This window comes from Trichosurus vulpecula, chromosome 4 (genome assembly GCF_011100635.1).
Source record: "Trichosurus vulpecula isolate mTriVul1 chromosome 4, mTriVul1.pri, whole genome shotgun sequence".
NCBI lineage: Eukaryota > Metazoa > Chordata > Mammalia > Diprotodontia > Phalangeridae > Trichosurus > Trichosurus vulpecula.
The window spans coordinates 62,060,142-62,132,230 of record NC_050576.1 but is presented as its reverse complement, the minus strand read 5'-3'; the positions used below and the strand labels follow the sequence as shown (position 1 = coordinate 62,132,230).

General features: G+C 40.2%; 1 protein-coding gene across 1 annotated transcript; it reads left to right on the top strand.

The window, feature by feature from the left end:
• Nucleotides 1-25,919: 25,919 nt before the first annotated feature.
• DPT (dermatopontin) lies at nt 25,920-64,740 on the top strand. Its single transcript, XM_036753551.1, has 4 exons — nt 25,920-26,251; nt 41,552-41,677; nt 59,659-59,766; nt 63,394-64,740. The coding sequence occupies exons 1-4, from the start codon at nt 25,956-25,958 to the stop codon at nt 63,458-63,460; spliced, it is 597 nt and encodes a 198-aa protein (XP_036609446.1). The 5' UTR covers nt 25,920-25,955; the 3' UTR covers nt 63,461-64,740.
• Nucleotides 64,741-72,089: the final 7,349 nt, after the last annotated feature.

Here is a 72,089-nt window from a genome sequence, read left to right as displayed (position 1 = left end):
ACATGAGGATATACTTCTGCTGAATCCTTAGTAATGTGAGAAAAAAAGTCACACTATTATTAACTTCATTAACTCATGCAAATGCTCTTGGGGTTAAGCCCTGCCAGCAAGACCGTTCAGGACGGGTAGCCAGGAGAAGAGAAATCTTGGAGTATGTGTGCGTGTGTGTGTGAGCATATGTGTGTGTGTGTGTGTGTGTGTGCGTGTGTGTGTGTGTGTGTGTGCGTGTGTGTGTGTGTGTGTGTGTGTGTGTGTGTGTGGAGAAGAGGGAAGAAGGTGACTATCACTTTCCACCTTGAAAAAGTCGTTGTGCAGTCTAGTGTAATAGAGAAAGAACTAGATTTGGAATGCAAGTGCCTGGCTTCAAATCCTGGCTCAGCCTCTTCCTATCCTCATGATCTTGGCACAGTCGATCTCTCTGGATCTCGGTTTCCTCCATTGTAAAATGAGGAGGTTGGATGAAATGACTTCTCAAATTGCTTCCAGCTCTAAATCTAAAACACCATGAGGAATAGGGATTCAACTTGTCCTGCTTCCACCTAGAGGGAAGAAGCAGAACTAACAGAAGCTACAAGGGGACAGATTCTACCTCAAGATGAGGAAGGCATCCTTAAGGAATGCCTGAATCTTGCCATTAATAGAAGGCTTTGATGGCTGGTCCATTCTCTGCCAGTTGATTGGCCAATTTGCCAATAAATATTAAACGCATCCTATGTGTCAGGCATTGTGCTAAACACTAGAGTTACAAAGAAAAGCAAAAGCCAGTCTCTGCTCTGATAGAGCTCAAAATCTAATGGGAGATAAACACATGCAAAGAACTACAGTGTGTACAAACAAGCTACAGACAGGATAAATTGGAAATGATCAAAAGATGGAAGGCTCTAGAATCAAGGGCAATGGGAAAAGGCTTTCTGTAGAAGGTAATGTTTTAGATAGGATTTGAAGGAAGTTGGGGAAGCCAGGAAGTAGAGATGAGGAGGGAGGGATCCCTGTCACTAGAGTTCTTTAATCAAAGGCTGGGTGACTTCAAAGGTTCCAGGCTTCTAAAGAGATGATTTTACGAAAGAGAAGCATCAATAGCAGAGAGCCTAGAAGGCATTCACTCCGTACCACCAGCATCAATGCTACATTTTAGAGTAGTGATTTCATTAATGTTCTAAGGAATAGGAGCCCAAATTTGTTCTGTTTCTTTGAATCTGTAACTATGAGTTGCTCAGTGAATATCAAATTGCATCCTGAAAGCTATGAATTCACAATGAATATTAAATTGGGATCTGCAAATGTTGCTAAAGGCCAAAAATAAAAGCAGGATTGGGAAAGGTTAACAACATGGATAAGAGGAATAAGTCTTGGGAAAGTGAAAAGCCAAATGGCCATAATATTTCAAAACACACATACTTCAGGATCCGAAGAAATCTGGAATGCAGAATTGTGGAAAGTGCCCTGGAGGCATTGTTAATTTGGCCGTATTCTTTTCAGAAAAAGCCAACCTAACTATAGATCGACCTCTGCTTCTGTAACTTTATTTTGAGGAGAAAGTTATTTGTACTATATGTATGGCTCTGAGAGCAGGGTAGGCAGAGGAGGAGAGATTTTAGAATTTCCAAACTATTTTTTTAAAAGAAAACTCCTGATATCTTCACATCATTATAATACATGCAACTCAACAATATTACAGAATTGTAGAGTCTTGGAAGGGACCTTAGGAGTCATGTAGTCTAACCTTTTCCTCAATGGATAAATCTTTATAACATCTCAGGAAAGTAAGTATCCAGACCCTGCATAATTATGTCTCGGCTTCCAGGCCTAGTCTGATGAAAAATTGTGAAGTCAGTTTATTTTGTGTTTGATAGTCTCCTTCTCCCCTTTTCAGTTACTTTCTATTCTCTTCTGGTGACTCTCCTATCTCTTCCTTCCTTCTTCGTCCCCCACATCCTTATAGCTGACATTATTATTTATTTTTCTCCATCTTTTTTCCCCTTCTCCATCTCAATAAAGTTCAGTAAACTTTTATTATATCATTATTATCTTTGGAATGAGATCATATGCCACAGAGGATACAGAATCTGTCATGGAGTCAGGACTATCTAAGTCAAGTCTGGCTTTTGACTCATACTGGCTATGTGACCCTGTGTTGGTCACTTACGCTTTTAATACCTTGAACAAATCTCTAAGACTGTAAGTTGCAGACCAATTGCCTATTTGAAATGGTGGATGGAGTTTCCTCACCAAGGAAATTAGGATAGAAATGACATCATAGGTCTATCTATACAAAGTGTAACAAAAAGAGCAAAGCAATTTTCTAGAATGAAGATACAAAAAACAAAAAAGGGGGACCTTGTCTTGTCCCCTTGTAATTTATATGATCTCTTTCTTAACGTTCACAGTTACTTTGAGTCTTTGATCTCTTTAGATATAACATGGAACCTCCCATTTAAATGTCAAAACTATAGAGGATTTCTAAAAAGATATTATGACAGTGATAATCTTGTGAATCTCTGTTTTATTAATATCAATCAAGGTGTGGAAAATGGAAAAATAGGTTCACTAAAGTGTTTGCCACAATCTCAGAGTATGCCTAGTGCAAAGCACAAATGGAGGATGAGGGATCATTTATAGATGGTGAGGGCCTCCAGATTCTACTGTTTGTTGATTACATTGTTCTGATTGCAGTAAGGTCTAGAACATTGGGGAGGATCCTAAATGATATCTAGAATAACCAAAAAAGTTTGAGCATAACCATCCATACAGGAAAAACCAGCAGATGAATAGTGACTATTGTCTAGACTATGATAGGCAGTTGGATGGACAAACCACATTATGGGCTTATAACTGGATTACTGTACATGTGACTAATACATAAATATGTGTGTGTCTATTACATATTTGAATATTTATATGTGAGCGTGTAATACCTCTCTGGCAAAGCTTGCACTGGCTGAAAAGTCCCAAGGAGTTGTATTTCTTACCTGACTGGGAAGAAAAGAACCTCACAAAATTAGGACTGGATGGAAAAGTTTCTCCCTCTGTGTTAAGAATTTGAAGGATCTCTCCAAAGGGAAAGAAGAGAGGACAAAGGGAGGGGGAAAGGGACCAAGTAGGATCATGTCTGGACACATATAGAAGTAGTAGGATAGTAGATAATTACTAAATCCAGATTGCATGGTTCTCAAAGACAGGAAAAGTATTCCCTAGGTACTCCCTACTTACTGCATTTTAGTTTACATAGTGAATAACTATGGTTCCTTGATTATAAAGATATTATGTGGTGGCATGAAAATTGGTCAGTCAATAAATAAACATTTATTAAGTATCTCCTATGTGAAAGGTACTGTGCTAAGTTCAGGGGATACAAAAAAGGCAAAAAGTCCTTGTACTTGAGAATCACAGAATTTCAGAGCTGGAAGGGACCTAAGACAGCTTTCCTCCATGCCATTTAAGGGAAATGAGGAATATTAATTGTAAAATGGTTTTATCTTAGAAAACTCATACACAATATCTGAATATTATAGTGATATTGGGACAAGTTGTCATTGCAAACCATTAAGGCATTGTAATGCTTGGACAATCAAATCACCTGGAACAGCAGTCAGAATTAGGAATAATGATGGTAACTGATACATACACACCTATGTATGTCTATACATTCTACTTGTGATTTGTAGAACACCTTATAAACATTATGGTATCTGAGGCTCACAACTACCCTGCAAAGCAAGCAGCGCAAATATCATTTATCCCCATTTCATGGGAAACTTTAAGAGTTTAAAGTGGCTTGTCTAAGATCACATGGCTAGTAAGGACTTGAACAAACCTTTGTCTTCTGACTCCAAATCTAGTACTTTTCCCACTCCACCACAGATGAAAAGCAAAGCCCATGAATTTGAACAAGGCTGTATCCTCTCATCTGTCTGCTATGTATGGCCAGGTGTTTGCTTCCCTACTTTAATGATGCAATCTATGGAACCTATGAATGGGGAGAGAAGCCCTTGCTACTCTGGGCTACTCGGTTCTATTTCATGGAAAAATACTAGGTATCTAGCCTCGATATCTGAAACCTGTCTTGCAAATTCCCACCCAACAGGTCTTTCAGCATTATTAACACAGGGAGAAGTTTGCAAAATAGATTCTTGGACAATGAAGAGGAAGATAAAATTTCACCTTCATGAGCAGGTGGTGTTAGTTGGCCATGGTTAAGTGCCTCCCTCCACACTATTAGTAGGAAGTTAGCCTGCAGCTAAGATTTCGAAACACCTAGTCATCTGCTAGCAGCAGGAGTCCTTGATGGCATATTTTTGTCAATAAATAACTGAGAGGGGCCTCCAATCCTATTTACTGGATAGCTAGAGGCATTTATCACTCCGTTCATCTGTCCCAATGCACTCAAAATAATTGCCTGAATACAATGAACTCTCAAGGTTGTTGTTTGTTTGCTCACCCTTTGATAGAGGCTTCATAGTTCAGTGCAAAGAATCTAGATAAAGTCAGAGGACATGGGTTCAAGTTAACACTCAACCACTAGCTAAGTGACTGGAGGTTAAGTCATGTGACCTCTTCAAAACTCACGGCTCTTGTCTGTGAATGGAGTCTTACTAACTTCTATTAATTACTTCCAAGGACCCCAAGACTCTTAAGGACTCTTGTCTTAGAGAGTAGCCTGGGACACTGAGAAGTCAAATGACTTACCCATGCTTACACAATCTTTGTGTGTCAGAGGAAGGATTTGAACCCAAGTCTTCTTGACTCCAAAACCAGACCACTCTCCACTGTGCCAAGTCGCCTCTCCATTATTGTATTCGAGAATTGTTTTTCATTCTCCCCCCACTCTTTCATTACATGTATCCAATTAGTCACCAAGTAATGGTGATTTCCTCTCATTTCATCAGGAGCTGAGTCTCAAAGTAAGGCACTTGTTAGAGGAATGATTAGAGAACTGGGACTGGAGTCAAGAAGACCTAAGTTCAATTCTAGCCTCAGACAATTAACTAGCCAGGGGACCTTTGGCAAATCACTTAATCTCCACTTGCTTCAGTTTTCTCATCTGTAAAGTGGGAATAATACTAGCACCTGCCTTCCAGAGTTGTCATAGGAATCAAATGAGATAACATTTGGAAAGTACTATATAAAAATGCTACCTAGCTGTTGTGTGAATTGCCCATTAATTTAAGACTTGAGCCCAAGTGTCTCATGATTCAAAGTCCAGTGAAGCATGTAACAGTAGAAAGAGGGCTCTCAGACTGAGTCAAGAGATTGGGATGTTGAGGGCTCCTGTGCCAATGTTCTCCATCAGTTTACAAACGACCTCACCTTGGACCATCTGAGCCTCAGTTTCCAAATCTGTAAAATAGAGGATCTTCACAGCTACTGCCAGGTTTGAAAGTTTACCTTCTTCCTTTCATCTTTTTCTGAAATAAATTCTATTAATGTCCTTTGTTCTCATATTGTTGTTAGAGTGATGGTTTTGAACTTGGGAGCCCTTAGACCTGAATTTGGATCGCAGAAGCTATGCTGTTTACTCTCTGTATAACCTCTGGGCAAGTGAGTTAACCTTTCTGAACTTCAGTTTCCTCATCTGTAAAAGGGAGTTGCTGTGGGGTTGGACTCTATTCTTTCCAATGCTAGATCTATGATCTTAATATCCTATGCCCCACACCTCTACCCCAACTATCTAAACTTTCCTTATGTTAACAAGAGGAAGAATTAGCATAAGATCTGGAACTCTGACACTAATGTTGATACTCCAGTGAACTCAGTTCCTCTTGAACCCAAGCACAAGATGTCCTAATGGCCAACTTTATCCCTAGATTTGTCTCCAATAACTCTGGGGGTTAATAACTCTCAAAGTTTTATGTTCTTTACATTTCTATCCCATTTCTTCTATTGGACTGACTGATTCTTTACTCTCTGTCTGACTTGGGGACCTGTGCCTCATGGTACATCCAATGCACCACATCTCCTGGCACTCTTGGGAGACTGGCTGCCCCTTCTAGCATGCATTCGCCACCCCCTACAAAGGGCAAGAGGAGTTGGTATACTCCTCCCTCTCCACTGTTACTTTCAAACCCTTGACTCCCTGCCATACAGATCCTTACTGCTATCATCTATGGCATTTAAGTTACCCTCCTTCTGTTTCAGCATTCAAAGCTTCTAGTTATGGTTCTGGTGCCAAAGAAAAATAGTTAAGTAACAATAACCAGTATGGCAACTAAATCTGACAATATGCAACCCCCTGATCCCATAACTCCCCTCTTCCCCATGTCTCTTCTGAGAAGGAGAAAGTATTTGTGATTCCAGGGTACAGACATCAAACTCTACTTCCTGTCCACTGCTCCAAAATGCAATTCAATTTAACAAATAATTATTAGGTGCTTGCTGCATGCAAGGCACTCATCTTCCTATGGAGTCTATGTGCGTAGATTGAGCATATCATGTTTGGTTCAGATTGCTATAAGTAAGAACCAACCCTTTGTGCTGAGCATATAAGGGGGAGAGGGGTGGTTGCAAAGTTTGCCTTTTTTTTTAGCTGCCTTTTGACCAGAGTGGCAGTGCCAAGAGTCATCTAGATCTGACAAGGGGCAAAAAGGCTATGCATTTACATAGCTTCTCTACTCCTCTCCTCTCCTCACCCTCCCCACCCCCAACAGTCCCCAGTTTCTAATGGCTGCCTTAAAGCAGAGGCACATGGCAATTTCATGCTCTCTCACCCAAGAGCAGAGTTCTTTGTCCTTGAATTCCTGGAGAGTTCAGGAACCCAGTCTTCTAGAGAGAAAAAGGTAGAGTTTCTGGGCAGCTCATAGAGACTCTTGGGAAGACGAGAAGGAGGGAATGATCCTAGCTATGTGGAGGTGGGAGGTGCAAGGCTGTTTGGAGGAGGCAAATAGAAAAGAATAAAATATCCTTTTTATTCCATTGACTGCTGAGAAACATCTAATTATCTCCCCTGGAGTTCTAGAGACCTAATGGTATTTGACTGGAGTACAAGATAAGCTTCTGTGATAAGGGGCATTTCAAAATATTTCAAAAAGCATTACAAAATTACAAGGTATTATCACCCAATGTCGTTGACCACTGGAATAACCTAGATTATCACAATTTTTAAAGACCTCCAGAGAGCTATTTGCCCAATTTCCCTCGCTAACCAATGCCTTTGTGCACAAATGTGAAAGTGGTCATAAAATTTCAAGGCACAGAACTTTGTCAAAGCTGCATTTTCAATAAAGAAGGCTGTATTACTTAAGCCCAAGAGTCAGCTAATACAACAATACAAAGTAATAGTTTCTGGGTAGAAAAGGTGGGTGAAAGAAAGATTCAGGGTTCTTTGGCTTTCTGCCCTCTTTTTTCATGACAGGATAATTACAGCTATTTTCTCTTATTTTTAGTAAGTTTGTACATATTTTAGGACCATATCTTCTGGAGAAAGTGATCTTGCATTAATATTAGTTTTATTCATCCATCTGAGTTGATATATCTTAATTAGTTGGCTGGTGGGTAGTGCATTGCTTTACAGAAGAGAAGTATGACAGCCTGAAATGAACAGAAACCAATAGACACATAGTTGGTTATTGTGAGTTACAAATGGAGTTTCCTGGGAGAATATATACAGTATAGACATACCAGTGGAGACTGAGAAAAAAGCCTATGCTTAAGTATATTGGCTATATCCTTATGTTTGATGACAAGTAGTGGGTTGGTTTTGGAATATGCTTTTTATTCTAGAAGCTCAGAGAGATAGGTAATTATTTGTGTTCTTTACTGTCCCTTTTGCAGATTCCTAGGAGAAGACAGGTTCCACCAAAAGGGAGATGCAAAGCACCTTACACCCTTTGTTTCTGCTCCCAGCCCAGTAAGAGAAATTATTACTTCTCTCTTTTATTGATAATCAATTATTAATTGAGATTAAGATTTTCCCTTCCATTTCCTCATTCAAAGTCCAGTCTTTCAAGGAGATTTCTGATCTTGCCCCCAAATTTACCCCACCTACACCATCTTATCTTGATGGCATTCTTACCCCACTCAACTAGAAAACCTTGCAAAGAGAATGTAATCTATATGAATTCTGACCCATTGTGTTCTAGTCAGACCGTCTTGAGTGGGGAATAGATCCTTTTGCATACATTACCCAAGGCCAGTAGTCTGGCTTGAGATGAGTGTCTCTTTGTACCAGCGTGAAGTAATCCAAGTCACATTCCCTCAGCCCCTCATTAGAATAGGTCTACCTCATTATAATATTCATTCTTTCATTAATTGTTAACCAATCAGAATTGATTTCCACCTGTGGGGAACACTCACTCTTCCAAAGACACATAAGCATTGAGAGACCTCCATGATTCATTTTTGGTTTACAGAAAAAGGCAAATGACCATCCTTTTCGTTGATTATTAATTAATAGCCATAATTAATGAAGTTATAAATTACCCAGAAATTATGTCTCTTGGACTTTTCATACATCAGACCAGAAAGACCAATTATTTTGATAAGAGCATAAACTGAAGATCTATGAAGAAGGACACTTTCTCAAAGGTCATCAAACAAGAGCAGGAATTCAAAGTGAGAAGGACACTTAAAGGTCATCTAGTCTAAACCTAGCCCAAAATATAAATGAGCTCTGAAACATCCCAGATAGTCATCTAACTTCTGCTTGGAACACTCTCAGCAACAGATAGCTCAATATCTCTCACCCCTTTTACTATATTATTTTTATTAAGCTTTTTGATGCATTTTGTTTTTACATCAATTTTGTTGGTAAGATTAGGTTACCCAGGTGTTGAAAAACCTTCTAATTTTATCTTACAGCCATTTTTTAAGAACACTCTCTTCTCCTCTAAATTAAATACTCCCTCCTAACAAAGAAAAATCAGTAAGTATAATACCTAGTACAAGACTGTGGCTGATGATTCACACATTAAGTCCATGAATATATTGATACCTAGAGATGTTGAAAAAAAGTGAGAATTTGAAAGAATGGTAAAAAAAAAACAAGTTAGAAAATTGGATCACAAATAAGGAATGATAGAGACCAAGGCTTGTACATGATTCAGAAACCTCATGGCCATATATCATGAATATTTTATTTGAAATAGAATTAAGAGGTGCTGTACATAGTCGGTACCAAACAGCATCACAAAAATGAAATTATTTATATTTTAAACAGACAGCAAAAGATTAATTAATGATATGGGGATTCATCCCTGAATTGGTTGTCTATATACAGTCAAATCATCCCTGTAGGAGCAAAGATAATAATTACATTTTTAAAATGATGAGGAAAAATATAGCAATAGAAAGTGTTTGATCTTCACATTTAAACAAATAACTTACAATGAATAATGGAAAATAGACAACAAAAATGATATTGACAGTATTTTATACAGAAGTTAAACCAGTATAAATCAATTGCCATAACAAAACAACCCCCCAAAATTCCTCAATCATTTTATTTACTTGCCAATCTGAAAGAGATGGCAACTAAGAACACCATTTTAGAATATAAATGCATTTGTAAAATTGTCCTTAGAAGTATCATGGATATTTATGAATAGCACCACATCACTGCAAGGTAGATAAAGTTTAAAGAAGGTTTGATAAGAGGACCAACCAAGTAGAGGCTTCCTGAAGGCATTTAAAAATGAGAATGAAGGGTAACAAGAAGCAGAAGACAATGGAATGGATATGCCTAGATTTTTAGGAAAGTTTCAACCGTCAAGAACAATAGGGTTCCCATATTTGGATTTCTCGTTGTCTGATGGTGCCAACTATGCTTCCAGAGACTTAAATGGTGCTAAAGGGAAAAAAAGTCCAATGAGGCCTTCAAGTGTATAGAGTCAATCTGTGCTGGAGGTGAATTTTGTGACGGTGTGGAGGAATAACTGAAGACATCTGAAGGAAAGGAAGATAACATAGGTATAAGACTTTAATATTACCAAAAAAGTGACCAGGAGAACACTATTCATTTTTTATCTATAAGCCTACTTACCCATTTATGCAAAATCTTTATGAAACTTACCTACACAGTCAATGGTGGTGTCTTTGACGAGGATATATAGTAGGGACCTGGCCAGCTTTGGCAAAAGAAATTCTATACCATTACCATCTTGTAATTAATGGAATGATGTGGAGAGTATTTAGATGTACAGAATATAGAATTCCTCTGTGCTTATTGGTTTGCATTATAAAAAGCAGAGGAAAACACTCCCTAACTCGCCTCTTTGTCTTTACATTAAAACTATTCAAGATTCCTTGAAAGGCTGAAGAACTATTCAACAATGTTCTACTCTTGAAAATCGGTCGAGTCCCTAAAACAGAGTGATGTATATTAACCAAAGGTGTTGTTACTGTGATGGAAGAAAACAAGCTCAGGATCCAATTAAAGAACAACGTGTTACAGATACAGAGACTTCTAGAAGATATAGTAAACCACTTAAAAGAGTTTAACCTCACCATCAAAAGAAGAAAGGATGGAGAATGGCTACTGTCCTAATCATTACATGAAGTTGGAAAGACAGTCTACAGAAGTGTGCATATATTTATGTATAATTAAATATATACACATGTATATACACATGCACATGTATGTACACATAAAGTACATTCTGTATACATGCACATACATGTGCACATACATGTGCATATATGTTTATCAGACATTACAAATGGACAATGTATTAGGCCCAGGATTAAATAGCAAGGGGTTGGCGATGGTGAGGGAGTACACTGGATTGCCTTCCAATTGTAAAGCTTTAACCCCTAAGCCTCCTCCAGAGACAAGCACCAAGTGTCTTTTATTATCACTATCATACCAATGTTGTAATATGTGTGTGAAACATGGAACACCACAGTCTTTGAAAAATTGAAAATGAGCATCATAGAGGTCACAGAGAGGCATGTGTTGGGAGTCCATAGCTTGCACGTATAACCAGGGAGGTATTTCAAAGAACGAGAGAAAAAAATATCCTGCATATTATGCTAGAAGGGCCCTCAAGGATGACTTAGTTTAACCCCTTTCATTTTTTAATGGAGGAAACTATGGCTCTGGGAAATTAAGCCCAAGGTCACACAAAAAATCAGTGTCAGAGGTGGGGTTAGACTCAGTTCCTCATATTCTAGAATCACGGCTCTTTGCCCTGTGCCTCATCAGAGAAATGGGTGATCAGAAAAGAAGACGAATGCATTTTCAGACATAAGCTATATAGGGCAAATTTATTGTGTTAGACAATACTTTTCTGTGACAAGAGGTAGGCTTTGTTTCTGGGGTGGGAAGAAGTGGGAAAGCTATTGATTCAAAAAAAAAGCACATCAGTTAAATATTTAAAAGTACACAGAAAAGAACAAAATTAAGTTCATAAAGAGACTCAGACAAGAGCATGTGCATCTACACATACACACACATATATATGTACATTTACATATATATATGTATACATATGCACATATCTTTAAATCCTTATTTTATACATACTCATGTACAATCCACTTTTGGGGGCCGTTTTTGTATAAGATAATCTCCATATTTGTTGATTATTTTGTAGTTCATAATAAAAAAATTTAAAGTGAAAAAAAAAGAAAAGATAGATTGATCACACACTGAGGACAAAGGATGACAGGCCCAAGTGTTCCAGAGTTATCAGAAAGACATCAAGGGAAAAAGAAGAGAAAATAAGGAAAACCTCTGAGTTGCTGGGTAAAAGCCCTGTGGCAAACTTAAGGAAAGTCATGAACAAGCGGTATCCAGGTTAAGCAGTGATAAGAATCATGGGAAAAAATCCAAAATGATGATATAACTGACCTATTTGAATATGAGAACTCTACAGATTCTGTTCCTCTGTGATTTAGTTCTATGCATGATAGTATCTCCAAGTACTTTAGCCTAGGATTATGGGCTTTTGTGCTGAGTACATAGCAGGTACTCAATTAAATTTATTGATTTATTTCTCCAATAATTAAATATTATTTCAATCAAAGAGCAGAATGTAGTTTTTTTCTCCTTATTTATGGGATCTAAACCTAGAAGGACTTTAGAAATGATCTAGTCTAGTTTACTTGTTTTATAGGTGGCAAAATTGAGGTACAGAGGGGGTAAAGTGACTTTCTCAACATTATAGTGGTAGCAAGGAACAGAGCTGAGACAAATTAAGCTAATCTGCTTCCATATCTTAAGTTGTTAGCCTCCTCCTTTAAAGATTATTTTTTGCACTTAACAGCATTTTATTTTTTCCAATCACATGTAAAGATAGTTTTGAACTATCATTTTTGTAAGATTTTGAGTTCCAAATTTTTCTCCCTCTCTCTCTTCCTTCCCTCATCCCCAAGACAGCAAGAAATCTGATATAGGTTATACATGCACAATCATGTTAAACGTATTTCCACATTAGTCATGTTGTGAAAGAAGAATCAGAAAAAAAAAGGCAAAAGCCATAAAAAAGAAAAAACAAAAAGCCAAAATAGGTGAAAATAGTGCACTTCCATCTGCTTTCAGACTCCATAGTTCTTTCTCTGGATATGGATAGCATTTTCCATCATGAGTTAAAGATTTTAAATTAATGTTTAAGGTAGTAGAGAATGCTCCAAGCAAACCTACCCCCTGATCTATAACGCAAACATTTCTTCCCTCCACCTGTGATTCTTAATACATATATGCTTAATAATTTAGTTACTGTTATTGTACATTTCTGCCCCTCTTCCTGAAGGTGAATCTATGTTTCCTTTAGTCAGAGAACCCCAAAATAAAAACAAGTCATGGCTTTCTATTATTTCCATTTTCTTCCTGTTGCTTAGCAATGTTCACCCCTCCCCAGGTTATACTTGCTACCATCGTTTCCTGGTCTTGCCTATGTACTCGATTACTCAACACATTGGGACCATTTATCCTGTGGTAAACAGAATAAATCAGTCCTCACTTGAGGGAGACTTGGTTCTTTTGCTTTCCTAAGCTAACAAAACAAGGGTTTCAAAGCCTGAATGTTTCTGAGTAGGCTGATTGTTCAGTTTATGCTGCTTCTCAGAAGTCAAAAGTATTAAATATTTGCTTTGCTAATAAGATTGTTTCAAGGTGAGTTGCTTCTGAATGGCTCAACCAAGTAGGTCAGTTGATTTCTATACATATCTCTATATAAAGGGATATGTTTCCCATATGGGATACAGCCACCCTCACACAAGTCAGTATGGCTTAATGGATAGAATGTTAGGCTTGGAATCAGAATGACCTGGATTCAAGTTCTATTTCTAACATGTACTGACCCTAGATAAGTCCCTCAGTTCTCAAGAGTGTACACTGGTCGGAGGAATTCCCTACACTAAAGAAATTAAAGATCCAAGTAAATATACATGTGTATATGTGTGTGTATGTGCATGCAAGCGCACATACATGCGCATGACAAGGGTGTCTGTATATGTACATGTATAAGAGAGAAATTAAAATGCTTATCCTCTACTTAAGTTCTGCTTTGATGCTTCATTTTATAATGGAGGGGATCCTAGGTTCTGAAAATCTATGCTCTCAAAGTCTATGCCAGCAGAGCTAAGTTCTGGCAGGCTCTATCAAGCTGGAAAGACTGAAACATGGGCTTGGCAACCAACTTGGCAATGCAAATCTGTCATCTGAGGACCAGGTTTGGTAAATGAAGAAAAGGTTGTTGCCAGAACATTGGGCAATAGAAAATAATACTTTTTGGCTATAGAAACTAATGAAATTATCTACCACAACTGTAACTGGGGTAGGGCAACATGACTTTAGCTTGTGGCATTAAAATTTAGAGGGACTTAAAACTCCTTTAGTATTATAGAAACAACTAAAAATGGAAGTTAATTAGTTTAAAAAAAATAGCTAGTAAGAATAGGATGCCACCAGACATTTCTCCTAAAAATTTTCTCCTAAAAAAGAATTTCTCCTAAAAAGGCTGATTTAAGAGTGTTTTTGCGAAGCTTGCCATGAGTATGAAAAATGTGGCTTTAAAAGCTACTAAGGTCAAGAGGAGTCTCAATCTCTGTCAATGAGGAACATAGACTCACACTGATATAACCACCGATCTGACTATACTGAGGCTCACACATTTTAAAACAAACTGTATTATCTTAAAATAATGTTACTTTACTTTTGCTACAGAGGCAGCAAGGTGGTTCAGTGATTGGAACACTTGGCCTAGAATCAGGAAGACATGAGTTCAATTCAAGCCTCAGACATTCACCAGATAAAGGACCCTGGGAAAGTCATTTAACTTCTGTTTGCCTCAGTTCTCTCATCTATAAAATGGGGATGATAACAATGCTTACCTCCCGGGGTTGTGAGGATCAAATGAGATAATATTTGTAAATTACTTTGTAAACCTTAAAGCACTATATAAATGCTAATAAAAAATACAAACACAGAGATAATATTATATACCTATAGATTATACATATATATGGATGGGCAGCTAGATGGTATAGTGGATAGAGCACTGGGCCTTGGAGTCAGGAAAGTTCATCTTCTTGAGTTCAAATCTGGCCCCAGACACTTATTACCTGTGTGATCCTGGGCAAGTCACTCAAACCTATTTGCCTCAGTTTCCTCATCTGTCAGATGAGCTAGAGAAGGAAATTGCAAACAACTCCAATACCTTTGCCAATAAAATCCCAAATGAGTTCGCAAAGAATCAGACACAACTTACATATATAATAATACATATTATTAAATGTTATATACTTGTATATTATACATATATATTATTATTGTTTATATTCATATTATGATGACCATCTGGGACTGTGGTTAGGGAGAAATTCCTTCCATTACTAAGAGTGTCCTTGGGCTATAGTTATTGTTTGCAAACCTATCAGTGTTTGTAGTTCTGCCTCCAGAGTTCGGGTCCTTAAAGATCTTTAAAAAGCCACCCTGTGATTCTTTGCCCCAAATGCTTTAGATCTTTCTGCCACTAACACTACTACACAATGGATGTCATCCTATGTAGCTGCTTCTGTGTGTCCTTAGGGAAATTCTCCCCTGCCCACCTTCCTTGTAGTTTCCCTATTTCCGTCCTCTATGTAGTTGTTCTTGGCCATCCTACAATCATCCATTCTGATCAGTCTAGACATCGAAATATTTGTGAAATTGTAGGTCAGAACTCAGGTCTTCTGATTCTAAGACAAGCATTTCCTCTTCTTCTGTACAATGTCTACTGACCTCCTGCATTTGAGCAGGTAATGAAAGCCCAGAAACGATTCAGGTATCCCTGAACCTAAACTGAAATGTAATGGTGACAATTTATTTTCTAAAGCCAAGAGACTTCCCCCTCTCCTTGAAGAGGGATAAGAAATAGGAGCAGCAGAAGTACTATAGGATTTGGGTTGGAGGGAGAGGAAGCAGTAGCCAGATGTCTGCCCGACGAACTTGAGATGTTGAGATTGATTTTCATTTTATTGACTCATGTCAATCAAAATTTTTCCTGGTGCAATAAAAATTAAAATGAGGATGATAAAATACTTCCATGTTATGGAGATGATAGGAGGAAAGCTGCTACCTAGAAGAACCTTCCTGTTCAAGTATAAGTCCCTCCTGAATAGCATTCTATTTTGGTAGGTATTAATATTCCAGCATTTTTTAAAGCCTGGCTAGAACATAGTACTAATTAACGTGCAATGCGTCTGATTCCAAGCTGCTGTCAGCAAGGGAAAAAAGTCCTTAGCTTCTGCCTTTTGATGCGGCACTCGTTTCTGCTCAGTCACTTTGTGCGTGGGTGGAGTGTGAGAACTGCACACCACAAGGCAGTCGGCTGACTCCTTCCAAACAAAAAGATGGTGCAGAGCGCTCAGCCTGGTCCACCTGCCTTGGAGTCAGGGGAGGCTCTGCAGTGCGGTGGGAATGGGGGTTGGCTGCTCGGAGATCTCTGCATTGGCTCTCCCCTGGAGCTTGATATTTATACATGTTAATTGGCTAGGTTCGTGTAAGAGCTAGGTTTGTATAAGATGTGATGTGAAGTGATGTGATGTGATGTTAGAGAGGGAGAGAGAAAGACAGAGACAGAGACAGAGAGACAGAAAGAGAGAGAGATTCCTGCTGCATCTGATCAGGCCCTTGCATCTTTCCTATCGGAAAAATCTAAAGTCAAGAGAAATGAAATCAAGTCAACTCAAGAAGCATTCATTAAACACCTACTCTGTGTCAAGCATTGTGCAAAGTGCTAAAAAGATTGAGAAAGGCAGAAGATAGTCCCTGCTCTCAGAGCTCACAGACTAGTGAAAAAAGAGATCATGGATGCTCTGGGCCTAGAAACTAAGGAAGCTTTAGGCTATTTGTCAGGGCAAGTAGTTGAAGACATCATTCAGAGATGGTGGAGTGAAGAGAAAAGGATAGAGGAAGAGGGAAGGAGAAAGAGAGGGGAAGAGAGATAGAGAGGAGGGAGAGACAGAGGTAGAGAGATGGCAGAAGAGAGAAAAGGAGGGAGAAAGAGAGAGAAAAGAGGGAAAAGGGAGGGGGGAAAGAGAGAAGATGGAGAAGGGAGAAAGGGAGAGAGGAAGAGAGGAAGGGAGGGAGAGAGACAGAGAGAGAGAGAGAGAGAGAGAGAGAGAGAGAGAGAGAGAGATAAGAGGGAGGGAGGGAGGGAGAGAAGGCAGAAGAGAGCAGAAAGTAAAGAGAGAAAAAAGAGGGAAAAGGGAGGGGAGAAAGAGAGAAGGCAAGAGAGAAAGGGAAAGAGATTACAATACAGGTTTGTACTGTGTGTGTTATTGATTTCCGTGTGATAATTTATATGCGAGTGTGTGGGTGGATCAGGGTGACTGGATGGATGACTCTGTGTGTGCCTGTCTATGGTAATTCATCGCCATTGTTGGCAGGATCACAGATTTAGTGTGAGAACAGACCTTAGAAGCCATCAAATCTAGGCCCTGCATATTTACATCTGGACAAACTAAAGCTCAGAGAAATAAAATTAAGTTGACTCAGCCAGCATTTATTAAGCACTTTTCCTGCGCCAGGCACTGAGCTATGTGTTCGAGATCAAAAGACAGTCCCTGCTTTCAAGGATCTCATGGACAGCAGTAAAGAAAGAGACCGTACATGCTCTGGGCCTGATCACTAAGGAAGCTTTAGACCATCTGTTAGGGGCAAGTAGCTTAATTCATTGTTTAGCAGGTTTGGCTTCTTCTGCTGAAAGCACCTAGTGTCTCTGTTGAAACTGAGGGCAAACATATGTCCGAGCTGACTCATTCAAAGCACTCCAGGAATAGATGGTCCTTCAGTTAACCTACTAAAATCTGCTCTGAAACCTCCATGTACCAACAATCACATATCCCCTGGAAACACAATGATTACTTCCTTAGAGCCCCTGGGATTGGAGCCACAGGACTTGAAAGGTCTGAGGCAGACATTGCAGATGGATGAGGAAAGCTGGCCTGATACTGCAGCATTGTTGAGTGCTTAGGGCAAAACCAAAAAAAATTACTGCAGGAGGGCAACTCTCTTAATACCCTCAGGCTCCAGGCGGTATTCTGTGGTTGTGCTGCTCTCATTTATAAGCACATCATGTACTTTACAATGTAATAGAAGGGGTCTTTTTTGTTTGTTTGTTTTTAGTAGCTGGCACTTCTGGGCCTCATTCATCCTAATGGATCCCCAAGTACAAATTAGCCCCTCAATCCTTCTGTAATCTGTGGACTGTTAGTGTTTCCAAGATAAGCATCCCCTTAGGACTGGAAGGGGCCCTAGAAATAAATGATGTAGTCCTACTCCTTCATTTTACAGATGGAGAAATGGATGCCCAGAACATGATGTGACTTGACCAATGTCACACAGGTAGGAAGTCAAAGAGCCAGGATTCATCCCAACATAGGCAGCTTTTGACTCTAAATCTATTCCTCTTTCTACTGCAGCATGTTGTCAGGAATCCTTCTTGTCTTTTGCTTTCTTTGTCCATAACAATTCAGTTCCTCCTTCCCAAGGGGACATTCGACAATCATCCTTGATTTAGGTGTTCAGGGCCTCCCTGCTTCCTGCTCAGTTTTTCTGTCTTTACATACACTCTCCTTAGAGTGCCCCTGAATCCTACCACCTTTTGACCTTGGGCATGGGTTGTATAACCCTCTTCCTCTCAGACTATCTCAAATGCTCTTTTAAGTGGCTCTAGTGGTTTTGCACTACCAAGTCGGATTAATGGAGCTCACCATTTCCAGTCAGACATATCTCCTATAGGGAGTGGTAGGTGGATATCATCCCATGCCCATCCCTAAGCCCTCAGCGCCATGTTAATGGAAAATATGAGTAGGGAATGCCAAAATTATTCAGTGTGTGAATTATTCTTTGGTGACATGGTATGGTGAATAGAAAAGTGGCCTTGACACCAAAAAGAAATGGGTTCACGACCCACCTCTGATGAATATTAATTGCATGACCCTGAATAAGTCATTTAACTTTTCAGTGCTCTAGGCAATTCTGTAACAGTCTAAGTTGCAGAGAAAGTGCCACTGTGCATTGCTAGAGGAAGTTTCCATTCCCAGGAATCCTCTATCCCAATGAAATCACAATTCTAGCCCTAAAGGCACTTCTCATAGGGGTTTAAAAACTGCCCCTTCCCCCATCCCTGCTAACATGCCCTGTTTGATCTTATAATTCCAGGCTTATGGCTATAGCAGACTGAGAACTGACTTGGAGTCTAGAAAACTAGGATTAAATCTTACTTCAGACACTTAAAGTGTGTGGTCATGGGTCGACCACTTAACCGCTCATGGACTCAGTTTCTTCCTCTGCAAAATGAGAATTATATTTGTCCTAACTGATTCACTCGGTTGTTGGAAGAAAAGTACTTTGCAAACCTTAAAGCATGATACAAAGATGAGGTAGTAGTAGCAGCAACGGGGCAGTAGTAGTAGCAGTAGCAGCAGCAGTACTAGTAGTCACCAGCAGGGAATTAAGTGTGACCATTAAAAAGGGAATAGGACTAGGAATATGTTCTCTTTACCTTGTTCTCCTTCATATGTGAAGATTATACTGATTGACATAACATCCATAATACATTCCTTTTGATGTGCTTTTTTAACAGTGGTGAGAGACCTGTAGCAGTCAGCCCATTCGGTTTCTACAACAACTCTGTGAAATATGTATTATTAACCCATTTTACAGATAATGAAACTGAGGCCAGCAGAGGATGAATGACTTCCCCAAGTTTGCAAAGCTAGTAGTCAGGTCAGTAGGAGGTCAGGATTTGAATTCAAGTCTTTCTGATTCCAAGTCCAGCATTCCATGCACTGTGCCGCACCAGGACAGTTCTTACCCTCAAGGAGATTATATTCTAATGGATTAAGAGGTAGTCCATCCCCAGTATTTTACAGAAGAGGAGACCAAGGCCCAGAGAGATTAAGAAATGTGCCCAGAGTGACACGGCTAACGGAGGTGGGAATAAAGCCAAAGTTTTCTTGCTCAAAAATCAAGTACTCTGGGTGCATGCTCTATTCACCCTATGGAACAGAGTTCTTTTAAAAATATTTATTCATTCATTCATTTCATTTTGTTTTGTTTTGATCTTTCTATACCCAGACTCCAGCACTGCGCCTGGCACAAAGCGCTTAGTCAGTATTTCAATGGACTTATTAAGGCAAGTAGAGTAGACAGCTCTGCCTGGTATGATTCGAGGGGCCCCTGGGACAATAAACAGCAGCAGAAGCAGTAATAGCAGGAGCAGCAGCAGCAATGGTGGTGGTGGTATATATGCCAAACGTTTCCCAGATTCCCTCCATCCACACATGTTTATTCACGCGGCTCCTCCCCCATCACATACAGCATTTTCTTACCTCTGCTTCCTCTGCTCCTGCTCCTCTCCCTTCAGCCCTTCTTTCTCCTCTGTATTTTTTCTCCTTCCTTCCTCTTTTCCTAAACCAACACCACCCATACAAACCTTGTTTAGTCCTGGCGGAGGGTCTCTGAGCTAGAAAGGACTAGCCTTAGACTAGACTGCATTGAAAACCCCCAAAGATGCGATGTACATCCTCTCTGAGACATCTCAGAAAAGGACTGCTTTATGCCAAGAGTAGCATGGACGACTGGGTAAGGACAGTAGTGAGAACCAGCATCTACCCAGCATCTACACGATGTGTCAGGGACTATACTAAATGCTTCAGGAACACTATCTCGCCGGATCCTGAGAGGTCGGTGCTATTATCATTCCCCATTTTACAGTTTAGGGAACTGAGGCAAGCAGAAGTTAAATGAATTGTCCCATGTCACACAACTAGTAAGTGTCTGAGGCTAGGTTTAAGCTCAGGCCCTCCTGACCTTAGGCTCAACCCTCCATCCACTACCTGACCTGGCTGCCTTGGTGTGCCAGCTACTTCTCAATGCTCAGATTTATGGATAGAGTACCATACACTGAACAGTGCATGCTGCTCCTGACACAGTATGGTATTGTAAGTAAAACTGGGATGGGCCTGGTGAGGAGCGAAACTCATTCAGACCCTGTTTTTGGTCACATGGAACTGTAGCCAAATACTGATCAGCTCCTACAGGCCTTGAATGACAGATCTGAAAGTGATGCTCCAGATTATTGAGTCCATCCCCTTCATATTATGTATAAAGAAGAAGACCTAGAGATGTGAGGTAATTTTCCAAAGGTTACTGAAGCTGATCCTGGAATCCAGATTTCCAGACTCTAGATCTATTTGCTCTGAACCATTTTAGTGAAGAAGGAAGTGAGTTAAAAAGGTCCATGGGAGTTTTAGCAGGGGAAGGGGATTTTCAAGTCAGCACATGTTAACTCTGATTCACAGAGGAGAAGGTAGGAGTTTGCTAGCCATAGGATGGGGATGGGGGTAGAGTACCAATTGGGTCCTTCCCCTCTCCCCCGCCCTGCCCCCTAAGTCTCTTGAGATAACAGAGATTATTGTCAGTCTGTTCTCTCCAAACTCCAAAAAGCAGGGAGGGGAGTCCTATGAGAGATGGGCTCTAGCATCTGGTTTAGTGAATTCTTGGTAATCTTGTCTTCCGGGGGCCTGATAGAACTCACACTTGGCTCCTGTTTCTTTGCTTCATGCCAATATGGTGGAGGATGCTATGTATCCAAGAGATAACCCTATGTAGAATGTGTACTCAGCTATTGGTCAAGATTGGTATTTTAGGGCCTAGACCTAGATAGAGGCCTGGAAGTGAAAGATGTAAATCCTAGATGCTCACAGAGGGCTGAGCTGTCACTGTTTTCTAAGGCACTTTGAGTGATAACTATTAGAGCTGTCTGTGCCTCCACAAATGGCAATGAGGAGGCCTCCTAGCCAAATGCCAGAGGGAGGTCCAGCTAGAGTCCCACTCTCCCTAGTCCAGGGATGGCAATGGATTGAAATGGCACTCAGCAAGGGGCCTGGGTATCAATGGAGACCCCAGTCATCTGGGTACCCTGTGGCAAGGGAAAGCAAAGCCTATCTCACATGGCTGTTGTGAGGAATGTTTTGTAAAACTGAAAGTGTTATATAAATGTGAGTCATTATTAACATGATAGAGTGATGTAAACACTTGGTTAGGTGTGGACATCTAGAAATAGCTGGGAACAATGTAAAGAATGTGGTATTTCCAGTTGGAAGGTCTAGATTTGAGTTTTACTTCTACCATTTAACCTCTATCACCTGACATCTCTTGGTAATCAGTTTCTTGAACTGTAATACAGAGATAACAATCCTGCCCTGCTGTTATAGGACCAATGTTGATCAGGGTTTCCCCATGTAGGTTAAGATAGATTTTTCCTAAAAGAAGACAAAGCTGGACTTGATTGACCCAAAGGATGGGGCAAGGCTCAAATTGTACCTCCTTTGATGGTGAAACTTCCTGCTGGGCTCTAGCTATATTGACAGGGCTACCTAATAGCATAGAAAGTCCCAACCACATAGGGTCTGTGCCCTTCGAACTTGGGGAATGTCCTAAGACCTCATGAGTCACCACAGCTTACCCTCTTGAACACTGTATTTCCATATGGAGATGAAAAGGTTTATATCTACTGAAGCTAAATGCTTCTGTATCCTTCTTGAATATCCTTGCTAAGTTAGGGCTAAGTAAATGGTTCAAGGATCGATAAGTACCTCATTTCATCCCAGGCCTGCCCCTAAGATCCATCTATGCACAAATGCTATGAGGTTCAATGATCTGGAGTAATTGTAAATAGATGAGAGACAGATATGTATATATATATATATATATATATATGGATAGATAGATAGATAGATAGATAGATAGATAGATAGATAGATAGATAAAAGCTATTATTATATAGATGTCGACAGAGGCATGGAGGGATATTGTTGAGGTATTTGGGTATTCCATAAATAAGTCATGATATAGCTATCTTCAAGGGATTCACCAGTGAAACTCAACAAAACCAACATCTAATCATGCAAAGTAACACAGAGACTTCAATACCAAAGAATATAAGAAATCTGGTAACAGGGGGCCCTAGAATATGATAGAAAAAGGACTGAGTTAGAGATAAGAAACCCAGGTTTCAATCTTCACTCTCCCACTAACTTCCTATGTGAGCTAAAGTAAACAGTTTGCCTCTCTCTGACCTTTAGTTTCCTCATCTATAAAAAAGGTTGGATTAGTTTCAGGGTTCCATGACCTTTTAATGTTGTGGACCCCTTTGGCAATCTGAAAAAGCTCATGGACCCTTCCTCAGAATGTTTTTAAATGCAGAAAATAAAACACACAGGATTACAATGAAAACCAAAGGTTAGTGAAAATAAAGATATAATTTTTCCCATCCAAGTAAACAGATCCCCCATAAAATGAATGCATGGAGACTTTGGTGTAGATAGACCATCAAGTTAAAGACTCGTTGATTAGATGATCTCTAAGATTTCATCCAGTTCTTGAGATTCTATAATCTATGAATTTGAGGAAGACATCAGTCTTAGGAGAAATTCAGTTCGTTTTGTTCTCCTTTCTGCAAGCCTTTGGAAAAGGTGAGGAGATTGCAGCCTCCATAATGCCCTTCTCCCTCTCATCTTGAATCTCTTCTTATCTACTGGGTCCTTCTGGGCTGCTTACAAACATGTCTGCATTTTTCCTAACCTTAAAAACAAAATAAAGTAAAAATAAAAAGCTAATTCCCTTTCCTTTACCATCCACTATGATATTACAAATCTAACACTCATTTCTTCCATTCCCTTACCTCTCACCTGCTTTCACTACCTTGGTAATCTGGATTCTATTCCCAGAACTTAATTGTAACTGCTCACTGAGTTTACCGAGAATATTTTGACTATTAAATTCAGTAGCATCACTGAACTCCCCCTCTGCAGCTTTCGATAGCAGTGAGGAATATCTCCTGGACCCTCCCTTCTCCTTTGGTTTCTATAATGCTGCTTTCCCGTGATTCTTCTTAGCATGGTGCCTGGCACATATTAGGCAGGTAGTAAATGCTTGTCCATTGAATGATTGATTGACTCTTACTTCTCAGACCAGTTTCTTTGCTTCATGCCAACATGGTGGAGGATGCTATATATACAAGAGATAACCATATGCAGAATGTGTACTCAGCTATTGGTCAAGATCAGTGTTTTAGGGCCTGGACCTAGATGGTGTCCTGGAAGTGAAGGATGTAAATCCTAAGTGATCACAAAGGGCTGAGCCTTCACTGTTTTCTAAGACACTCTGAGTCGTGACTATTAGAGCTGTCTGTGCCTCCACAAGTGGCCATGAGGGGGCCTCCTAGCCAAATGCCAGAGGGAGGTCCCCTAGAGTCCATCTTCCCTATTCCAGGGATGACAATGGATGGAAATGGGGCTCAGCCAGGGGCTGAGGTTCACCATCCTGCTCCAGCTTCATGAGGGCTGGTGGGTCCTAAGGCTTTCCTAAGTCTTCTTCTCCTTCTTGCTTTTCCCTGCAGTCACTTCTTTTGTGAATTCATCAGTCCTCATGGGTTTCATTACCATTTCTATGCATCTAAGTGTCGTCTATACGTCCAATGCCTATTTCTGTCCTGTACTCCCACATGACCAACTCCCTGCTGGACATCTTCATCTGGATGTGTCATAGGAATCTCAAAATCAATTTTGTCCAAAATGTAACTCATTGAATTTCCTTCACAACCCAGCCTTCCTCAAAACTTCCCTGTTTCAGGTGAGGAAACCACCATCCTTCTAGTCACCCAAGTTCATAACCTTGGATTATCGACTCTTCCCTCTCCTTATCCCTCATATGCCGATGAGTTAGTTGATTCTACTTCCATAGTATCTCTTGCATCCATTTTCTTTTCTCTATTCACTATTTCTCCTAGTTTAGCTGCTCATCATCTTTCATCTGGGCTATTTTCAGTAGCTTCTTCATTGGTCTCCCTAAATCTGCTCAGTCTCATCTACAAACCAGTCAGTCAACGGGCAGTGAATATGTTCTGCCAGGAGCTGTACTAAGAGCTAGAGATACAAAGAAAAGAGTCCCATCTTCATACAGCTTCCAAAGTGATATTCCTAAAACATATATATACACATACATATGTATATGACCATGATATATTCCTATATTCAAAAACCTTCAGGTACTCCATATTACCTCTTGCATAAAAGGACAAAATCCCCAATCTAACATTTGAAGCCTTCCCAAAAATGGCTTCCATTTACCTTCCCAGTCTTTTTTCTTATTATATAATCACTTTCTCACACTTTCTGTGCCTTTGCACAGGTCAGATTACCCATAACTGAAATACACTCTCTCTTTATATCTGCCTCCATAATTTTATTCAGGGCCCAGTTGAGGAAGAAGAACAAGAACAAGATGAAGAACAAGAGGAAGAAGAAGAAGACAAAGAAGAAGAAGACAAAGAAGAAGAAGACAAAGAAGAAGAAGAAGATGAAGAAGAAGAAGAAGAAGAAGAAGAAGAAGAAGAAGAAGAAGAAGAAGAAGAAGAAGAAGAAGAAGAAGAAGAAGAAGAACCTGTCTTCTTCACAATCATCTTTCCCTTTTATGGTATATTACATTCATGTGCCACAATTTGTCTTCCCTGACTGATGGTCATCTGAGGTGGTAGCAATATAATGAATCGAATTCTGGACTTGGAGTCTGGAAGGCCTGAATTCAAATCCTTCTTGAGACTAGCTGCATATCCTCAGGCAATTCATTTAAACTTCATCTGCCTCAGTTTCCTTATTTATGAAATGAGGGAGTTGGATTTGTTGATGCCTTCTGGCTTTAAGTCTATGACCTTACTTTGCTATGAATACTGTGGTGTAGATGGGACCTTTCTATCTCTGACCTTGTCATGTCAGAGCATGTGTTCCATTTGGTGTTGCCCCAGTAGTGTGTAAGTTTCTTAAGGGTAAAGACCGCTCTGATTTTGTCTATGTACCCACAGCACCTAGCAGAACATCCTGCATTTAACAATAGTCTGTTGAATTAAATTGATGTTTCCTAGACTTATTTGACCTACTGCCCCCTTTTCAAAAAGAACAAAATTTCTCAGTGTCCCCCTGGAAATCTGCTTTCTTTAACCCTTTAACAGTTTTTTTTAAAAAAAAAATTTGCATCATTTAAAAAAAATACTGCCCCCACCCCTGATAGTTCCAGAACCCCCGGGGGTGGTATTTCCCACTTTGGGAACCCATGTCTGGACATTAGTATTTGGAGGAGATCTGTTAGGAGTCATCTGCACCTGGTGATCAGAAGATGAGCTTGAGGATCTGCCTTTGAGGAGATGGGAGGTGGATGATGACCAAATGGAGATTCTGCAAATGAACATGCCAGAGGAAGAGGTGGGTTTTTTTGACCTCTCTGTAGGATTGCTCCTCCAGGGTCTACTCTGCGTATGTGCTCCTCTAGCTTCTGCTGCTTCTAGAAGTCCACCTTAAAAGCAGCTCAATGCATTTGTGGCCAACATGTCTGAGGCAGGGAAGTTTTGTTAAAACAATGACACATTGCAGTTGGATCAGGCTCATCAACATCTGGAAACCACATGTCTGAGGCAGTATAAAGGGGCCAGCCAGACAAACCAAGGGTGAAATTCCATGCCAGGAGCAAAGGCAACATGGACCTCACGCTTCTCTGCCTGCTCTTACCACTGGCCATGGTAGCCAAGGGCCAATATGGTGACTACCGGTATCAGTATCATGACTACGGTGATGAAGGCTGGGTGAATCTGAACCGACAAGGCTTCAGTTTTCAGTGCCCCCATGGGCAGGTGGTGGTGGCTGTGAGAAGTATCTTCAGTAAGAAGGAGGGTTCCGATAGGCAGTGGAACTATGCTTGCCTGCCCACCCCTCAGAGTCTTGGGGAGCCGACAGAATGCTGGTGGGAGGAGATCAACAGGGCTGGAATGGAATGGTAAGATGTGGTCTCCTCTATTTGGGCTAGGGAAATTGCGGTGTTTCCCATCATCCCTGGGAGGGACAAGGCAGGTATCTGCCGAAGCTGTCATCAGGCATGCTGAAGGTGGGGTGGTGGATGACAGTTGTGTTGCAAAGCTCATCTAACCAGGCTAGGAAGGCTTCATAGCCATACGTACCCATTTGTAGACAGATGTCTTTAAGGAGTGACTGGTTTAGGGACATGAATGGCAGCAAAGAGAACCGGGCAGGACATGCACTCTGCTTTCCTTGTTTTTATGCTCTTTCTTTATGCTTTTATCTCTGTCATTTGGGACAAGTCTTGCTGCCCCAGCCCCCAAAGAATCATAGTGCTTTTGGAGACAGTTCCTTCATTATTGCATCCCCCTTTCTTCCCTCCCCCCCCAACCCACTTGTTTTATGACTAAGTCATTTTTGAGGACTGAGTAAAAATCTACAACATGTCTCGCTTTGGGGAGAGAATGACAGTACTCACTGCAATATGGCAGGAGGCACAGCTTTATCATGAGCTTTATCAGAGGGCTTCATGATGAGCCGAATACAATGAAGTTTAGCTGCCAGGGCACTCATGTAGTGTGGATTTATATTTTTGTGATGCCTCATGACCATGGGGGGGGAGGGTGGTGGGGAAGGGGGCAGAGAAAATAATATATTTATATTTTACCTGCCTTTTCCTGGGTCTTCCCTATCCAACTCCCAGTGCCTGGTGACAAAGCTGACCTCATGATTCCTACAACCATCCTTGATGGATGGATGTCTACTCAGAGCCCAGGGCACCAGCCATGGCAGACCTTCATCTCATAGCTCCTCTCTCAGCAGTTCATTTCCCCTACTTGCACCTTTCCCACTACCAGACAGGTTTGCTGTGAATTGAACTGACTTAGTTTAGGTCATTACCTCCTGCCATCCCATAATGATGGACATTCACCAGGATCCACCACTCCTTTTTAAAAATCATTTGATTATGGCTAAGGCTCCCCTCCAGATGTCATCTCTTGAATGGAGCCTCTCTCAGAAGGCTGGCTGACATCTCAAAGCTTACATGGTATGATGAAAGAACACAGCATGGGGCCTGAAGCAAATGAAAGAGATCTGGGTTCTCATCTTGGCTTGTCATAGGATCATCAAGCCAGAGCTCAGGAAGAATCTAGAAATCCAATAGCAATCCAACCCCACAATTTTACAGAGGCCCAAAGTAGTTAAATGATTTGTGCAAGGTCATATGGGCAGTAGATATCAAATACAGGGATATGACCCCAATGTCCTCTGACTCCGCAGCTGGTGTTCATTCTACTATTGACCCCCCTCTATCATATTCTGGCTGTCTCAAAACTTGAGCAAAAGGGATGAGATTAAACATTTATACAGTAACTACTATGTGGTAGGTATACCCACTAAGTGTTAGGCACTTTGAAAATATTATTTCATTTGACCCATAAAAACCCTTCAAAGTAGGAGCTGTTATAACCACCATTTTGTAGTTGAGGAAACTGAGTCAGATAAAGGTAAATGATTTGCCCAAGGTCATATAGCTGGCAAGTGTCCAAGGCTAGATTTGCATTCAAGTCTTCCTAACTCCAAGCCCAGTACTCTACCTGCTGTGCCACCTAGCTGCCTTAAAACAGGTTAGTTTTCTGGACCTTCTGGACCTCAGTGTCTGGACCTGTACCATGAAGTATATTTGTGTGTTGGGGTGGGGAGGATATTTATGATTCTATCATTCTCCTTGCTCTGGAAAATTCACTTAAATCCCTCCCCCTTTTTTTCTTTAGTTCTATCCTCTTTAGTCAGATGGAAGCAGCAACCATCTGATTTCAAGCTGCCAGCTTTTGGCTGTTTTTGGCTTCACTCTCAAATCATTTTTATTTTTCCTCCTGCAAACCATAGGAGAGAGAAAAAAAATGAAGAAACTACTTTGAAAATGGGACTGGAGTGAAAAGCTGGGAGGAGAAATGTCCCTTATATCTCCGCATCCTCAGCATTGGAAGGGGGAAGAGCCGAGCCTCGCTGGGTGTGGCAAGCTCTAGGGCCTCCTGTCCTCCCTCATATATCTCCCCCACACTTTGCTAGTGTTAAAAAAAAAAATGCTTCTTTTCAAAGCAGTCTCTGTGGCTTAGAGTGATAACAGCCCCTCCTAACACCAGTATTTTTGGAGGCATTTTTTTTTTACATTGAGCTCAGTTGAAAATTTGAAAAGAAGAAATTGCCCAAAGATTGGAGACTGGTGATTAAGCCATCTTGGAGGCTGTGTATTTCTTCATATGCTTGGGGAGGAGGAAGCAGGGCATTGGAGATAGGGAGTATTTTACACTGTTTGGTTGCCTTGCCGAACTGAATTAGCTTTCAGGTTTATTTTAACTGTGGGGAGGACAGAGTTCTAGCAGCTATTGGTATGCAAATGATATTCCTTGGAAAGGCAGTGCTGGAATGGTGATTGCATTAGGCACGCCTGGCTTGAAACACTGATGTTTACCATGGTTTATCAGCCAAAAGCCCAGTTTGCTGGTACCAGATTCTGAAGTCACTAAGCCCCAGCTGTTGGTGTCCAGTTTTAGGGATTACTTGAATTGGCCTCCTCTGCTTCAGAATCACTGAGCCAAGTCTTGTAATTATGGGGCATGATTTCAGCTGTTTCCCTGAAGGCCCTCTCTGCCTTATGCTTATAAGGAGAATAACATGAAGGATGAGGTGAAAACTGAATGCCCTCCCTGAGGCTGGTCAGCATGGCGTGGTAGGAAGACCCTTGGAATTCGAATTAGTGGGTCTGGACGTTAGTTCCATTTCTACTGCAAGTAGGTAGTGTGGTACAGGAGAAAGAGCACTGACTCTGAAGTTAAAGGTCGTGGGTTCAAATCCTACCTCAAACACTATCCATGTGACCTTGGATAAGTCAATTCTTTGAGCCTCAATTTCCTCATCTGAAAAATGAGGGGTTAGATTATTACCTCTGAGGTCCCTTTCAGCCCTCTATCTGTGAGCCTATCAACACTTATGTGACCTCAGTCAAACCATTTCAAATCCATAGGTCTCAATTTCCTCAGACAAAAATGAGAGGGCTTGGATACAGTCAGTGCTCTCTCTGTCCCTAATAGCTCTACAAGTTTATGATTCTAGTCAGCCCTTCTTTTCTACTAGATATAAAAGACAGCTTTAAAAATGACAAACCCGATTTAAACTGACCATTTTAGTATATGGGTTTGCCAACGACAAATCCCTTGGAGTAATGTCCCATAGACTTAAGTTAGGAGGGAGAGTAAATTGAAGATAAATGAAATGGATAGATACCCAGAGCTTCACATAATCTAATTGTAATTATAGTAAGGCCTTTGTTGTTGTTGTTCAGTCTTTTCACTTGTATCTGACTCTTCATGACCCCATTTGGGGTTTTCTTGGCAAACATACTGGAGTGGTTTGCCATTTTCTTCTCCAGCTCATTTTACATATGAGGAAACTGAGGCAAACAGAATTAAGTGATATACCCAGGGCCACATAGCTAATATGTGTGTGAGACCTGATTTGGACTCAGGGAGATGAGTTTTCCGAACTCCAGCCCCTATCCTCTATTCACTGTACCACCTTGCTTCCCAGTACACTACAGGAAAATCTTAAAATGTTCATAGAACAAAGAGCCAACTAAACAACCAATCCTACAGGCAGTCACAAAATTAAAATGTTGTAGTCTTAGGACAGGAGTGTCCAGGTCTCCTTCACACGTAGTTGACACCTCTGGTTTATTCAGTCCAGATGTATCTCCCCTGGGTTTAGCAATTTATCGCGTACTTTAAATGGTTGTGGTAATTGTCTAAGCTGACACAGCCACCCCCCCAACTTTATAATAGCATTATAGATTTAGAGTTGAAAGGGAGCTTTGTGATAATTTAATACAACACCCTCATTTTTAAAGATGGGAAAACTAGAGTTTGGAACTCAAAACTTTAAGAAAAAGTTTAAAAATTGTTTTAACATGTAATTGGGGAAAAAATAAAATATTATTTTAAAAAATGAATAAAGATGGGGAAACAAGCACACAGAAGTTAAATGGCTTAGCCAAGGCCATATAGAGTAAGCTACAGAAGGCAGATTCAAACCTGGGCTCTGATTCCAAATTCAGGGCTCTCTCAATTAGACTTTTCTTAACATGCATAAAGTTTCCATAAACTCACTTCCAAAACATATAAGGATGCAGGAAAATTGAGTGAAGAGGAGGAGTTTCATCTGTAGCACACCCTGAATGTAGGAGCCAAAGGCCATGACAACCAGTTAAATATTTACATGTCTGCATAGCTATATAACAAATGCCTGCCTTTTTATCTTTGGTAGAGGCATGGTCACTGCCGGGATAAGGTAGAGATTCTTCCCATACCCTCAGCCTCATCCCACCCATCCTCAACCCCATCCTCCTCCCCTTATAGAATTATTTCCAAATTGAGTTCTAATACATCTCTCCCATGTAGCCCCTTCTCTTCATTCACAAGGATGTTATCCCAGCTCAGATACTCATCTCTAGACTGCTGTTGCTGTTGCCACAGCCTTCACACCAGCCTCCCTCATGCTACTCTCTCCCTTCTTCAATCCATTATCTGCACAGCTGCCAAATTAATATCCTTCTAGGTCTGACCGCGTTGTTTCTCATCCTAAAAATCTTCAGTGACTTCTTCTCACCCTTAGGATGAAATGCAAACTCAGCCTGAAATTTAAAGTCTTCCAAATCCTGGCTTCTACCTACCTTTTACCACATTTCAGATCACTTTACATCGTACACTCTGGGTTCCAACTGAACAGCCCTACTAACTGTTCTGCAAACTCAACATTCCTTCTCCTACCACCATGCTTTTGTGTAGACTATCCCCCAAGTCTGGAATACATGCCTCCCCCTCACCTTCACCCCTTAGCACCCGTAGCTCCTTTACTACTCAGTTGACACGTTTGGGGATAATGAAAGTTAAAAACAGCATGGTTCCTGTCCTCAGGGAGCTGTCACTCTAAAGGAAGACAACAAACAAACAACTACATATAAACAAGACGCATGCAATGTAAATGAGAAGAAACCTCAGAGAAAAGATACTAGCAGTGAAAGAGACTTGGAAAGGCCTCTTGCAGAAAGTCAGAATTTAGCTGGGTCTTGAAAGGAAGCCAGAAGCAGAGGTGAGGAGGGAGAGTACTCCAACTGTGAGGAACGGCTAGTGTCAAGTGGAGGAACAGCAAGAAAGCCAGAGTAGCTGGATTGGAGAGAGTGTAAAGTATAAGATTGGAAAGGTAGGAAGGAAACGGGTTGTGAAAGGCTTACAAAGCCAAACAGACAACCTTATGTTTGATCTCCTAGAGGTTGTTGAGTAAGAGAGGGGAAGGGATGGAGAGACGGGGGACATACACAGTAAGATATACTCTTCAAAGGAAGATCATTTTAGCTACTGAGTGGTGGGTGGCTTGCTGTGGGTAGAGAATACTTTCACTGTCTTCTTTCCTGCTCCCCAGCTCCCTGTCCCTAAAGCCAGTCAGTAGTATACTGCCTTACTTTCTGTCCAACCAGCTACATGTCCTCAATCTCTCTCATCACCAAAATAAAAACTCCTTGAGAGTGTGACTTGACCTAACATAAAGCATAGGCCTTGGAGTCAAGAGACCTGGGTGTGAGTCCTCTTTCTGCCATTCACTAGCTGTGTTGACATGAGACATGCCATTTAATCTCTCTAGGTCTTGATTTCCTTATCAGAGAAGTTAGACTAGAAATCTACTTACCCAGAGAAGAACCTATGTGAGGATCAAATCAGATCATCATCACAAAGTGCCTGGCATATAGCAAATACTATATAAATGTTAGTTGTTATCATCATCATCATCATCACCACCACCACCACCACCATCATCATCATCATCATCATCACCCTCATCATAATCATCATCACCACCACCACCACCACCATCATCATCATCATCATCATCATCATCATCATCATCATCATTATACCTTTTAAGTTCCTTTTAGCTCTCAAATTCTGTGCTGAGTATCTTCTTTCCTAAGGATGAGGGTGGAGGTTTCATTCTCCCTCTACACTGTTGATCTTCTTCATGCATTTTAAAATTTTAATTAAATTTTATTTTTTTAATCAAGTGTTTATCTTTCTCCCTTCCATATTTCCCTGGGAAAAAACAAAAACAAAAACCCTTGTACCATAAGCATACCGCGAGCAAAGTAATGGAGGTCGCATTTTAATGGGGACCAGAGACACAAGCTAAAAGAAGGGATCCACAAAAACATTTAGGTAAACCAGTAGGGAAATATGAGGAAGAGGTGGGGTGGGGATGAGGGAGAAGAGGGCCTTCTCACCCCTGAAATCCACCATCAGAAAACAGTCACCTGCATCACCTATCCATGAGGTCATCTACCTGGAATCTCAATATGCCGTGAGGTTAGAGATTCTAGCTACATAGCTCTACCACACATCTGGGTGTTTGCAGTGACTGAAGGGAGAGTTCATCTCTTGGGTGAAGTAGCATCACAGCTAAATCATTCATTTGAAGAGTTTTTAAATGCTTTCAGCCAAAATGGTGGTTCCCCCCCACCACCACAATTTTTCTTTCCCTTTTGTCACTATTGGAATGAGACCAATAAGGACCAGAGGGAAGGACTCCATAGACAAGCTTATAAACAAACCCCAAACAAACCTAAGTTCCAAACTCTTGCTTCACTCTCAGCCTGGCTGTCTATCTAATGGATACTAGCTTTTTTGTCAGAAGAAAACAAGGGAAAGGGTCAGAGGACAGAGCCAATTATTTGAAATAGAAGGGAAGTCTCTATGGGGCTGGTCTTCATTCTCCATGCAGTTAATATGAATGGGGAATGGTTTTGAATTAGAAACAGACCATAGGAAGAGGTAACCTTGTATATGAGGAATCAGGAGTCCTTCCTTCTATAGTAACTGTGATATTGGGCAAGTAAGCCTGAGCCTCAGTTTACTGATCTGTAAATAGAATAATATTTACGTTATCTACCTCAGAGAGCTATTGTGAAGAAAGTTCTTGGTAAAAGTGAAAATGCTATGAAATTATGAGTTTTTAGCAGGTAAAGTTAAGGGGGTAATCACAAGGAGAATTTATATAGGTAATGGCATGGAATTGAATCAGATATTTGGAAAAGACTTCAAGAGCTTGGGTCCACTTTCCTGGCTTCATGTAATGCTTAAGCTATCCAAAAAAGATAGTTGCTGTTTTGGTTTAGTTTTTTTCTCTTTATCAATCACGTTTTTATCAATGTGCCTGCTATGTTCTAGGCATTTTACCTAGGCTCTGGATATATGATTACAAAGAGTGAAGCAAACTTTACTGCTCCACCAAATAAAGGCTTCTCCAACAATGCTGGGCCCAGGGAAAATTGTGAAGGTCATGTGGTTCTCCTACATCTCCCTCAATCCAGTCTTTCCCTCCCCATTCCCTCTTAGCTTCTCCTCTTTTTTTCCCCATGAGCTCTTCCTAGACTCCCCATACATACATCCCAATCGGGTTCTCTCAGGATACTGCCTGTCACTTAGTAGGCTAACTAACTGATAAAAGTCATTCACAGGAAGATGTTAAGGCTGACACTGCCAGCCATATGGAAGCTGCCTTCTGCTACCCACTCTGGGATTCTGAACTACCAAAATTACCCTCACTAATCTTCATACATCCAATCTTTTTTATTTCATGTTTCTAAACCTTAAAGTATCGAACAAATGATTATTATTATTCTATTTGCTTCCAGCTAAGAGGACAGCTAGGTGGTGTAGTGCATAAAACACCTGGCCTGGAGTCAAGAAGAACTGAGTTCAAATCTGACCTCAGATACTTACTAGCTGTGTGACCCTGGGCAAGTCACTTAACCGTGTTTGCCTCAGTTTCTTCATCTGCAAAATGATCTGGAGAAGGAAATGGCAAACCACTCCAGTATTTTTGACAAGAAAACCCCAAATGTGATCACAAAGAGTCAGCCATGACTAACTAACAACAACAACATTTGCTTCCAGAGACCAGAACCAGGAGCAATGGGTAGAAGTTTCAAAGAAGCAAATTTAATTTTTATGTGAGGAAAATCTTCTTAATGATTAGATCCTAAAATAGAATGTGCTACCTCATGAGAAAATAGATTCCCCATCACTTGAGGTCTTTGAACAAAAGCTAAATAACCACTTATTGAGGATACTGATCATAATAACTAATTTATACATAATTTTACAATTTGCAAAGCACTTTGCAAATATTGTCTCATTTGATCTTCACAACCACCTTGGGAAGTAGGTGCTATTACTAGGCCCATTTTACAGATGAGGAAACTGAGGCAGAGGTTGAGCATTTGCCCAGGGTCATACAGCTAGTAAGTATCTGAGACAGAATTTGAACTCAGGACTTCCTCACTCCACATCTACCACACTGCATACTATATCACCTAGCTCAAGGGTTAGGAGGATAATTTTCAGTTATGAGTGGGACTAGATGGACTCTGAGATTCCCTTCAAATATGAAATTCTGTGATTCTATTGTTTTCTGACCAGTTTCTGGTCATACCTCAGACACACAAAGGCAAGAGTGTGAAGACTGTTCAAACTGGAGAGTCTTTTGATCCCCAAATAAAAATGTGCCTTAACTCATTCTTCAGAGCTGATCTCTGAAAATGTTTAAGAATCTGATTTGGAATATATTAAAATTGGCTCCTTTAATCCCATCACCCCCAAATAAATCTCTCATGTAGTTTTCTTTGAAAAATGGGGAATATGGTTTACTAAAAAGACTTTTTTTTCAACCATTTCAAAATGTGGAATTGATTCTTTGTGACAGAAAACTCACCAATAGTTACACAAAGGTACGAAAGCAAAGATAGTACCCGTATTAAAGAAATTACATCCCAAAGGAATGCAAAGATGAGTAGCAATTGGCCAAGGAAGGACATTTTGGTTCAGATAGTTCCAGGGTGGTACGTGAGGTCATAAAGAAAAGATTGGCACACTCCATCCAGGAACAACGGCAAAAAAGATCTGATCCAAAACTAGGTGTATGATGAAGGGAGGAAGGAGCGAAGGGGTGAGGCAAAGAGGTGATGGCTAGAGAGTAAGGATTATAATGAGGTAAGGTGACTGCAGAGTTTCTGAAATAGTGGTCCTAGAATGACCATCATAATTCGGTGGTGAGTGAGTCAGGGCAGTATATAAGCCATAGAGCCAACATTGTATGATTAATCATGAATAGTTATGAACAGTCTTTTTTTATAGCCACCTTCTTCTCATGTCCTTCAGCTCCCAAGAGAATTTTACTAAATTGGTTCAAAAATTTCAAAAGCATCTGCTTTTATTTCTTGGCTTTTCCCTATTAACTTATTAAATACATGTTTTTGAAGGGAAAATTCTACTGCATTTAGTTAGTATTTATAAAAAAACTAAAATATGACTGAACTATTTTAAGGAAGTTTTAGCTAATCATCTGAATATATTGAATCTACCAAGATAGCTTCTGTAGATTAAGATGATGCATTTTAATGTTCCTCTTAAAAATCATATCTTACAACACACACTCATGTAAGGAGAAAGACTTTGAGTTTTTCCTACTATCATCTGCGCTCTCTGATTCCTGGCTGTTTGCTACTGTGCTAGCTTCAGGAAGTGTAGGATCTAGCTGTGGCAGAGAGCTGTCAATCAGTAGCTGAAGTTTGGAAAGAAATACTTTGTTTGTTTGTTTTCAGCCATGTCCAATTCTTTGTGATCATTTTGGAGGCTTTCTTGGCAAAGATACTGGAGTGGTTTGCCATTTCCTTTTCCAACTCTTTTTACAGATGAGGAAACCAAGGCAAACAAGGTTAAGAGACTTGCCCAGCATCACACAGCTAATAAGTGTCTAAGTCCAGATTTAAGATCAGGATGATGAGTTTTCCTAACTCTAGGCTAATACCCTATCCACTGCTCCACCTAGCTGTCCCCAACATTCTCCATTGGCTCACTATAAAATGAGGAGGATGATATAGATAACCTCTAAAGCACTCTCCAACTCTAAATCTATGATCCTCAAGCCCAGGTCTTCTGATATCCAAATTCGGTCCTCTTTTTCTGTTGTGTATTTATACATTTAGGCATATAAATTAGTAACAGTAACAACAAAATTTGAAAATGGAAACAATTTTAAGGATCTCAAGTAGGCCAGTGTCAATGCTGAATGGTACCTTTGGGGCAAATTTCATCATTATTTACTTGTAGATCCAGACCTTTTAGAAAATCTGGGCCAGTATAGAGGTTAATGCAAAGTGGCCACATGGAAATAAAATTCAGCAGTATGTGTGTGTGTGTGTGTGTGTGTGTGTGTGTGTGTGTGTAAATGTAATGTGTGCCCTTCCCACAAAGGGCACTCACCAACTGGTTGACTAACAGCAGGCAGGAAATTCCTGGAACCGAGATAGCTGGCAAGATCCTGAGTAGCCTATTGGATGTGTCAGTTTATCCCTCTATGCTTATTTTTAGTCTGATGATCTTCCTTCACAGAATCACAGACTGTTAGTGCCAGAGCATTAGACCTTTGAGATCATTTGGTTAAGCCCCCTGATTTTACTGATGAAGAAACTGAGGCCCAGGGAGAGGAAGTTGCTCAGCTAAAGTCACACGACTGGCAAATGGGCAGAACCAGGATTAGAACCCAAATGTCCTGATTCCGAATTCATGAGCCATACCATTACAGCGGGTACCTTGCTATCACCATGGATACCTCCTGTGGGTGATTACACAAGAGAAACCAAGGATGGAAGAACATGGTAAACACAGGGAAAGGAAGTTCCCTAACCCTTGTCATAGTTTTCTTATTAATCTCTCTGCCTCCAGTCTCTTCCTACTCCAGTCCATCCTCCACCCAACTTCCAAAAGGATTTTCTAAAAGTATAAATTAACCATGCCACTCTCTTCCTCAATAAACTACACTGGCTCTCCATTGCCTCCAGGATCAAACATCGAGTCATACGTTTGGTTCTTCCCAACATCTCCCCTTCCTACCTTTCCATCTACTCATACTTTAGTCCCCTCCACATGCCTGGGGTCCAGCAGCTCTGGCCTATTTGCCATTCCTCACACCCCAAACTCCGTCTCCCATCTCCAGCCCATGCACTGGCTGTTCTCCATTCCTGGAAGATCCTCCTTTCTCACCTCCACTTTTTGACATCCCTGGCCTCTTTACAGACTCAGCCCAAATGCCCCCTTCTGAGGTGGGCCTTCCTAGTGCCCCCCCCTTCTCAGTCACATGGACCTTCTAAGGTTACCTTCTATATTCTCTACATGTGTCTTGTAAGCATCTACTTATTGTATTTTTGCCTCCTCCATTAGAAGATAAGCTCTTTGAAGGCAGGAACTGTTTCTGTGTTTTTACCTTTTCTTTGTATACCCAAGCACTTAGTCGAGAGCCTGGCCCTAATATGTGCTCAATGAATACTTGTTGATTGCTCAAATGATAAAGTACTTGACAATTTGCAAAGCAGACTATTTCATTTGGCTCTCACACCAGCCCGTGGGGTAGATTCTATGAGTGTTTTTCTTTCAAGATCAGACCCATGAACATTTTTCCCAAGTGGATCAGCTTCTGCTCTGCCGTTATGGTGTCAGAGAGCTCCACAAGGCACAGAGGGGTTTCGTGACTTCTCTAGGGTCACACAGCCAGGATATTCCAGGGGTGGGACTTAAACCCACATTTTCCCGACTTCAAGACCAGCTCTCTATCCCTACACCACACAAACTGTCTTTAACACATGTCATTGTCCACATTTTATAGGCTGAGAGGCTGAGAAAGGATGAGTGTCCTGCCCAGGAATAGTATCTAGGGTGGGATTTGGAAACTGAATACAGGTTGATTGAATGCATCAAACCACCTGACCTTACTGAACTCAAATGTGACAAGTATTGAGGGATCTCAGAGTCAGCACTGGAAGGGACCTCAGAGGTCATCTGTTCCGATCTCCCCATTTTACTGATGAAGAAACTTTCCCAGAAAGAGGGAATGCCAGAGACAGTAGGTGGCCGGAGCCGAGGCTTAGACCCACGTCAGCTGGTAAGGAATCTAGAATGCTTTTTCAGGAGGCCATTCTCACTCTGATGTGCTAATATCCTTTATAAAATGTAAAGGAATAGACATGCATGTATGTATATATATATACATACATACATACATATAAACATAAATGTGCATATATACATACATACACAATACATGTGTGCATAAATACAGATGTAGGTATTATTTTACATAATAAATGTGATCATTATATACACTATTACATGTGATTATATAATCTATATATTTATACATGATTATATATGTGTACCTACTGTATGCACATATATCCATAATGTATAATCACGTATATTACATATGTGGCTGAATAATCACATAAATTATGTGATTGTGTATAATATATAATAAAATTATTGTAAGTTTTATTTAATTATATATGTATGTATATATGTATTATACGTGTGCATGAATGTGTTTGTGTGTATGTGTGGCCATGCCTAATTACAAACTGAGAAGGATCTTTTGAATGCTAGGCACTTCCTAAAATATTGCTGCCACTTCCGAGATTATTTGTGTTCTATTTCCCATGTGTATTGTTGCACACACTTCACCAGCTGCCAGCCTCCCCTATTTCATCTGCGTGGAAAGAATGACAGAGAGGTAGGGGTCAACTGGTATCTACTTTCTATATACCTTGCATGTGATTTCTGAGAGGCATTGTAGTGAGACTTGTAGCATAATGGGTACAGTTGGCATTGAACCACAAGAAAACAGAGTTCAAGACTGTGTGATCTTAGGTAAGTCACTGATGATCTCTCCAGTCATCCTAATCAATATCTTGCCACTGGACCCATACAGCTCTGGAGGAAAAAGTGAGGCTGGTGACTTTGCACAGCCCTTCCTCACTTAAATCCAATTGACTTCTTTGTCATGGCATCACCTCCCTGATTGTCATGGTACTCTTTGGGAATGAATAACAAACAAAAACAACGATGTACTCTTAAGTTGCCAAATCCAAAGGCCTTTTCTCAATCTTTATCCTCCTTCACACAGACACACAGACACACACACACACACACACACACACACACACACACACACACAGAGTCTTCCTCTATTAGAATGTAAGATCCTCTTCGGAGAGGGACTGTCTTAGCAGAGTGCCTGACATATAGTAAGCACCTAATAAATACTTCATACTCATTCATTAATATTGTCATTTGTTTTGGTTTTTTATTTTAATTAATAAGCATTTTTAAATTAATCTGTTACTCCAACTAACTCATTCAACAAATAAAAAAAATCCTCAACACGTAGTTACGTGATCTGGCAAAATAAATTCCCAATTAACTATATCTAAAAATATATGTCTCTTTCTACACTTTAAATTCATCAAGTCCCAGAAAGTGAACAGCATATTTTATCTTCATTCTCTTGGGCTCATGTTTCAACATGGAATTGATCAGAGTTCAAAAGTCATTCAAAATTGTTTTCCTCAATAATGTTATCATTGTATAAATTGTTCTCCTGGTTCTCTCACTTCATTCTTTTGAGATTCCTCTGAAACTGTACATTTCACTAGTTATCATAGTACAATAGTATTCCATTGCTTTCATTTACTATGCTTTGTCTAGTCATTTCTCAATAGGATACCCTCTTAGTTTGGTTTTGACTACCATGAAAAGAATTGCTACAAATATTTTTGTACATATAAGTCCTTCTCCTCTTTGATTTCTTCAGGGTATATATCGACCTAGTAGTGGCATGGCCAGGTCTATATACCTAGATTGGTGACTTTCTAGGCATAGTTCCAAATTGCTTTCCAGAATGGCTGGAGCAGTTCATAGCTCTCCCGACAATGCTCCAGTGTACCTGTTTTTCCACAGCCTCTCCAATGTTTGTCATTTTCCTCTTTTGCCATCTTCGACAGTCTGACAGAAGGGAGATAAACCTTAAAGTTACCTTAATTTTCTTTTTTCTAATTATCAGCGATATAAAACTTTTTATGACTGTTGAAAACAGGGCTTTATGTCCTCTTTGAAAACTGCCCATTGATATTCTTTAACCATTTGTCAGTCGAGGAAGATCTCTTAGTCTTATAAGTTTGAGTCAGTTCTTTAAATAGCTTGGACATGAGACCATTAATAAAGAAAATTGTCGTGAACATTTTTCTCCAGTTACCTGTTTCTCTCCTAATTTTTTTTTTACTATATTTGATTTGTTTGTGTAAAAACTTTCTAATTTTATGTAATCAAAATAGTCCACTTTATCTTATGTGATCCTCTCTACCACTTATTGAGTAATGAACTTTTCCCCTTTCTATAGATCTGAAAAGCTATCTCTTCCTTGCTAATCTTATTAGCTTATGACAAATATGATCTTTTATATTTAGGATGTATGACCTTTTACATTTTAGGTCATAGATCCATTTGGAGCTTATCTTTAATGATTACTGCTATGTAGCACAGTTTGAGATGTGATTCTAATAGATCCCTTTCCTCCCTATTTCATCATTATCCTTGAGATTCTTGACCTTCTGTTTCTTCATATGATTTTTTTCTAGGTCTTTATGTAGAATATTCTTTTGGGAATTTGATTGGCACAGACCTAGATGAATTAGATTAATTTATGTACTATTGCCATTTTTTTATTACATTTGCTCTAACTTCCCGTGAGTATTTGCTTCTTCAACTATTTAGGCCTGTCTTTATATCAGCAAAGGAGATTTTACAGTTAGACCAATCATTCATTCATTCACTTACTTACCCTCTTTACACTTTATTTTCTTCAACTGATCAATGGGCTACCTGGACTAGGTAGGCCCTAAGGCCCCTTTCACCTCTAGATCTAGGATCCTGTGGCCCTATATGGTAAATATGGGTTTTTTCCCTTTATTAAGTCATTTGTCCCCTTCTCCAACCTGACCCCTTCCATGGAGCAGAATGTTTCTGTGTATGATTTACTTGGCCAATATCTGCAACGTATTATCTGATATATAGAACACACTGTCCCCAATGTCTAGGTAAATGCTTTGCATAATTGCACATGTATAGCCTATATCTGATTGCTTGTCTTCTCAGGAAAGGGCAAAGGGGAGGGAGGGACGGAGAGGATTTGGAACTCAAACCTTGAAATAAAAATATTTTTTTAAAATTCGGGGGAAAAAAAAAACCATTGTCCAGGTACAGACCAGGTGTGAATCAATCACTGAGAGTCCTAAATGTGAACCCAAACTAATAATTTCTTTGGACTGTGTGTTTTCTTCTCTTAGGTACCAGACATGTTCCAGCAACGGCCTCGTGGCTGGATTCCAGAGCCGCTACTTTGAATCGGTCCTAGACCGAGAATGGCAGTTTTACTGTTGCCGCTACAGCAAGAGGTGCCCGTACTCGTGCTGGTGAGTAGTTGTCTGCTAAGATCACCCTCTCAGGGACTCCCAGGGCTGGCAGGGGGGCTGAGAGTTTCTATTATCCCAAGCCACTGCTATCTTCAAGACAGAGCTTCCACACTTGTCATTCTGTATTGGCAAGAATCTCTTCAGCGCCCAGAGATCTACAAAGAAGGAAATCTTAAACCCTTTCTCAACATATCCTATAATTGAATGAGATTCCAGGCTACGGTAAGAGAGGTATAGGTCCCAAAGTAAAGAAAACAACAGCACCACTGCATTCTGCCCTAGTCAGAATCCCTCTACATCATTTTGTTCTGGTCTTAGCATCATAATACAGTGGTTAAGGAGTCAGTCTTGGAATAGGGAAGATCCGGGTTCAAATTCCATCTCAGACACTTACTAGCTGTTTAACCTGGTATGAGTCACTTGACCTTTCTTAGTCTCAGTTTCCACGTAAAATGGGGAAAATAATAGCTCCTACCTCGTGGGATCAGAGTAGGGATCAAATAAAATAGTGGAGAGCTTTTGCAGATCTTAAAGGGCTATATAAATATAAGCTATTGTCATGTAGTTTTAACATATGCACAAGGGGCTTTGTTAGGATTTTGAAGATTTGATAAATTGAAGAGTTTTTGTAGTTGTCAAATGTATTATGAAGGCAGAATTTATGATTTCAAAGAGAATCATATATATGTCTGAAAGGTTCGGAACCGCAGGATATAAGGAATTCTCTAGGTAGAAGGCAGAAGAATTAAAGCATGTATTTAAGCTCCAAAGTAACAGACCCACGAACCAACGTCCCCATTTTGATATTTTGATCAAAACCTTCCAGGCCCAATAAGTCCACCTCACAAGAGTAACCAGGAGGCCACAGAGAAGCATGATGGTATAAAGCAAAATCATATACATGCTTCCCCTCTATGGTAAGAAGATTACCCATTGGCCTCAAGTCCTTGCTCAGCACTCCTCAGTCCACACATGGGTCAGCTCTGCTACCGGCAGCTCCTGCTTCAGCTTTGGCTGCAGCTGTCTCTGGCTCCAACGGAAAAGGATCTTCAAGCCGTCTTCTCTCCTCTTACGGAGTTTTTGACATCATCAAGCATCGCCTGAATGACCAGAGCCCAGGCTCTGGTGATTGGTTCTTGAGTTGGCCCCTCCCCTTAGGACCCTGGGAGGTTCACATCCACATAGATTAGGTTAACACCCAATAGGGCATGGCTCTGGAGTTAATACCTCCCTTTAGCCAGCCCCATGAATCGTCACAAAGAGGCAGACTTAAACCCATGTGGTCTAAAAGCCTCTGCTGTCCCAGACATGTAAACTAGGCCCTCCCTGGAGTTAGCCCTATCTTGGGCCCCAAGGGCCCAGCACCTAGTAAGGCTTAATGAAATAAACTGAGTTACTCAAAGAAAACAAAGGCCATTTTGCCTACCGACACATCAAGCAGTAATTTCAGCATGAGTATGTATTTTCTACGACTTTCATTCAATTGTATGAGGGTCTAATATGGGATATGCCTTGGGAAAGCCTTTAATATCCTCATCAAAGACACCTTCAATAGGTGTTTAGATGACTTTCATAACAGTGTTATATAAAGGCAAAGTCATTTTGATGACCCGAAGCTTTTCCCTGAAGCAAAGGCCCATCTTTCATAATATAAATATGGTGCCAGTGTTATGGTATGGCTACAAGTAATGGAACATTTCAGTCCATAAAAAACTAGAATTGAAGATCCACAAGGAGAAGTGTATGGTAGGGAGGGAGCTATTGGTACCATGTAACAAATAAAGAATCATGAAGGGGAAGTGATGTGTAGGTTGTCATCAAAGTAATATATGAGTGGCTGACCACATGAAAAGATTGAAGGATAAATGATGGATGCTCTAAGTGTCCCATTAAGATATACATGTGTGTATGTATACGTACATGCATGTTCTTATGCATACGTGTATACATGCACACATATATGATGTTTATGTATATGTGTTGTATAAACACATGCATGTACTGTGTGTGTGTGTGTGTGTGTGTGTGACCAGTGTAGCATTATGAGTAGAGTGTGAGCCTCAAAGTCAGCAAGACATAGGTCTGAGTCCTGACTCTTATGTATACTGGTTATATGAGCTGGGGCAAACAACAGTCTTTCATTGCTCTTGGCAATTCTCCAAGACTACAGGTTATAGTGAAGATGCCCATTTCTATTGGTAGAGGGAATTTCCTTCCTCACCTTGGAATTCCCCATAACAATGGATCTAACATAGGTCTAGTCCCCATCCTAATATGTACATACAGTTGTATCCCCCTGGCTTGTGGGACCTTTTAGCAGTGACATATCCACAAATATTCATCAGAAATTAACTTCTTTTCAAATTTTAGTAGTTCTTCCTTCCTAAGAGAAGTAGTCAATGAAGTAAGCACCTAGAGCCCTATAAAAAAAGATAAATCCATACTTTCTTCACTTGATATTTGGTAGGAAGTCTCCCCCACCACCACCATGTAAAATGATGGCATCACTGAACTCTTTAATACTTAAGTAACTACTAGGAAATCAGGAGATACAGCAGGTAGAGCAACAGGTGTGTAGTCAAGAAGATCTGAGTCCAAATCTGGCCTCAGACATATACTAGATGTATGACCCTAGGCAATCTCTATTTGTCTCAGTTTCCTCATCTGTAAAATAGAAATAATATTGGTACCTGCCTCCCAGATTGTTGTGAGGATCAGATGAAATATGTAAAGTGCTTACCAAAAATACCTGGTACATAGTAGGCACTATATAAATATTATCTATTATCATTACTAAATGAGTAAGTTACTTTGATCCTGTGCTAGAGTACTGGTCTAAAAAGAATGAAGTAGAGAGATATACTTGCTGTTTGATCCACTCCTTTGCAGGACACTGATGCTGACCCAGGAAGGGCAGGGCAAGTTTAGTAAAGCACCCTCAAGTTATTTACTTGGAAATTTTACAATGGAAAAAGGGTAAGGCACTTTTTGAATCAAGTAATTTAAAGATTCCACTCAAAATTCTAGCTCTGGTGTAGGAGGGGAAATTTGAAAAAAGTCAGGACTGAAAGGCATTGTGGTATTCATTTGGTTAAACCACCTACTTGCAGAAAAAAAAAATCTTTCTTGTTCTCTACAATGTTGCCATGAAAAGAAAGGTTAGTGAGCTGCTAACTACTCCAGTGCCAGTGGATGCCAGCTAATACAAGGATAGCTCATCTGCTTCTTATTGTTGTCTTTTGAAAAGGGCAAGGTTCCCTGCAGTCACTATGGCAGTCATCCTCTTATCAAGGAACATTTTCTTTCTGGAGCAAGGGCATCAGCAGCAGCTCATATTCCAAGGACCTAACATTTTCTTCATGAGTCATGATGAACTCTGCCCTTCTTATAACCCTATTCTCTTCTTAAGTATCTCATTTCCTTTAGTGTTTGTTCCAGTTTTTGTACTAGTATCATACTAGGGGATGAGGAATTGTGTACAACCAATCCTTAAGTAACTTTTATCTGACTGCCTTTTAACTTCAATTATTTTTAAGTGCCTACTATGTGCAAGACATTGTCCTAAATAAACACTAGGGATAAAAAGACAGAGAACTACCTCAAGGAGCTATATGCTGCTTCAGGGAAACAACATATGCACAGATAAGTTGATACAAAATATAAACAGAATAAATGTAACCTGTGACTCTTCAACCATCCTCTCTTTCAGCCCCAAATTCATGTGGACTGGGTTCAATCATTGGAATTTTGTTGGAAGGTCACTTTTTGGCTCATCATTTCCCAATCCAGAGTTTATTCTGAAAAAACCCCAAATATCATCTTAGAATAGCTCATTGCTAGGTTTCCACAAATTGAGTAACAATAGGGTCCCCAGACCCTGAACAAGCACTCAAGGTAATAAATGTATATTGTATACAGGATAGTCTTTCGCCCCCAAGTAGATGTAGAGTTTCAATAAACTTGTGACATTTGATAAAGAAATGCAGATGACATACATTTGCATAATCAACACAACCTTTTTCATTTTATCCTGGCAAATAAGCAATAGAATCTAGGCTTTGAGTGAAGCCTGAGATGAAACAATTAGCTTCCAAATTAACTCATTATATTTTTCTGAACCACTCACTGTGTTTTCCCCACTCTTCTCCTGTACCCATTTTCTCCCCTTGGTGCTGTCAGCCCCCACTGATGTGAAGATTTTGGTGCTATTGCTTTATCAGGTAGACTTCTGCCAGTGTTCAACACAAGAATAGAAAGTTCTCAAGATGATTTCTTACTGCTGAATAAATCTATTGGAGCCCTAATTCTGTAGCTTTAATTTCCTGGCAATTACCTAGTTTGTTGTTCAAGTATTACCTTCTTTATGAGCAGACTATCTGAGATTCAATGGGAAAGGACTAAATTTAGAGCCAGAAGATCTGAGTTCAAATTTCACTCTTTCAGTTACAACCTATGTGACCTTGGGCAAATTGCCTCACTTCTCTAGGCCTCAATTTCCTTTTAAAGCCCCTAAAAATTCAGCTCAGTTCCTTAATAATAATACATTTCGTTTTGGAAACATAGTATTAATTTACTTAAAGTTTTTGCTCCTTCCAGTAAGAAATAGAATCCATCTGTTGACAATCTATTAATTTTTTCAAAACAATTATACATAAAATTTTAATAAATTAATGTAATATTTATTATGTTAATTAACACTACAATTAATATAATACAAATTAATATAATAATTATATACAATGACATTTTATTCATGCTATATCCCTATGAGATAAATAGGGCAGTTGTTATTCCCATTTTGCATATTGGAAAACAGGCCCAGGAAGATTATGACTTTCCAAATATCTAAAAAGATAGAAGCAAAGCCAAAACTAAAAGCTGTATTTATTCAAACACATAATCCATTGAATACTTTTTTCACTCTAGCCCATTGCCTCTGCCTAGGTATGGGGAGCCCCTACCTGGGCTCATTTGTGACACAAAAATAAAAATAAAATGAATATATCTGCTGTACAGATTAAAATTAACAGGGGCACTTTCCCCCTCTAGACAATAAGATAAACCAATTTCCTAATGAAATGCAGCTATGTTCCGAGAAACTGATCCTATTATTCTGCTCTATCATATTGACCTAGCTTCAGGTATGAGCTCTGGAGGGGAGTAGCACTGAAGGACTGTCCATCTGACCTAGGGGTAATAGCAGAAGCAAACAGTGGAGGCACAAGGTACAAAATACTGCCTCTGTTCAGCATCTAGATTGACAGAGTAAGCTTCTTGCAGCCACATCCACTCTGGACATGAGGGGTAGCAAAGATCAGAGATTTTCAGGAAGCTTGTCAATATCTGGATCTGACAGTTTCTCTCTCTCTCTCTCTCTCTCTCTCTCTCTCTCTCTCTCTCTCTCTCTCTCATCCTCTCCCTCCGTTAAAAAGCAATGCCGCTGCTTGTAATTTCTGGCTTGGTTGGCTTGGGTCCCATAAATCTATTTTTTGTAGATGTTACATTTAGTCAGGAGCCAGACAGACAGACTGAAATTCTACAGCCAGAAAACAAGCAAATCTTTCATGCTTCAGTGATCTCCAGCTCCCCTTCAGCATCCATTAGGACTTCAACAAGCCAGTTTTTGAATGACTATGGTTAAGTCCCCATTCTTGAGAATATTTTACAGGGTATTCTTGTTTAGGATTGTTTAGTCTAGACTATTCCCAAGATTTATCCCTATTCGTTAATTCTGAGTGATGAATGAATGAATTGGCAGATCAGACCTTTCAGACAACCTCATATTGCTTCAAATTTGCTACTGACTACACTGACCATTAATAAGATCGGTCTATAGGACCTCTTGTTGAAGTTTTGCAGATGCCTCCGCATCCACTTAACAGCCCTTATGTGTTAGAGTTCTTGGAAATGGAATCTTTATAGTTCCCTTTGAATAGAGTATGCTGTAAACACACCCTACAGCTACATACCCTACAGATCCATCCATGCCTTTTCACCTCCAAAGGTCAAGAGCCAGAATTGCCTCATAACAGGGGTTCTTTTAGAGAACTAAATTGCCTAATGGCCAGAATAATTAAGCCAATGGAAGGCCGAAAGGTAACAAGAATTTATAAACACCTGCTATGTGCCAGGCATTGTGCTAAGTACTTTATAAATATCACGTTTGATCTTCACAACAACCCTGGGAGGTAGGTGCTACTATCATTCCCTTTTTACAATTGAGGAAACTGAGCCAGACAGAAGTTAAGTGACTTGGCAAGGCAAGTCACACAGCTGGTAAGTATGTTAGGTCAGATTTGAACTCAGGACTTCCTGACTACAGTCTCTTTTTCTAATATTTAAGAGACTGGTGGTCACATCAGGATAAGGACCCTTATTGACCTAGGTCATACAACCCCTTCACCAGCTAGACAGCTCTTATCACTGGGCTTATACAAATTCATCATCTGATGGCCAACTTCTGGTGATGAGCCTTTCAAATCTTAGCTAAGCCTGGATTCCTTTCCAGATTGGTATGTTCCAGCCCATGCATGCACTGCCCTGACATAGTTTTCAAGATCTCAGAATCATCTCCATGCTGTGAGGAGGCATGGAGAATGAATTCAGTGGAAACTCTGCTTTAAGCTTAATAAATCCTGGATTAGTTGCTAGATTGATTATTTTCTCAAAGAAAATATAAGTTCCTTGAAGGTACCCACTCCTTTCTTTTTTGTCCCCAATGACTAGAATACCAGGCACATAATAAATGTTTATTTGAATGAATGACTGCTTGTAGTTAAAAGAGTGATCAAAATAGGAATCTGCAGAATGATAAGTAGACACTTCTTCCATAGAGTAATTAGGGGAAGGAAGGAGATTACCATCAAAGAACCAAAGAATCTATAAGTAGAAAGGATCTTCTAGTCCAGGAATCCTCCCCTCTTATATCCCTAAAAAATGTTTGCCCAACCTTCTTTCCATCTCAGAAAAGGAAAGCCAATATCTCCCCCCCCCATTTTACTTTGAGGCACCTTTGATTGTAGAGAAGTTGTTCCTTACATTGATTCAGAGTCTGCCTTTTGACCTGCTCTTCATTCTCCTCCTTTGGCCAAGCAGAACCAGGGTCAAGAAGACTTGGAATCAACTCCTCTTTCTGATATTACTAGCTGTGCCTCAGTGGGCAAGTACCTAAGTAACTCTATAATACTACATTGAAGGCATGTTACTGATATGCAGGATAAAGAGAGTTTCCACACTAGGATTTACAAATGAAGTAAATGTGGTTCCATGATATATCTTACAATCCAGGGAACCCCCAACAAGGAACTCTAGGCTCAGAAGACCCAGGGTTCATTATGGGGTGTCTAACCCCTCCCCAGGGATGCATTTTATCTCTTCAACTTGGCTCCCACTCCAAAGTAACTTAAAGACTCTAAAACAAAGCTTATGTATGGCTCACATCAAGTCACCTCAAGTCAACAGAGTCTTCTCTAGGAAATGTATTCAATATGTAATATGGACATTAGGTGTAAGACGGGTGTTTATTTTCTCTACCAAAGAAATTGCTTAAGGTACAGAAGGTCCATAGGTACATACTAGTGAAAAGAAAACACAACATTTCATTATGCTCTCCCTGAAAGGTAAATATGAGCATGTTGTAACAACAGTGTGGCTAGCAGCTGCTGTGGCTGTGTAAGATCAACAACACCAGCACACAGAAGAGCTGCCAGCACAGGTTCTTTGATCTGCTTTTATAAGGAAAGCAATTTTAAGGGGTTAACAATTTCACTTTAATCAAACATACATATATCATTCACTTAGTTCAGGAGGAAAAGCCAGCACCCTGAACTTCAGAACAAAAACAAACAGAAATTATAAACATAAATTATATAAACAGAGCAAATAACACAAACCAGTCTATCCATAGCAATACATAGTTACCAGAGAAGCACCAAAATCTAGGTTTTTTTTCAAAGCTGGGGCGGGGGGGGGGGGTGGAGTACAGCTCCAGCAGCTACCCAGAGTCTCATCTGGTCAAATCATACAACACTCTTCCAGTGAGTGAGAGTCCCAAACAAACCGCTAACCTCTGAGTTTATATACCCTTCTTGTGGTCTGAAGGCTTCATACCTAATCAGCAAAAGGGTATGGGCCTGGGGCTTCACACCTAGCAAGACTTAATCAAAAGCACTTGATTATTTTAGCATTCTAAAAGAGAAAACAAAAAAGTCCCACCTTAATTACCAATACACGTGTACACACACATATGCATACATACATGCACACACACACACACACACACACACACACACCTTTATAAACAAAAAAAATGAACTGAAGTTCAGAAGTCCAGATATAGTGAATAGTTTATCCAAGGTCCTGGATCCTCTGATTCCAAAGCTAGTACATAGAGGCTGGAAGGGAAGAGGGTACTTCCAATGTGTGAAATTCAGGGCTCAAGTGAGCTTCCAGGGTGGAGAAGTTTCTGGCACATTATACAGAAAATCTGGGAGGAGAGTCTGGAGAGCAGCCTAGAGAGAAATGATATCAATCTAGAGAGAGATATAATCAGTGTGGTAGCATGTAGGTGTGTGTGTGTTGTTCAATCATATTTCAGTTGTGTTCAGTCCGTTTCAGTTGTGTCTGACTCTTTGTGACCTCATCTGGGGTTTTCTTGGCAAAGATACTAGAGTGGTTTGCCATTTCTTTCTCTAGAGCATTTTACAGATGAGGAAACTGAGGCAAACAAGGTCCCTCAGCCAATAAGTGTCTGAGGCCAGATTTGAACTTAGGAAGATGAGTCTTCCTGACTCCAGGCCTCTGTGTGTGTGTGTTTACATCTATGAAGGTGAATTATATATAGATATATAGTTATTGAGATACATGCATAAATATCTTTAGTATATTTGAACTGGAACTATGATTTCAGTAATATAGAGAATTCCTAGAGAGAAAACTTCCTCTACCAATGCAGTTTGCCACAAGCTCTATAAGTTTTAGTTGCAGAGAGTTGCCTGAGGAATTGAGGCTGACCTGCCCAGGATCACACAAGTATGTGTCAGAGGAAAGACTTGAACACAGGTTTGGCTCTCTCCACTATGCAGTTAATACTCCCTCTCCCTCCACGTACAAATGTATATATGTATGTGTGCATGTTGTATGCATATATACACAATACTATACAATCACATGTATGCGGATAAACAGAGACCAAGCAAAACACTTGGACCTACCAGCACGATGTTTAGTAAGCCACAACAGTATCTCTAAAGTAGCCACAAGTCTAGACCATTGATGATCATTTCCTATTCTCCACACAGCTATGATGTTTGCATACCAGATTACTGTTTTTTGTTGTGACAGTGATGCTGTCCAGGTAGTGTCTGGCTATGGATCCAAAACCCTGGAGGCTTGGAAGTGAGTGCCCATTTCCTTCCCTAAGCAAGCCGCCAGTACCAAAATTCAAGGTGACCTTACATTTGGGTGGCACAGTTGAAAGAGTATTATACGTGGAGTCAGGAAGACTTAACTTCAAGTCCTCCCTTAGATACTTGTTAGCTGTGTGACCCAGGATCATAACTTTCGAGCAGAAATTTCTGGTATCTGAGAAACTCACTCAATGAAGGATATTCTTGATGGGGCTGTGCCACCAGGGAATCATCACCTGAGAAGCTAGGGTGAAGTTCAGGCAGACATTGACCAAATGTGTAAACTGAGGGGCATCAGAGTATTGTCTCTTTCTTATGCTCCATAATTCAGATTGACTTTTTGCCCTGATTAGTGGGGATTTTGCCATTCTCTGAATACTTACAGACCATTGTCTCCCAAGATGTTGAAGGAAGTCAAATCATAACGTATTGCTAAGAGGCCATGTTGGTCAATCCATTTCCCCCCAAATTTCAGATTGCAATGGAGAGTGATTAAGTGATAATAATGAGACTGGAAGGGAACTTAAGTGATTTACTCAGGATCATACAGCTAGTGAGTGACTGTGCCAAGATTTGAATTCAAATTGTCCTGATGCTAAGACCAGTACTCTATCTACTATATCACCTAGTACAATGGAAAGATTACTGGCACTGGAGTCAGAGAACCTGGGTTCAAATACTGCCTCTGTCACTACCTGTGTGACCTTGAAAAGGCCGTTTGCCTTCTCTGAGGCTCCCAATCTGCAAAATGAAGGAATAAACCAGATGGCTCCTAAGGCCCCTTCTGGCCCTAAATTGTTGATCCCATGAAGTGATAGGAACACTGGAATAACTCGTTTTACATAGTACTGTCAATACTTTCCTCACAACAACCTTGTTAATTGTTACTGCCTCCATTTTATAGATGAGTAGATTGAGCATACAGAGGTTAAGTGACTTGCCTATAGTCTAACACAGATAGTCTCAAAGGGAGAATTAGAACTTAGATCTTCTGACTGCAAGCCAAGTGCTCTTCCCAATACACTCTGTAAGTTAGCAATCATAGCATAATGTTAAGATGCACACCATATGAGAATCCACTTTCCCATTCTATGCATTCCATTCCTAGCACCTAATGGCATTCCAGTACAACATAGGCTCCTTGAGGACAAGAGCCATTTTATTTTTGTCTTTATATTCCCTTAAACACTAAGCATAGTGCTTGCTATATAGTAAGTGTTAAAGAAAGGTTCCTAAATTGAATTATTGAATGCACAAGCCCTACATCCAAGTAACTAGGGTGGAAGGTGAGAATATACTGTACGTGATCAGAGCATTGAAGGCTGGAGGCTCTTGTCATAGACATTGAAAATACTATACATTAAGAGACTAGAAATGGATCAGTGGGGAATTGATAGAAATTTCAATCAGATTCTAGGTCTTTTTTTCGTATTCTTAACATTCCTCTGCCATCTCTAAAGAACAAAGCTTTCTGTACATAATAGAGTCTCTGTTCTTAGGTAGAATCAATTGATCCTTTCATCATTCTGACTTACATTCAAATTATCATGTCATATTTATAATTTAGTCATATAACTGCCACCTAAGGATGTATACCTTCCATCAGAGCTTCAAAACCTCTGAGAATTAATGGATTTGATGGACTGTCTAGTCATCCTTGTTTGGAAAGAGCCTAAATGTACACAGGACAGAGCAAAGCACTGAAGCTTAGACTCGACCTGCCAAAATATGGCTGCCCCTTGTCCACTGCTTCTCTGTACTGTTAGAAAACATTAATTCAGCCACCTGGGTGTCCATCCAGCAAATATTTATTGGCTACTCAGTATGCCCAAGGAAGAGCTGGAGAATTTCATATAAAGGAATAGAGATGGGAGATGGAGGGTGTTGCATGAGAAACAAAAAGAAGGCCAGTATAGATGGTCCATAGAGTTCAGGAAGAAGAGGGATATAGATAATGCGTTGCAAAGGTCGGTAGGGGCCAAGTTGTGAAAGGCTTCAAAAGTCAAGGCTTCCTTGCTAGAGGAGCTTCAGTTTAATCCTAGAGGAAATGGTCATTGAGTGTGTGAAGGGAGGGTAGAGAGGTAATTCGGTCAGACCTATACTCAAGGAAAAGCACCTGGGCATCTGTGTGGAGGATGGATTAATGTGAGGAAACATTTCAAATAGGGAGACTAATTAGAAGGCTAATTTGACCAATTAGAAGTCCAGAAAAGAGAAAATGAAGGTCTTAACCAGGGTGGTAACTATGCAAATGTACTGAAGAAAACAGATACAAGAGATGTTGGAGGTAGAAAGACAAAGATTTAGGCACTAATTGGATATTTGGGATTTGGAAGAGTAAAGAATCAAGTGTAACTGGAAGGATTGTAGTGCCTTTGACACCCATATGATATGCCTTGAGAATACAGGAAGAAAAAATCACTAAGCATTCCCTACCTCAAGTATACCATACAACAGAGAGTAGACCTTTCCTTCTTTGATATTTCACCTCTTCAGGCATCAAGGGGGCCAGAGGTGAGGAGGGGAATGGGGAGGATGCTATTTTCCAAATGCTATCCATTTCATTTTCAATTTGACGCTTGGTCATCTTTCATAAATATATAAATGGTAGATCATTATTACCAAAATTTTTATTATTCTCAGGCACATACACAGAATAGATGCTAGAAAAGGCATAAATGGATCCAAATAGAAATTCTTAAATAAAGTAACAAATTTTAATAAATTAAATAAGGGTCACTTCTCTAGGTATCTCTTCCATTCTCCCTGACAACGATGAAGTTTAATGATCTCAATTGGCCTGAAAATCTTTGGTGCCATTTGAGAAGGTCTAGTGGAAAACATACTTTGTCCAAAGTCTGTCTAAAGTTGGCAGAACAGTTTTATGAATATACCAGAATCTTCTTCCTGACCTGGCAGATTATTATGTCCTTGTCTCAGTTGAACCCAGATAGGAAAACTTCATTTTTCTTCCATTTTCTCTTCCAAGGAGGGTAATCTTCACACTAAGAAGGATAGGACACAAATAGTTGGCTTGTAGGTGAATTCCAAGCTGAATGAGATCCTAATTAGAAAGCATCTAGATGCCATTAAAGAAGTCCAGTCATGAGACTCAGATGAACCATATCCCTGGCTACGAAAGGAACTTGCCATCATGATTGCTGAACCAATGTTTACTGATCTTTAAGAAGCCACGAATGAAGGAGATAAGCCACAACACTGGAGACAGTCAAATGCTGCCCTATTTTCAAATAGGGAAGGCAGATTTTCCAGACTGTAAGCTAATGATCTTGACTTTAATTCCTGGCAAAATTCTAGAATCCTAGAATTCTAGAATCAGGGTGATTTGTAAGCACTTAGAAAGGAAAATATTGATCACTATGAGTCAATACAAATGCATAAACAAGTTGCCAGACTACCTTTCTTCCTTTTTTTTTTTAAACAAAAGTACTAGTTGCTAGATCTGGGAATCAGCACTGTCAGAATATTTTTGGTTGGTTGTTTTAGCAAGGCATTAATCACTCTCAAATCTATGTAGAGATTTTGTAGTACTATGGACTAAAAGATTGTACAGGCTTTGGAACTGTTTGGAGAACCAGATCCAAAGAGTGGCTTTGATTATTCAATGTTAATTTGAAGGGCGGACTCTAAGGAAGTACCAGAAGACTCTATTCTTCAACATGCTTAGCAATGATTTCCTTAAACAGAGAGCATGCACAACAAATTTGTGGATGAAATAAAACAGGAAGGGAGGATTAATATATTGGATGACTAAACCAGAAGGGAAAGAGAGACAGGGAGGGCTTCAGTTTATATTCTACCTCTGACACTTGCTAGCTATGGAACTGGGGACAAATTTCTCTAGGACAAATATCTCGAAGACTGTTTCCTCATCACAAAATTGGAATAGGAATATCTGCAGTAGGCTAGCTAGGTGGACAGCATGCTGGGCCTGGAGTCAGGAAGACCTGAGTTCAAATCCAGCCTCAGATACTATCTGAGAGACCTTGGACAAGTCACTTAATCCTGTTTGCCTCAGTTTTGTCATCTGTAAAATGAGCTGGAGAAGGAAATGGCAAACCACTCTAATATCTTTGCCAAGAAAATCTCAAACAGGGTCACAAAGAGTCAGATATGACTAAAATGACTGAACAATAATAACATCTGTCATACTGATCTCATCCGGGTGTTGCAAGACTATAATGAGATTTTTATGTAATGTGTTCCTTATTGTCAGTTATGATTATGAAGAAGTAAAAGTAGCAGACTTCAAACTCAGTGTCAGCCAACAGTGTCATAAAGGGGGCCAAAAAAGTTATTTTATCATAATCGGTTTTCCCAGAAAGCTAATGTCCAGATGAGGAAGGCTATAGCTTTCATATACTTTGTCTTTATCAGACTACATGAGAAATATGATGACCAATTTTTGATACCATATTTTTGAAGGATATTTTTAATGTTATTATCCCTCTTTTTTTAAGCTTTGCCCCTTTGACTAATTTTGCTTAATCTATTTTTATACAACCCTGTTCCCTTAGACTCTTTCCCACTTCAGCCTCTCTTGTTTGTCTTGTTTGTCAACCCTTTCCCTAGTTTTGGAGTTTCACTTAATTTATCGATTTTTTTTTCTTTCTTTCTTATATTTAATTATTTAGTTCTTACCCTCCTTTTCCCTCTTCTCCCTCTGTCAGGCAAGTGGTTAGTTCAATATCCCTCCCCTGTGATTTCAATCGTTTATTTATTTATTTATTTTTGGCTAGGAAAGATGTCTCTGCTTTGTTGCCTTCATAAATTCTCTTCCCCATCTCCTCTTAAAAATCTAAATGTGGAACTTTACATTTATTATATTAAATGATTCCCTATTCAGTTTAGCCCATCTCCCTAAGCTGTCAGGGATTTTTTTGGAATCCCAGTTCCATGATGTAACATATTACCTGTAACCTTGATGAGCTCATCATCTGTCTTCATCTAAGTCATAATAAAAATGATTGGAAATTATATGGTTGAGGAGTCCCATAGTGTTCCATTAGTAGCATCACTCCCAGTTAACCTTAAGTCATTCAGTCCCACCTTTTGCGGCTCAATAATCTAACCAGTTCCAAATCTATTGAAATGTTCAGTCCACACCATTCCATCTGGTTCACAAAGGCATCATGAGAGTCCTTTGCTGAAATCCAGGCCAATCAATCAAAGCCCCCAAAAGGATTTATTAAGCACTGATTGTCTGTAAGCCACTGTGGTAGGATATAAAGACAGAATTAAAAATACTCCCTGATGAACACTATACATGATTACAGACACACAGTGTCTGTGATGACTAACTTTGATAGACTTGGCTTTTCTCAGCAATACAAGGTTCAGACAGCTCCAAAAGACTCATGATGGAAAAAGCTATCTACATCCAGAGAAAGAATTATGGAGTCTGAATGCAGATTGAGGCAAACTATTTGCTCTCTTTTTTTCTCTTCTTTTTTGGTTTTGTTTCTTTTTTCTCATGATACATTCCATTGGTTATAATTCTTCTTTACAACTTGACTAATGTGTAAATAAGTTTAATGTGAAGGTATATGTAGTACCTATATAGGATTACATGCCTTCTTGGGGGGGAGGTGGGAGGAGAGAGAGGGGGAGAAAATTTGTAACTCAAAAACTTGTGGAACTGAGTATTGTAAACTAAAAATAAAAAATAAATTTAAAAAATAAAAAACAAATTAACTTTCAAAAAAGAAAAAAATACTCCCTGATGTTAAGAAGCTTCTATTCTCTTTACTCTTACCAAATTCCCTTCATCTACCATCTAATAACTATATGCCCCCAAAAGTGAAACCAGATTAATATAATTAACAATCTTAACCTCTCATGGCTAACTCATAACAATCACTACTTTCTTTGTCAAGAGAAAACTTTCTTTAATAATACATTCCCAGACTTTTGCTAAAAATCCAAATCATGCTCTCTGACCTAACAATCTGAAGTATTCACCTTCATTTCCTTTCTGAATATTAGAACATTTGTCTTCCTTCAGTCCTGTAAGAGCAGGTCTAGCGTCCATGACATTTTGAAGAGATCCTAGACAGTGACTCAGCAATTATAGTACACACAAATTCTTTTGATCTGGGCCTCAGGACTTGACCTTGATGAGCTCACCCAGGTACTCTTTTCCTATCTCCTCAATTATATCTGGTTTCCATTCCCTGTTAACCATTTGTTGTTGTTCTAGCCTTCTTGTTCAGAACTTAATCCCTCTTTATTGAAAAAAAAAGGAAGGGGGGGTGGTACTTAACTGCCCCGGTGTAGTAAAATTCCTCCTTATTTCAGATGAACCTGGAAGAAGACCAATGTGAATTAGTTGCAAAGCCTGAAATAATTATAAACTTTTTTGTGAAATACAGACATATTACTTCTAAACATTTTACAGCAACTTGATTTAGATTAAGGAAATTGTTACCAAATATCAGTCTCTTTTTGTTAAAGAGAGAATAATGTCTAAATCAAATTAATAACATTTATGTAAATGTAACTTCTGAAGTGCACAAAAACAATTTTAGGTAATATAATCATCCTCCTTTTAATCTTGTTTACACTTTTCTTGTCATCTGTATTACCACTGCCACCAACAACATCACCACCATCAAAACCACTCCATCACCATCACAATATCACCACAACCACCATCAGCAGCAGCACCATTTCCCCTCCCCACCCCCATAGGTAGGTAAACTCTATCCAGCCTCTCTTGGAATTATCAGGGATCATAAAATTAGTAGGGTCTGTTCTAATGAATTTTCAATGACCCACATTTGACACGAAATTTCCTATTTCATAAGACCTGTTGTTTTTCATTAGAAAGAGGAAGCCATGCTTAGCTCATAGCAAACAAAGCCAAACCCCAGAAAGTCTGAGTCCATTTGGAAATGAAAAGATTGAATGGATTTCTGAACTTGGCTGAGCTTAATTTCCCACCATGACCGCAATAAGTAGAAACACATGCAATACATTTCCAGTTGGGCTTGGCTGCCTGACAGGGGGATTGTAATGTCTTAAACAGAGATAAAGTGCAGAAGGCATCATAGTGTAGTGGAGAACAGAAAATCTAAGAGTCAGAAGATCTGGAATCTAGTTCATCCACTAACTAGCTATGTGACCTTGAGCAGGTACCTTGATTTCTCTGGGCCTCAATTCATTTTACTAATTTACAAAATAAGGAGCTTAAATCACATGATTTATAAGATCCACTCCAGTTGCATTGTATATCTCTGAGATTTCATATTTTTTGCTGCTCAGTCGCTCAGTCATATCCATCCAACTCTTCCTGACTTTGTGGACCATACCATCCATGGAGTTTTCTTGGTGATGATACTGGAGTGGTTTGCCATTTCCTTCTCCAGTAGATTAAGACAAATATTGGTTAATTGACCTGGCCAGGGTCATACAGCTAATGAATGTCTGAGGCCGGATTTGAAACTAGATCTTCCTGACTCTAGGAATATGGTTCAATCCACTGAGCCATCTAGCCGTCCCTGTAGATTTCATAGCCCACCCTTTCAGCTGAAGTTGTTTGGACAATATTGATATGATCTTTTATCTCTTTATGCTACAATGGCCTAGTGAGCATGAAACAGATAAAATTTTTGATACTTCAGAGGCTAGGTTAGCTCCAGGACAATGTTAGAGTACAAATATAGATCTTAGGTGTCCAGTTCAATCTATAGAAAACACTCTGCTCTGTGTCAGCTCTTATCTAAAAGGTTTCCTATGAATATACCAAGGATGAGTAGCCCTTTGAGCTGATAACTCCTCAGAGAGGAACCACAGGAATTTGGGCTTCAAGTTTTCTCCCTGGTTGGATGAAAATGGACTAAGACCCCCTAGGATGGGCCTAGAATCAACTTGGCCTTGGGAATACTGTGGACTAGGTTGGCTAGCATAGAAAACAAGAAGAAAATTGTTAGTGGGGAAAGAGGAATGCCTACAATAATAATAGCTAACATGCACTATATACATTATTCATATACAGAAGTATAGTCATACACATATATGTAAAACTTTAAATTTTTCAAAGTGATTTACATATTGTCTAATAACAACCCTATGAAGTAGGCGTTATTATTATCCCTAATTTACACATAAGGAAACTGAAGATGAGAGAGGTAAAGTGATCTGTCCAGAATTACACAGAAAGCAACTATCTTAGGCAGGATTGGAACTCAGGCCTCTCTGATGCCAAGTGCAGAGGTCTATCCATTGTACCACCCAGCCACCTGTGAGATAAATTATACCTTTTAATCACACTTCAATGGGAATGTAGGCAGAAGCTAATTAGTAGAGTTCTTGACATACCCCCCACCCCACTTTAACTCTTCTTGGTGCTTTCACAATAATTTCCAGGCCTACAGTAGGCATGGTTCATACATCCCTCAGCCTGTTTCAGTCCTGGTGTCTACTGGTTTGTCCTTCCAGAATAACCTCCATTTTTGTTTTTGTTTTTCTTCATTTCTTCTCTCTCTCTCTCTCTCTCTCTCTCTCTCTCTCTCTCTCTCTCTCTCTCTCTTTCTCTCTCTCTTTTCCCACCAGGTTGACAACTGAATACCCAGGCCACTATGGTGAGGAGATAGACATGATCTCTTACAATTATGAATACTACATGAGAGGAGCCACTACTACTTTCTCTGCAGTGGAGAGGTAAGTCAGTCTTCCCTTTGGGTAAACGATGGAGAAGCAGGGAAGGGTCATGTGGGAATGGCACTACACAGTAACCCTCATTTTACTCTCTTTCCTGGTAGGGGACTTACCTAGGAACATTTTTTCAGACGAAGCAACTTGGGCAAAAAGAATCAAGTTATTCTGTTGAACTAGCTAATCTAAGGCAGCTTTAGACCTGGACATCAAATTTTTATCAGTCTTAGAATAGAGATTCTCAAACTTTTATAACAGATAAAAGTTATCATGACCTTCTTTTTATTTTTACCAATTACATTCCCCATTGGTGGGTGGATGGTGTTAGGAAATCAGACCCGAACCATGCTCTGCCCTGAGCAGGCAGAAGTACCGCACAAGATCTTTGCGCTAAGAAAGACATGCTCCTTTACTCTGAGCCTCTTCACTCTTCTTTTAAACACAATCCTAACAAATTTGGTTATCTACTTTCCCAACCCACAGCAGCTCCAAAGACCAAGAGGCAGGCATACAGATATCAGTGAGAAATGGAAGCCAATAACCTAGCTACAAAGTAGAAGTTTGAAAGATTATTGAAAAGCAAATCCAAAGATAAAAATCTGCAGACTAGAACCATTTAGTAGAAGAGAACCTAGTTCCATACACCTTTAAAGCCTCTGAGATCATCACTGCCTTATAACACAATGCAATAACTGATGAAGTACATTGGAACGAACACTGAATTCAAAATCAGAACACTAGAGTTTTAATCCTATCTCTATAGATCACTGTGCGACCTTGAGAAAATTACCAAGCTTCTCTGAAACTCAGTTTCCTCCTTTGTAAATGACAGTTAGGACTAGATGACCTATAAAATCCCCTCCAGCTTTAAATCTAGGAACCAAGTCAACAAACATTATTAAGTGCTTATACTCTGTCAGGCACTGTGCTAAGTGCTGGGGATACAAAGAAAAGCAAAAAGCATGTCTACCCTCAAGGAACTTACAGTCTAATAGGAAAGGGGGAAATATCATGTAAACAACCATATACAAATAAGATACACACAAGTTAAAATGAAAAGTAAACTCAGAGGAAAGGTACTTGTATTAAGGAGGGATGGGAATGACTTTTTGAAGACAGTGGCATTTTACCACGCATGGGGGGATAGCCATTGCAAATACTTAGTGTCGAGAGAGGAAATATCTTGGGCCAGAAACAGCAGCGGAGTCATTAAATCCAGATTTTATCCTCATAATGCCAACCCTGATTCATAAAGAAAAAGTTAAAGTTTCTTTTTGGTTAAGAAAGCAGGTGAGAGTGTACGATTATATTTCAGAAAGATTTCCATGGTAAATGGTTAAAGAAAAGAAATGCTTTGTCCCTTAAAGGAATGAACTTCAATTAAGGTTTCCTGCCTGGTGCTGAATAAGTGAGATACAGTGGCATTGAGTTTGCTTACAATGAGGCTCACCCGTACCCCTAGGTTTGTTGCTATGCCCACCAATCAAGATTTAGAATTCTGCCATTTTATTCCCTGTACCCCTACTGCAACCTTCTGAAGCCTCCAAGTTGAGAAAGACTTCCTAAATGTAGTGCACTTGACATATTCTTGCCCTCTAGATGAAAACTGCTTCTTTTTTTCTTTTAGAGAGGCACTGGGAACAGAGCCCCTGGAATGCCTTTTAAGACTGCCTCTGAACTTTGCCCAACACAAATTAACAGCCTCTTGAAGCAGTAGTATGAATGCCCTGGCTTGGGACCTTATTTGTTTATAACTTTCAGTATCCCAGACACCCACTGTCCTAACACAACCACATCTGATAAATGCACATACCACCAGCTGGTTAGTATCCAACCAGAGACAAGTAATCCCTTGTACTGACATCTGCAGGAGCCAAGGCCAGTCAAGAGTAGTTGGCCACCCAGGCTCTCAAAAACTTTTGCCCGGTCTCCAAATTGTTCTAAATGGGTAACCTTGGAGCAGTGGGGTGGAATGAGGAGGACTGCTATGGGGCATTTGTATAGTTTATACAAGGGCTGCAGGGATATTAGCAGTGGTCCCGCTGACTTTCCCATTCATAGGATGATAGGAGGAGCCTTTAGGAGTCAGGCTCCCGAGTCCCAACTACGGAAGAAAGATAGATGGTTCTTGTAGAGGGAGCACTGTCTGCAGACTGAAAAGAGAGAGGAGTAGTGCCAGAGTTAGACATCCACCCCACAGAGCAGTAGAACATTTCCTTGGTGGTATAGAGAGCTATCTAAATTTTTGCTCTTTTTCCTGATCTTTGGGGAGGGAGCAGTAACAGCCAACATCCTGGGAACTCCCCGCCAAACTGCTTTTTTGAGATTATCATACATAGAATAAAACCAACAGAGGGGCCAAACAAGTGCCATATCCCCTAGGCTACATCTATGGTAGGAACAACTACTATAACCAGCTTTAAATGATGTTCTGTGCTGAATTGGAAGGGATAGCAAGATCTTGGATGAAGGGAGTGGACAAAGGGAATACAGTTTTGCTAAGGTGAATAATAATAGTTCACATTTATCCAGTGCTTTAAAAAGGGGAAAGTTTTGGAGGAATAGATTCTATTATTGCCCCTTCCCCACAGGAGGAAACTAGGGCTCAATGACTTGCCCAAGGTCACACAGCCAATTAAATATTTGAAGTAGAATTTGAATCCAGGTCTTCTGACCCCAGGTCCACTCCTTTCTTCATCATTTCCTGCTTCTTATCTTAGAAAACATGTATCTCATCAGTAGATGTAAAACACTCTTGGGAAACTGGGTTGAATTTTAAATGTTGGGTAATCCCCATCTCCAACACAAACAAACATCTCATGATTTCTGCTTGATCCATAAGAGTCTCTCCAACATGGGCACACATAGCAATCATCTACGGATGTGTCAGCACATTCTAGGGCGAGTGTTACAGTTGACCACTGCCCTCAGAAATCCGACCCTCTATGCACACCACCTAATACTTTGGGGTTCTTTTTATTTCCCTCCCCCCATTTCATGATTCTCATATATTGTGCCATTTACTTCAACCAATGAAACGGTTGATATATTGAGCGTCATGCTATTTTTAAATGGATTAAATGACTTCTTTTCCCAGCTTTTATCCTACTTAATCTTGAGAGACTTTTAGTTCACTATGATGAATTGGTCCCTGGTGGTAGACATGCACAGCTAAAGACTTGGATCTCTAGTTATCCATAAACAACCCAAACAAGGGAGGGAAGGTGCAAAACTACCAGGTTCACAAGCAGTGATCTAGGGTACTGACTGTCACAACCCTCTAAAAACTAGGTTTTTAAAAGCTGTAATCAGTCAATTTGGGGATAGACTTTGTGCTTCAATTTAGTAGCTATGTGCCTTGGGCAAGTCATAATTCAGGTTCTGGGAGCCTCAGTTTCCCATTACATAATATAAAATAATACTCATAGTACCTACCTCAAAGGGTTTCCTTGACGTTCAAAAATGCTCTAAAGGTGCTATATTAATAGTCTCTCCAAATTCTCCTTTCTTTGACTAGCAGGTCAGTCATGCACTGGCTCCTGAGGAATTTGTCTTCATTTCATTTGTCCTGTTTGTGAAGCAGCCTACCATGTCTTTGACATCACCCTTCTGTCTTTTTCTCTCTCCCCACAGGGATCGTCAGTGGAAGTTCATAATGTGTCGGATGACAGACTATGACTGTGAATTTGAAAATGTTTAGAATGTCATGTACCAAAGCTGGTTGGAGAGTCTGGGGACTGGGGAGAGAGCTAAAGACATCTCTATTCATCAACAGACCAGAAGGAGCTCCTACAGAAGGAACTGGTCTTCTCTCTTTCCATCCCTGAGTTATTGATTGTCACATCAGCCCATTTGGTCTTTCTGCCTAGTACCACCATTCTAATTAAACCCATAGGTTTCATTAAATCTCCTTTCTCATTATTGATGCTTTGGTTAGAGACCATCTATATATCTGTCAATGGCTTTCTGTATTATATCATGCATGTATTATACCTGTTCCCTATGCTACAAGAGAGTCTAGTTTTTTGGAGGACCTGTCATAGATGCACACAAACAACACCAGCAAACAATTAATATTAAGAAATATAGAATAAGCTGAAGGCAGGGACAAAGGGTTGTAGGTGGAGGAGGATGAAGAATACATCCAGTTGTCATCCATTTGATTCAATTTTTTTTTGTCATTCTATCCTAACCAGAAATGTCTTCTTGCCATGTAGCACCACATCGGGAGTGTTCAAATTGTGTGCTCTGGTAGTGATGGGTGGGAAGGAAATCAGGGGAGGCTCAAGGGTTTGAAGAGAGAAGGAGTTGATAGTTGGCTAAAATAATTTCCTGTCTTTGGGAGAGATACATGAATCATTATGACTGCTGACAAAAATGATGTGTGCATGTGTGCATATTTGTGTGGATGTGTGTCTCTGAGTACTTGTGTGGATGTGTGGATATTAGAAGGACAAATAGGAATTAGGCTGAAGGAGAAAAAAAAGATATAGTTGATTAAGATAATGTACAGGGAAAATAAATAAAAGAGAAAGAACTTGACAATTTTGATCAGCTGAGAATTCTGGAATGACAAGCAGGGGAGTTCTGCCCACCACCACTGCCTGAGGTCATTCCAGTGAGGTTCAGATTTCGGAAGGTGGAAGGTGAGATATGAATTTTCAACAGACCGTGGAAGGGCAAATAGGAGACATTTCTGTGACAGCTGCCTTACTGAGCTTTTTCCCTGGGCAACTCCTCCCTTATCTGGGTGCATCCATGTGCCCTCAGACTGTGGTTGGAAAATGGGCCTTGGGAACAGGACCGTCTCCCTGTAGAGTTAGGATTCTTTGACATAAGAAAGGCAGTAGATGTGGGAAACATGTTACAATCCTCCACCCCAACCCCACTCCGTGACACCTTCAGTCCCTATCACTTGGCACAATGGTAAATAAACAGAATAAACAACTACTAAATAAAAAATCCACTATTTTACAACCAGTCAGTGTCTTTTCCTCTCTTTTCTCCAACCCCTCCATCCTAGTCTTACTTAATTCATTCTTTTTTCCAGTTTACCTCTATCTTTTTGGCATCTTCCTCCACTTTTCCCAGTAGTCTTTCCTTTACTTTTGCCAGGGAGTCACGTTTGTTTTTGTTTGTTTTGGTTTTTTGCCCTGCACTGTTCTTTCCTCTTTCTCTTTCCCAAAGGTTCCAGAAGAAGGAAGGAAACAAGGGGAAAAGCCACAGAAATCTGCCATCACCCTATGTGCCTTCTATGAAATAAGACATTGATGTTCTAATCAAATTTTCAGAGGAAAAAGGCCAAGTTCCTCCACTGCATCCAGGGCCGCCTGCAGTCATCATGATCTATATCTTGCCACTGGATCCAGATGGCTCTGCAGGAGAAAATGCACAGCCCTCCCTCACTTAAATCCAATTCGCTTGCACATCATGGCATCACCTTCCTGATGTCACGGTCCTCTTCAAGAATGATAGACAAACAAGAAAAAGAAGAAGAAGATTTTCAGAGAGGCCTGAAAAATCTAATTCACATAAAGACTACTGGGGAAGCTCTGACAAAGCTTATTTATTAGTTAGTAAGAATGTAAGCTCTTTGAGGGCAGGAACTTGCACATTTGTACCCCTGTCGCATAATCATAATTGTCTTTAGTAATAATACATTTATATAGCACCTTGAGACTTGCAAAGTACTTTATGTTAAAACGTTTAATCCTATGTAGTGTCTAACATAGTGGGTACTTAATAAATGCTTATTGAATTATTAATTATTATTATTAGTTAAATGCTTGATTACTTATAACCTTAGGCTCCCAAGGCTTCAACTGGTGCATCTTTTCACAATGAACCAGAGTAAGCAGGAAAAATACTGTCTTTATTTGCCTTAAACTCCAGAACAGGGACTTCTCCACCCCATTTTTCCCTTTCCTCCTGCTGGAGATTTTAATTTGCAACAAAAGGACTCGGTATGTTGTCCTTCACAAAAGAAACCATTAATATTTCAGAAACTGCAGCACTGGTTCAGTCCCAGATCCAGGAAATGGCCCCAGATTGGGGGGGTGGGGGGGTGGGAGGGACCCAGCTGGAGACTGAGACAAATGATACTGATTGGCTGACTTGACAGTCCCATAAAAAGGCAAGGCTAATGAAAAATGCTGGAGCACACAGCTGGAGAGAGTCTGGCAGAGCTTGTACAAGAATGCTTGTGGCAGGAAAGGACAGATAAAGCCCATGACAAGAGGTGCCAAGTAAAGGGGGAAATATCTTCCTGAAGTATAATGGCGTTCTACAAAGAGGATGATGATGGTGAAGCTAAGAACCAACCGACTACTTGGTTGGAGGCCAAGTAGCTTATGTCCTTTGTTACATATTCACCTCAACAAATAAGTAATGAATACTTAATGTGAGCTGAACCCATTTTGCAAAGAGCTTGCTGGTCCCTGCTGCTTGCTGAGGTATTGGGGTCCAGAAATGAACAATGAGACTGGAAGTCAGGAGATCTGGGTTCTAATCTTGGATCTTCCTGCAACAAGCTACATAACTTTATGTAAGCCAATCCTCTCTGGGTCAGAGTTTCTTACCTTGCCTGCTTCATACCATCATTATGAGGATGTAATGAAAAGCAAAGGGTTTCTAGAAAATTAAAAGCAATTTGCAAATATTATTCCATGCAATAACCATGTGAGGTTGGGTTATGTTCTCCACCCTCCACAAACCCAGAAATGAGCACTTGAGTTCTTACTGTATACAAAGCTAGAGAGAAACATGGCCTAGAAGATACAAAACCAGACTCAGAGTCAGCAAGACCTGGGTTCAAGTCCTGTTTCTGACACAAACTGACTATAGGACCCTGGAAAAGTCATTTAACTATTCAGTGCTCCCAGGCAATTTAGACCCCTTTGGCAGTCTGGTGAAGCTTATGGATCCCCTCTCAGAATAGTACTTTTAAATGAATCCAGTGAAGTATATAGGATTATTTTAAAAAAACAATTAAAAGGAAATACATTTATTAAAATGTATTGCCTAAGCTTTTTACATCACCTCTTCCATTAGGTTGTGAGCTCCTTGAGGGTAGAGAAGGTCTTTTCTTTTTCTTTGTATACCCAGAACTTAGCACAGTGCTTGGCACATAGCAAGCACTTCCTATTTATTGACTGACTGATAAGAATTTTTTAAAGAGTTCATAGATGCCAGGTTAAGAATCTCTGTTGTAAGACTATGCTACAAATTTCTAATATGATGAAGAGAATTTTCACACCAAGTTCCCTATAAAAATGAAATTATAGGACTTCCTCCCACCCCTAGATGAGCAAAGGCCCTGTTGTAAGCACTAATAATATAAAGATGAAAGATAACACAAGACCAGCTCTCAAAGATATTGCAGACTATTGATTTACAAATAATGAAATTGGGCCCAAAGGGTTCAGCAGTTTATTGGCAGTGACTGAAATATCGCTAGCAGGTTCTCAGCCCCAGCTGAGGGACAACTGCCCCCACCCTTAATGAAATTAAGGCTGAATGGTTGTGGAGAAGAAGACAGCCAGCAGAGGAAGGATCCAGATCTATTTCCCTCCAGTATTCCTCTTGTTCACTGTGAGGACCATACTAAACAGATGACTCCTGCAGCTCCAGCCTTTCCTCTTGAAAGGAAATCATTCAATTATTTACTGAGCATCTTCTCTTGGCCCAACACTGCGCAAGTCACTGTACAAAAGGAAAAGAAGTTTCAGGTGCCATTTTCACTGCTGAAAAACTTACAGTCTGCCTGACTTACATGAAACAACTGGAAAACAATCCAGGAAGCTAAAGTACCTTTAACATTGTACATCACGTGAGAGTAGCTACATGCATAGGAGGCAAAACTTCCCCTCACCTCAATAGATGTGCTCATCCCTGGACAAGTTAAAAGTACATAGTAAGTATAAGCATCTCCTCCCCACCACACCCCCACCCTTCTCCTAGGGACATTTTAATCCCTGCCAGGAGGAGAAGGAGAAGGTTGTGGCCAGAGGATGGCCATTTTTCTCTCCTCAGAGAGAGGGGGTACCAGGCTATAATTATGTCAATATGCTCCCTTACATACTCTTAGTCTAGGGGAAGTAATTTTATGATTCAAGTAAAATCTGATCACTATTCATTAACTAGGAAGTTAAATTTTGGGGTGGGGGGCATACTCTATATCTAAGGCTTGACGCCTTTTCCATCAGATGCCTATTCTGCAATGAACTCATGTATCATATAGCGAAGAAACCCATTTATCAAAGTTAATAGCAAAATTGAAATCAGAGAAAGGATGCATAGGGGAATATACACCAGACAGCATAGATTGAAGGAGCTCTCTCATTAGGAGCAGGTTCAACCAAGAAAGATTATCATAGATTTCACCCAAGAGGAAAGTCCCCCAAAGTCTCTAGTATAGCAAATTGGGATTAGGAACATGACAGATTGCCTCCTCCTCTCATGTAAATTTCCTCCCAAAATTCTTCTCTCCCTTCAGTGACTTGAAAAGAGGTTGGCATTGAACATCCCTCAAAGCAGGAAGCTAGAAGAACCTGGGATTTCTCTCTTCTTTTGCTCTCAAAGCCATCCCATTCCTTATACAGCTGCCAGGCATTGATCTCTACTAGTGAGGAGAGACTCACATAGCAATGGGCTTCAGGACTTGGGTTACAAATATGACATCCAGAATTCTAATTAGGTTTTGTGGTTGTTGTTCAGTTGTTTCGGTTATGTCCAACTCTTCAAGATCCCATATGGGGTTTTCTTGGCAAAGATACTGGAGTGGTTTGACATTTTCTTCTCCAGTTTTAACAATATATAAGTGTGTTGCTGAGCTAAGAGAGGATGAAGGCAACTTAGGTGAGGAGCTTATCAGATAAATGTCATTGGGTTCTAGATTTGTGACTCTGAGGGGTTGGGTAATAATGAAAGGAAAACTTTATGGAAATTGTAGGAGGAGGGTTTGGAAATCTGAAGAAATATGTCACCTCTCAGAGAAATTGGGTCAAATAGAACTTAAAGAGCTGAAAGCAGAAGTTCTTAGAAAAACTTTGAAAACTGAGTAACAGGAAAAGTGGCCACCCTAAGGTAACTGAGCAAGGGCTATGCACCCAGGGAGGAGAGGGACAAGCTGAGAGAAATTTCTGTGAGTAGGAGACCAGTGAAGATGACTGACTGGGTCAGGCAGGGCTTGCATGACTGAAGACATAGCAACTTTGAATTTGAACTAATAGGTAGGACTGGAAAATATCAGCATAAAGGATTTTGGCTCCTCAATGTCTAAGTGAACTGAGAGACAGATTACTTTAACTTGAACTCGGAGTATGAGAAAAAGCAGAAGTAAATATAGTAGATGTTAGCATTGAATTTTAACTAAGTAACAAAGGATCAAAGGACCCTTAGTATCAGGGTTAAAGGCATGAGTTAGCCCAACACAAACTGGAACTTGTAAGGGCTTGATTAATCTAGTTCATGTAATGAAAGCCTGAGGCTAAATACTCTGTTTAAAGTATGAACCCCCCCCCCAGATCTCTTCCTAAAATAGTACCTTTTCACTCTTACTGTTTGACTAAGGCTGTGTTTGCTGAAGAACAGAGAGTAGGGATAGAAGTATGAAGGGAAGGGTCACAGGCCTGAGCACTCTCTTTGAAAGAGAATATCCCTTTCTCCAATTTGAGAAGAATTGGTAAGAACAATGCCTAGACACCCATCTGCTTATGTTCTGGGCCCAAGGCATCAGGACACAATAGGGCTTCAGTGAAAAGATAGGGCTATAGGTTTCATAGGAGGTGAAGAAGGCTTCATGGAGGAAGTGAGTCGGTGCGGTCCTTGAAGGAAGGGTGGAATTTTAAGGGAGCTGGAGGAGAATCCCAGATGGAGATCAACATGAGAAAGAAGACAGAAGAAGGGAGAAACTTGGAGATCTCAGCCTTGGTGAGAGGGAAGCAACCATCTGGGGAAAACAGAGAATTCTTGCAGAAGATCAGGACTGAAGAGTATTCTGTTACTAATAATAGCTATCTTTTACATGGCACTTTAAAGTTTGCAAAGTACCATTGAAGCATCTCATTTGGTCCTCTCAGCAACCCTGGTAGGTGCTATTATTACCCACATTGTACAGATGAAATTGAGGCATATAGAGGTTAAGTGACTTACCAAGTGTCATACAGCTAGTAAGTGTTTGAATCTGGATTTGAACTCAGGTCTTCTCAATTATAATCCCAACACTCTATCCACTGTACCACCTAGCTATCTCAAAATATTGCTTGACTAACTCTTAAACCCTGTACCACAACAGGATGGTTGCTGTCCTTGGTGCTTGAAAAGGACCAAAATGACATCACTGTGTTGAGGTCAAGGTAGAATGTGCTGACTGTTGCTTATCAGACCAATGTGAGCTCAGAATGCTCTACCGCAGGTGAGGCACAAATAGTTCATATGGACATTTGGATTGGAGATGTCTCTAAATTGTACATCTCACATTTCTTTTGAGCTACTGTAATTCTGCTTTGCTCATAAAGCACAGTGCCTCCTTTCCTTCGGGCACACCATAATGCATAAACGGAAGTTGGGGCAATCACTGTAAGTGTTATTACTACTACTACTCCTTTAAGTAGCTACCATAGTCTTAATGGGTTTGATCATTTATGACTGAATTCACTGGCTAATTCAGACAAACAACCTGTCTGCCAATTCATTTCCATTAAAAAAAAATAAATCAGTCATTTGACAGATGTGAACTGATGTTGGCATTGCTGTTAAAGGTAATTTCTGTTCAAATATGGGTTGGATTAGATCAAGAGTTGTTAACCTAAGCTTTTGTGTAGACAGTCTCCCATCCCCAAAATGCTCTCCCTCCTCATTTCTACCTCCTGGCTTCCTTCAAGTCCCAGCTAAGATCCATTTTCTATAGGAAGCCTTTCCCAACTCCTCCTAATTGTAGTGCCTTCCCTCTGTTAATTATCAGAAAGCTGTACTGCATAGAGCTTGTTTATACACAGTTGTTTGCATTGGAATGGAAGTTCTTTGAGAACCAGGATTGCCTTTTGCCATTCTTTGTATCCCCCATCACTTAGTATAGGGCTTGGCACATAATAGATCTTTGATAAATGTTGATTGACTGACTGACTGACTGACTGTTGATAGGTTTCAGGAGAAAAACTTAGAGAAAAAAATCTTCATTTTCAATAACCTCTAACTAAAACTTAGCATTTTTCTCAATGATGAATGTAGACAACAAATATGATTTTAAGAACGGCCCGTAGGCTTCACCAGATTGCCAAAGAGGTCCATGACATGAACAAATGTAAGAACCTGTGGACTAGGTTGTCTCTGAATTCTCTTCCAACTCTGAGATTGTAAGATTTTATGAGTGAATTCAATCTTAAAAAACTCTTCCCAGGGGCGGAGCAAAGATGGCGACTGAAAAGCAGGGACTAGCATGAGCTCCCCACCGAGTCCCTGGCTCTGAACCAATTCTAGAACTGCAGAACCCACAAAAGAGCAGAGGGAAGCAGGGCTCCAGCCCAGGACAGCATGGATGGTCTCTGGGTGAGGTCTATCCCGCATGGAGCTGGGAGCAGAGCGGAGCAGAGCCCAGCGTGGGCGGCAGGGACCAACCAGACCAGGAGCCAGGCGGAGCGTGCCCTAGCACTCTGAATCAGTGAGCTGCAGCAGTTACCAGACTTCTCAACCCACAAACACCAAAGACAACAGAGAAGGTTAGTGGGAAAAGCTGCGGGAGTGGAAGGAGTTCTCAGTTCGGCTACCACCCCGGGGGCAGCAGAGGTGGGGCAGCTACAGCTGCAGTTGCTTCCGGCCCCAGGCCCACCTGGTGGGAGGAATTAAGTGGTGGATCAGAGCAGGAGTGCACAGCCTGCTGAAGATCTAAGTCCAGTCTGGGTTGGGGGTTCTTGGGGAAAGAAGAATGCTGGTGTGGCAGAGCTGGCACATCCCCCCCAAACATGGAACATAGAACTTTTTAGTCTACAAGCAGTCATACCCTGCTGAAAAACTCAAGGGTCAAGTTAGTTGGTTGGGAATATGGCCAGGCAGCGAAAATGCACCCAGATTCAGTCTCAGACTCTGGAATCCTTCTTCGGTGACAAAGAAGACTAAAACATGCAGCCAGAAGAAGTCAACAAAGTCATAGAGCCTACAACAAAAGCCTCCAAGAAAAATACGAACTGGTCTCAGGCCATGGAAGAGCTCAAAAAGGATTTGGAAGAGCAAGTTAGAGAAGTAGAGGAAAAATTGGGAAGAGAAATGAGACGGATGTGAGAAAACCATGAAAAACAAGTCAGTGACTTGCTAAAGGAGACCCAAAAAATGCT

Coding starts and splice junctions, on each gene's coding strand:
- DPT (XM_036753551.1), top strand. CDS start 25,956: ATGGACCTCACGCTTCTCTGCCTGCTCTTACCACTGGCCATGGTAGCC. Junction 26,252..41,551: donor AACAGGGCTGGAATGGAATG/GTAAGATGTGGT, acceptor TTCTTCTCTTAG/GTACCAGACATGTTCCAGCA. Junction 41,678..59,658: donor AGGTGCCCGTACTCGTGCTG/GTGAGTAGTTGT, acceptor TTTTCCCACCAG/GTTGACAACTGAATACCCAG.